This window comes from Zingiber officinale, chromosome 1A (assembly GCF_018446385.1).
Source record: "Zingiber officinale cultivar Zhangliang chromosome 1A, Zo_v1.1, whole genome shotgun sequence".
Taxonomy (NCBI): domain Eukaryota; kingdom Viridiplantae; phylum Streptophyta; class Magnoliopsida; order Zingiberales; family Zingiberaceae; genus Zingiber; species Zingiber officinale.
The window spans coordinates 141,139,609-141,209,214 of record NC_055987.1 but is presented as its reverse complement, the minus strand read 5'-3'; the positions used below and the strand labels follow the sequence as shown (position 1 = coordinate 141,209,214).

The following is a 69,606-nucleotide window of genomic DNA, read 5'->3' as shown; positions in this document are numbered from 1 at the left end:
ATCGTGCGATCTTGTGTACGACCTAATCATCAGACATGCTTTAGCTGATATCCCATATCCCGAGCCGAGCGCATAGGCCGCTCGGCCCCCTTTGTACCCTCGCCCTTATCTTGGCTGAACGGACGACCCGCTCGGCCCTTCGGTTCCAGCCGAGCGGCATCCCGCTCGGCCCTTCGATCCTCCTGCCTTGGCGTCGGAAACCCAAACCCTTGGATGGGTTATGTCTAGCTCCGCTCGGACTTACTCAGCTGCTCGGCGTGGCCATTAACCGCTTAGTCAGCCCTTCATCGGTCCTCAAGCTGAGACCCTTCAGGAAATGGGTCCCCCATTCTTACCGCCGGATCATATACTATGAACTATGGATTACATTATGGAAAATATCCCGCTGTATTGGAAGGATATTGTGATGCTAATTGGATATCAAATACAAAAGACTCCAAATCCACTAGTGGATATGTATTCATGATCGGTGGGGGAGCAGTATCTTGGAAATCCACTAAGCAGACTTGCATTGCTCGGTCAACTATGGAATCCGAGTTTATAGCACTAGACAAAGCAGCTGAGGAAGCTGAATGGCTGCGGAATTTCTTGGAAGATATTCCTAGCTGGGTGAAACCTGTGTCTGCCGTACTAATCCACTGTGATAGTCAATCGGCGATTGGAAGGGCACAGAGTAATATGTATAATGGGAAGTCACGACATATACGTCGTAGACATAATACCATTAGGCAGTTGATCTCGAATGGAGTGATTGCAATCGACTATGTTAAGTCCAAAGATAATTTGGCAGATCCTCTAACGAAGGGGTTGAGTCGAGATCAAGTATACTGCTCATCAAGAGGAATGAGATTAAAAATCTACAACTGAAAACGATTGTAGCGGTAACTCAACCTTGTTGACTGGAGATCCCAAGATCTTGGTTCAATGGGACAACGAAGTTACAGAAGTTGTGGTCCAGCACATTAGATAGTTTATCTCTATCCCAATCCTAGGATGAATTTGTGCTGTCCTACCTCATGTAGTGAGGTTAAGCTTATGCTTTTAGTGACTTCTATACCTGATAAGGTGGAGTATGGTAGGATACTCTTGATAGAAGTGTCACCTATGTGAGTGTGAAGACAGGCCGCTTCAATGAAACACTCATGAATCCAAGATGGTATCCATGGACGAAACGGAACCAACCATGAGAACCTAAAGTAGGTGAGATAGATCTCTGTGTGGGTGCTATTGTCTAAGTATACACCAACAGCTGAGCAGTTCAAGACATCACGTTCACTGCGCAGCCTAGTATACTCGATAGCATTTTACTACGGAAGGTTCAAAGTCACAAGCTACCTCTCCCGATGCAGTGACTTATCGATTGGACTCTTGTAAAATGTCAGCATGCATACACGCATTGCATTAATTTCCATTCATGTGGGGGATTGTTGGATATTGGGGCCTTAAATGGACCAAAACGATTTAGAGGAAGGAAGCCATCAATTGTTGAAAGTCGTAATTGACTTCAAAATTGAAATCTACGATTCGCGTAGATAGATTTAGATTATTAATTTGCTCAAAACCGATTAAGGGTGAATGAGAAATTAATGTTTAAAGTCAACCCAAAATAACATTTGTTATTCATTAATAAAGTGAATAGGAGAATAGTCCCACATCGGAAATTCTCGATGTGTATTCTCTACTTATTAATGAAGATGTGTTAATGGAGTTAACACAAAAAAATAAAAGGACAGGTGACCCCTTAGCCCAGGGCGAGCAGGTGCTCGCACCTGTGAGCCCGCCACCCGCCACGTGCGCACGTGCGCAATGGGCGCTTTGTAGGCGCACTTTGCACTGATCAACGTTGATCAAATAGATATGATGGATCGCTTGTGATGCGATCTAGAGCATTGGATCGCAAAGAGTAACGATCTGACGGTCTGGGATGAGGCTTGATCTGAAGCATCGAATCAATGGATCCAGATCCGATGGCTGATGACAATAGACGGGATCTGAAGGTCGCAACTCCTCAGATCTGATGGATGAGATTGAAGTGGGCTTGGTGAAGGGTTACAACCCTTCAGAATAGATGATCTAGATCGATCCAGCCCAAGGAACACATCCACTCACCCAAAGGACACTCAACCTCTTCGTTCAGTATAAATAGAACCCTCCAGATGATGGAATACTCACTCAATCTTCTCTTCTCTTCCTCAAGCATTCATCTCATCTTGTGCATTCAAGAGTCCAAGAAGTCTACTAAAAGGTTCGCTGGTCTCGGAAGTCGGAGTGCTACGATTCCGAGACGTTCGTCGTCGTTGTATCTTGGGAACGAATTGCAACAATCCGTTAAGCACCGTAGCGGAGCAATATCGTTTACGGAGATAGTGTCGAACACTAGCCTCGACGATCAGTTTGCATACTCCAGAAGCTACCCGGAGACAACATCATTTAGGATCGTAAATGAATCAAGCATTCGTGAATAAGTTTAGTGTTCGACTTGGTAAGAGTTTATTTATATTCGTTCAATATACATAAGATTAATTAAACAAACAAACTTGAACAGCTCGTTAAACTAAACAAATAAGTTTGAACACATATGTGTTTAGCTCGTTAACGTTCGTGAACAACGTTCATGAACAATGTTCACAAGCAATATTCATTAATCAAACTCCTTTCAATATGTTAAATAAATAATAAAATAAATAAATAAATTTAAATTATCAAACTCAATAATCAATCAAACAACTAAAAGTTTTAAATAATCAAACAAGCTTGAATTGAGAGCTTGATAACATCTAAACGAATCAAACTCGAACCAAGCTCAAGCCAAGCTCGAACCAAGCTCAAGCCAAGCTTGAATTAAGAGTTTGATAACATCTAAATGAACCAAATTTAAACCAAGCTTTAAACAAACTTAAGCTCATAAAAAATAAACTCAGTCAAGCTTGAACACTCATTTCAAAAGCTTGATTCATTTTAAACTCGGCTCGACTCGACTTAATTACCTTATCAAACAAACTTGAACACTTTGAAATTTAGCTCAGCTCGACTTGTTTACAGTCCTAGCACCGTCGGAGGCCAAAGTAATCACAGATAGAAAAAGTCCACAATTCGGTGTTAGACAGTCTGATAGGGATAATGAAGAGGCAGAGTTCATTGTTGATAACTTATTATAGTATTTTTATTATCTACCCTTTCTTTAGCACATCAATGGAAAACTTATATATAAGATGAGACTCATTGCCTTCTAATTAATTAGAAGGTAAGAATGGACACCTGCATTATTAAAAAATAAAAATTTAATATTGATCTAAATTACATATTCTTTAAATTAATTAATCTACTATTTACTTCAAAATTTTATTTTTTTAAAATAAATCTATTAAAAAATATATATATTTATATATTAGTTAAATTCTGCAATAACAATCTTTAAATCCATACACTAATTTTATGATAATTTTTAACAATCAAGAGTTGAATCCAGGAGACTAGGAATAAACATATAAAACATAGAAGAAGAATAAAAAGCATTAACCAATCTAATAAAAGTTAATTTAATTAATTTGAATGGTGGGAACTTCGTGGACAGATTATTATTTTTAATTAATTTGAATAATCATTAGAGGAAATAGATAAAAAAAACTATACAATCTATGTAAATGACAATCTGAAGTGCACAAAAAAGATTCATACTAAAACTTAATTTTAAGAAAAATGTTTAATAGAATTAAAAAAAAAAACTTGAAATAGAAAACAATGAACATGCATAACACGTGCTTAAAAAACAGCTGAATTGCATCAATCTAAACAAAAAAAAACTAAAAGATGTTTCTGTGCTTAATTTATTAAAGACTTCAGAATTTTGTAGGTCTAAATATCTGCAAATTAAAAAGGGATATTGATGGAACATGTAGCTCCATCTTGAATTTTGCTGCCTCTACATTTAAAAATTTTCATACAAATTAGCCTTGTATACCAAAGATGAAGCACACACATCCAAAGATTGAACACTTGCAATTTGCTTATCGATGCTTTGGAGGCTGCCAGACATTCTGTTTGAAGGCTTCTAAACACTCTAAAGTGGACTGAATCTTCTTTGATACTACAGTGTTAAGTTTGTTTAACTCAGTTCCCTGTACATGAATATTTGACTTGAGCTTCGAGAGCCTCCAGCTAGTTTCTTTCCTCAAAAAAGATATATGAGGTGCAACAAAGTTCAAACTATCCTCTGCGACGCCCTTCATGATGATAAATGTGGAAGACTTTGCCATGTCGAAAGGAGCAGCCTTTGTTGTAGTAGCTGAAAACATCCGTCATCATACATTTCTAGTCCATATGTCAAGTATCCATTCTTATCTTTCATAACTTATGCCATGAATTAAACAAGTTCCAATTGGATAGAAGATTAGTACTGCAGCAGTTATAAAACATAATGTGGAGTCGACATCTCAGATATTGTTCCTATTCTACACTGATTGTTAAGTTACTAGGGAGGCCTTGAGAACAAATTGCTATTCTATGTTTGGTTAATGTATCAATTCCAAGATCATTTACTAGTAGAGAAAATATTGTTACCAAAGGCTACCATGACCTATCGACTATTACCATTCTTACATATCCAAAGTGATAGATTACAACATTGAACATAATAGCATAAAGAAGATGCACAAAATGGGTATAGGTTAGTTCTGTGGTGGGGGTTATTCGCTTCATAACCAAAAGATTGATGAATGTTTAGTACTGTAAAGATATAAAATGATAAGGGGTAGTCACACTTAGGAAAACAAGACAAGGATAGAGACATACCATTGTATAGGATTTGAAAAAGGTCATTGCGGGGAAGGCCACCACCGATACCAGCCAAAGTAATGCCCACGCTGAATCCTACACCACAGCCTGCCCCGACATATCCAATGACCTCAGGACCAAAACCAGGACCCCATCCCACGCCACATCCCACACCTATGCCCATTCCCCAAAATGTGCCAATAGTGGGGTGTACAGGATTCCATCTCTCATACCTCCTGAAGAGCCCTTTAATTATCATAAGAAGCTGCAGGAAGAGTCAATTATTTGATGCTCGTCTTTCAAATAAAGAACCACAAAGGTGAGAAATGATATTAATGCTTTAGTTAGGAGGAATCAAGTATACATGATAAGTCACTGACATGATCTATCTGAGAAGAATTAGTGCAGACGTATGTGCAGACGTAGAAGAAATTTGCCAGACGCTGAGAAATTACAAGATCAAGCTCAACCGGATCAAGCGTCTGTTCGGTGCTAAAGACGAACGTTTTCTAAGCTACATCGTCACCGAACAGGGGATTGAGGCGAACCCCAGCAAAGTAAAGACGCTCCAAGACATGCCACCGCCCCGCAATCTAAAAGAGGTGCAGAGGCTGACCGGAAGAATCACGGCTTTGTCAAGGTTCATCTCCAAGTCATCCGACCGGAGCCTGCCGTTCTTCAAGATTCTGCGGCGAGCAACCAAGTTCCAATGGGATGACGAGTGTGACCAGGCCTTCGAAGAGCTCAAGCAATATCTCAGCTCTCTGCCCATCTTGGCCAAGCCGATCGTGGGGGAGCTGCTTTAGATTTATAAATCATCTACCGAGTATGCGATCAGATTGACATTAGTCAGGCAAGAGGGGGGAATACAACAACTAGTGTATTTTTTGAGCCACATATTGAAAGATGCCGAGTCTCGCTACACCGGTCTCGAAAAGCTTGCTTATGCATTAGTTCTCACCGCCCGAAGGCTCCGGCCCTATTTCCTGGCCCACTCCATAATCGTGATGATCAACAACGCCTTGGGTCGAGTACTGCTCAACCCCAAGGCATCCGGCCGGCTAATCAAGTGGATCACTGAACTCAGTGAGTTTGACATACAATACCAACCCCGGTCGGCTATAAAAGCACAAGCATTGGCGCACTTTGTCACAGGAGTGCAAAACCCGGAGCCGAAATCCTCATGGAAGGTGTACGTGGATGGGTCGTCCGCTCGTCAGGAAAGCGGAATTGGCATCTTACTCATATCTCCTAGAGAAGACCAGATGCAGTTATACATTCGGTTGGATTACCGAGCCACCAATAACGAAGCTGAATACGAAGTGCTCATAGCCGACCTACAAGTTGCTCGGCATGTCGGTGCCACCAAGGTACTCCTACACTCAGACTCACAGTTGGCAGCCTAGCAGCTGAACGGAACGTTCGAGATCAATAGCGCGCGGCTCAAGCTCTATGTGGAGGCCTTCGAGAAGCTCAAGGAGAACTTCCAAGAGGTTGTCATACACAAGATTCCCCGATCGGAGAACCAAATAGCAAATGAACTGGCAAAGCTGGCCAGTGCAATGACGTCGATCGTCGCCAGTTGCCCAATCGAGCAGGTCTTCCTAGTGGCGCACGTTGACCAATCGGGAGGGATACCATTTCCGGAGGATTAGAGGACACCCATCATTGAGTTCCTCCAAGCGGGGGGTCAACCGGGAAACCATGAAGCCGATCGAACTCTAAGGAAGCGAGCCGCTCGGTTCACATTAATGGGCGAGCAATTATATAAAAAGGCATTTTCACACCCTCTACTCAAGTGTGTGGGTGCTGAGGATGCTGAATACATCCTTCAAGAAGTACATCAAGGTTCCTGCGGGGGACATCCAGGTGGACGGTCGCTGGCAAGGAAAGTTATCCTAGCAGGATACTTCTGGCCAACAATCCAGGAAGATGCGAGCCAAGTGGTGGCCACTTGCTTGTCCTGTCAAAGGTACCACAATTTGGCACATCGACCGGCCGCTGAAATGAAAGCGTCCACTGTCGCATGCTCGTTCGACCAATGGGGAATGGACATAGTCAGCCCTTTTCCTATGGCGACTAGTCAAAGAAAGTTCTTGCTCGTAGCTGTGGATTATTTCTCAAAATGGGTGGAAGCCGAGTCGCTAGCAAGGATAACAGAAAGTATGGTCAAGAAGTTCATATGGCAGAACATCATATGCCGATTCGGCATTCCTTGTCGACTCGTCTCGGACAATGGGAGACAGTTCACCGGCCAAGATATAAAGGAATGGTGTGAGGGTTACGACATACATCAAGCTTTTACCTCCGTGGCCTACCCCCAAAGCAATGGACAGGCTGAGGTCACCAACCGGGAAAATCTCCGAATACTACGTGTCCGGCTCGACCACCTGGGAGGCAGTTGGGTGGACGAACTACCTAGCGTATTATGGGCGTTACGAACGACCCCCAAAGAGGGAACCAACCTCACTCCTTTCCATCTAGTGTATGGAGGGGAAGCTGTCGTCCCTGTGGAGATTGGAGTTAAGTCTGATCGAGTGTTGCACTACGATGAGGGAAATGACGAAAGGAGGCGGATGGAACTCGACATAATCAACGAGGCTCGTGACAAGGCAGCTGCCCGGCTTGCGGCATACCAACAAAGAATGCGGCAAAATTATAATCGGCAGGTAATCCCTAGATCTTTTCAGGTGGACAATCTAGTCTAGAAAAGGGTTAAGCCGATCGGCGACGTCAAAAAGTTGGAAGCTCCATGGGCAGGCCCGTTCAAAGTAGTGGAGAAGTTGCGATCAGGTGCCTGCTATTTGGAAGATATGGAAGGAAGAAGGCTGGATCGACCGTGGTGCGCAAACCACCTCCAACCTTACAGAGTCGGATAAGAGGTGCACGAGTGAATTCATGTACCCTTGCATGTATGTATTCTTGTTGGACGTAGGAAGAAAACAATTGGATTTCTCCAAATCACTTCTTAACGAGCGCTTCATCGACGGTCGAGCAGCGACCTTAAACCCTCGCGTCATCGGCGGTCGAGCGGTGACCTTAAACCCTCGCGTCATCAGCGGTCGAGTGGCGACCTTAAACCCTCGCGTCATCAACGGTCGAGCGGCGACCTTAAACCCTCGCGTCATCGGCAGTCGAGCGGCGACCTTAAACCCTCGCGTCATCGGTGGTCAAGCAGCGACCTTAAACCCTCGTGTCATCGGCGGTCGAGCGGTGACTTAAACCCTCGCGTCATCGGCGGTCGAGCGGCGACCTTAAACCCTCGCGTCATCGGCGGTTGAGCAGCGACCTTAAACCCTCGCGTCATAAAAATTGTACCCAAATCGTCGTTCGATAAGTAGAGGTCAAGACGATCGCCTAGTCATATTCGAAAGCCACTAAAAAAATAGGGAAAAGCGTCGAATATAAAGCAAGACCGAGTTATACCTTAAAGTTTATGTCGGCCGGGTACTCACGGGGGCAGACAAAAGTACAATTCAAAAATTACTTAGCAAGCTGAGCAAAAAGGAAATGTTTTAAAGGTTTCACTCTAAGTAAGCCAGGGCATCATCAGGGATAGAGTCGTTGAGCTGGTCGCGGTCAATTGTAGTGCCAGGTAGATAGGCAGGCAGGTGCCCCTTTTTCTTGAGTTGATCAAAGATGTTGTCCACAGCGCAGCCGAAGAGTCTAAGGACCCGAGCAACGAACTTGTCAACGAAGGTGTCAGACCGGATGTAGGCCACCTTCATTTCCTCGAATAAGCTAGGCTCACTTTCTTTATGTGCCTCCAAGGCCGATCGGGCACTCTCCAAGTCCGCCTTCACCACCGCAAGATCAGTATCCTTGTCAGACAGATGGCTCCTTAAAGAGGCTTCTTCGGATTCGCGGGTTTGCCGCTCGGACGCTAGGAGGTCCTTCGCATTCTTCAGCCTGTCTTATGTCTGCTTCAGCTTCTGCTCGAGAGCCCGAGCCTCCACGTTCTTCTTCTCCAAATCATCAACGGCCCTTTGCTTGCGGGTGGTGGCGAGAGTGATTTTGCCCTCGAAGGTGGTGATCTCTTTTTTGAGTCGGTCGATGTACCCGGCCTGCTCGGCGCTCTTACCCCGTTCGACGGTTAGCAGCTCTTCACTCTTAGCCAAGTCGACCTGCAGTTGGGCTACTTGGGTGTTGTTCAGACCGTGAGTGGTCCCCGATTGGCCAGGAGCTTCCTTCAACCGTCTTAGCTTATCCTCCACAAAAGCGAGCCTCTGACACATCGCCAGGCCGTCCACCCAAAACTGCAGAAACAAGAACCCGGAGTAGATCAGAGATGAGGCCAAACAATTTGGTACAAGAGATGAAAGAAAAACTCACGCCGGTAAGTTGCCTAGTGTGGCTATCCGCCAGCATACCCGGAGACGCGGCCGCCGCCCGGGCTTGTGCATCCTCCCACACCTCGACCAAGTGGCCCCGAATGATGATCCAGTGCTCAGTCTGAGCCGCCAAGCCTCCCGATTCCGAAAGCTCTTCGGTAGGAAGATGGAGGGTTGCAGTGACGCAACTCCGGCCGGCCGGGGCTGAATGAGAGGAAGTCGACCGGCCAGTTCGAGAATAAGAGGGCGCAGGGTTGATGCTTGACCTTAAGATACGACCTTGACCCGATAGTGGCGGCAAACTGGTGATTGGAGGGGCGACAAGAGGGTTGGAGGGTGTCCTATAGGAGAAGGCATTGGCGGCCTCTGGCACTGACGATCCGGAAGCATCAGTCCGATCGGCGATCCTCACCACTGAGGAAGTTGATCGAGCAGCTTTCTCCGATCGGCATCTCTTGCGTGTATTCTCGAGCGGAGTCTCCGATAGCGAGCCTTCTTCGGGAGTTGACTGAGTGGCCAGAAGTTTTACGATCGGCGCACTAATCGCTGCTCCTTCGATCGGCACCTGGCCTGATTCCCCACCGGCCTCTTGAGTGAGCCTGCGCTCGGTGGGTGCTTGCTTTGGAAGATCGTCCGGCTGGAATCCCCGCTCGGCCAAAACCTCGACCACTACTTTGTCAACGTCGACATTAGTAAGTTTCGATCGCCCGATTAAGCATGCCCTCATCATGATGTTGGATGCAAAATAAAGAAAGAAATCAGTTAGACAAAAGGAGAAGAAGCGGGTGAACAGTTTACCTAAGTTGACCGGCTCGGAGGGGCTGATCGGGCTAAGACCGAAGAGTGCCAAGACCCCTTCCTCCAGCAACTTGTGAATGTTGAACTTCTGATCGGCCAGCATGGAGGCAGCATGTAAGTAGGCCGGAGTACTCTTATAACGGGGCAGTGAAGGTTGGGGCCCCAACGAAAGTTGCCAAGTGGTTTGGAAGGATGGCCGATCGGGAAAGTGAACAAAAAAGAAATACTCTCTCCAATGCTTATTATAAGAAGACATCCTGTCAAAAAAGACCAGGCCTGGGCGAGCCTGCAAGAGGAAGATGTTTGGCTGATCGGAAAGCTTTGGGTAATAAAAGTAGTGGAAAACTGAAGGGGTCAAAGGGATGCGATGCAAGTGGAATAAAATAATTACCCCGCACAAAAGGCGAAAAGAATTTGGGAGTAACTGGGAGGGGGATAAGCCAAAATATTTACAAACATCTATAATAAAGGGATGAAGGAGGATTCGCAGACCGGCAGTGAACTGGTCCTGGAAGAAGCAAACACAGCTGCTCGGTGGAGCGGATGGCCGATCGGTGGCCAACGAAACATGGATCTCATAGCCGGGAGGAAGTTCAAAGGTATTCGCCAGAATCCGAGCATCGTCCTCGTCGAACCTGGACTCCATGATGTTATACCAAGGACCTGAGGCAGGGATCGAGAGTTGAGAGGTACTGGCCATAGTCGAAAAAACAACCGAGAAGAGTCGGGGAGAAGCGAAGGAAAAAGGGCAAAGGCTAGGTAGAAGAGCTCGCCGGAGGAGAGTCGGAGATGACAGAATACAAAAGGGCTACAGAAGAAAGTAACGGACTCACCGGGGGCAGGAACAGCGAGAGAAGAAGGATTTGGTGAGGAACGTTGAGGAAATTGTCGGAAACAAGAATGCCGAGGAAAGGTGGGGAGAAGGCGGCGGCCGCGAGCTTATACACATCAAAAGGTCGGGTTAAGCCGTTCGATCGGTAGCACGAATACCTAGAGGCAAATCTGGCCGTCAAATTCAAATCGTCAAGGGTCACGTCCCAGCCTGTCACCTCAAGTGTGCGGTGACAGGCGGTGACACGAGGCGTGGGTTCATAGGGCGATTGTCAGAATAATTAAGGAGGCATGTTCCGCGTTAACGCCTTGAATGAGTGCGGGTTTCGAGAGATTTTGCTGATAGAAAAGGGGAAGTACCAAAGCAACGACTCTACGAGCCGAGCGAACAAGGGCAACAGACTCCTGGTCGGACGCCCCTTCAATCTGACTGATCAGCCCGCTGAAGGCATCACCCCAAGAATAAAGAAGCATAGCCGACCAAAACGTCGATCAGAGAGTAATGTTTTTGCACCATTTTGTCCAGTCAGTTGGACTTGCAACCTCCTTCGACTAGACTTAAAGGGAAGACATGTGATCCGGGGATGATCCAGAAAGGACCCAGGAGGGCCCACCTCTGAGGAAGCTCGGGGCTTCGGTAGGCGTCAAGGTCAAGGGGGTCAACTAATTAACCAGCCGACCGGAAGGTTCTCCATCGCCGATTGACCGATAGAGTTCGGTGAGAGATGGCCGATCTTGCAGCGTGCAAGGCAAATGATACTCTAGCCGATCAGCCTCGATACACCAACTGAACCAATCAAGGAGAGCCTGGTCATACTAGCAAAGAGCCCGGTCAGACTAGCAGCCGACAAACAAGAACAGTAGGGGCGTATGCCTACATCCTTTTGGGAGTTAGTGCCGCCGACGAGCGGCGCAGATGGACAGAAAATCGAATGACAAGACAGAGAATTGTACGGGAGAAGCTTCCACCGCCTATGCAGAGATATGCTCATCCGATATGGTAAGGTGTTAGGGACACCTTCTCGATGCTAGCTTTTGGGGAAAGCTTGGGGAAGTGTGTCCACTCGAGAAGTGTGCAATCCACCCATCGAAGCTCTATATAAGAAGGGAGATCGCCTTTCGCGGGGGTACGTAGGATACGTCTTTTGAAGCCACTATTCATCACTTCCTTTTTGCTCTTATCTTTACTTGCCGGTGTGTGACTTGAGCGTCGGAGGGCCGTCACCGGGAACCCCCTCCCGGCTTGGCACTAACGACTTATGGTTGTAGGAGCATAGGATCATTCGCGAAGACGAAGAGCCATCTCAGCGTTACTTCCCGGCTGTCATCTCCTCAACTTCGGAGCAGGATCAATACAAAAAGCTAGGCTTTTAGTATACACCCTAACAGATGCTCGGTCCAGCCATCTCTTGCACTTCATCAAACGGTTAGTCTCCTGAAGCTGTTGGGCTCTGATACCACTTGTTGGTCCTTTGGTGACCAGCTAGAGGGGGTGAATAGCTTGCACAATAAAATAAACAAAATCCCTTCTCGAACTTTACAACTTTAATTAAACAAACACTTACATAAAAAGAAATTGATTAATTAAAGAAAGAAAAGAGACACAAAAGAAGTTACTTGGTTTGCAATCAAGGGATTGCTAATTCAAAAAAGTTGAAACTCACTAAACAATCTCTTTTAGGCAGAGAAGTCTTTACAGCAGTTGAAGCACTCAATTACAGAACAAAATTAACGAGGAATCAATTACAAGTGTTGTTCTGACTTTCTAGGACCAGGACTTTATTTATAGCCCTGGTCGGGGAGCTTGGAAGTGTTCTAGGCACCTGCAGGGGGATAAACTTTTATCCCCATCATAATGGGGCACGTCACGTCGCGTTTGGATAGTTTTTTTGGTCTGGGTGCCTAAACCAGTTTCGGGCACCAAGACCGTGTTGAACCCGTATACGCGGCGATGCTGAAACATAGCTCCGGGTTGTTCGGGGGGTCCCAGTCTTCTGCTCCGATTCTGCTCACATTGATCTGGGTCTTCCATTCCGGTTCCACTCGCTTGGGTTATTTCGTCCATCCAGAATAGAGCTCACCCGAACTAATTTTTCGATATTCTCGAGCAACCTTCCGCTCCGACTTCTCGTCCCTTGGAAACGTTGTGCGCCTCCTTCTCGTCCGCTCGCGTACTCTTCCATAGCATCTCGTACTTCGGACACATTAAGCCCGTCGGTTCTCTCCCATGTCATCTTTCTCGCTAGTTCAATCTTTCTCTCGATTTCCTATGCTCCTAAGTTTTTGCACATTTAGATATAGAGGTTAAATACTAACAGGACCTAACCAGACTTTGTTAATGACATCAAAATTATCTTGGGGTACTAACAGAGCAGTCTCCACTAGTCTCGGACCAACTTATTAATGCCTCCATCTACCCCATTTGGGGTTGACCAGTCTCCACTAGTCTTGGACTAGCTTATTGATGCCTACATATCCCCCGTTCAGGGTCGAGCACTCTCCACTAGTCTCGGACCAACTTATTGATGCCTTTATCTCCCCTGTTCAAAGTTGAGCAGTCTCCATTAGTCATGGGCCTGCTTATTGAAGACTCCATCTCCCCGGTTCAAGGTCGAGCAATCACCACTGGTTTCGGACTAGCTTATTAAAGCCTCCATCTCCTCTGTTCGGGGTTGAGCTGTCTCCACTGGTCTCGCACCAACTGATTGATGCCTCCATCTCCCTTGTTTGGGGTCAAGCAGTCTCCACTGGTCTTAGACCAGCTTATTGAAGCCTCCATCTCTCATATTCAGGGTCGAGCAGTCTCCATTTGTCTCGGACAAGCTTATTGAAGACTTTATCTCCCCTGTTCGGGGTTGAGCAGTCACCACTGGTCTTGGACCAACTTATTGAAGCCACTATCTCCCCTGTTTGGGGTCCAGCAGTCTCCACTAGTCTCAGACCAGCTTATTGATACCTCTATCTCCTCCGTTCGGGGTTGAGCATTCTCCACTGGTCTCAGACTAACTTATTGAAGACTCCATTTCCCCAGCTCAGGGTCGAGCAGTCACTATTGGTCCCAGACCAGCTTATCGAATCCTCCACCTCCCTTGTTCGGGGTAGAGTTATCTTTACTAGTCTCGGACAAGAGTATCTCTATCAGAATTAGACTAGAGTATCACCATCAGTCTTGGACAGGAGCATCATCACTAGTCTCATATTAGAGTATCCAACAGGCTCGACTCTTGGGTTTCGTTACAGTTCACCTTCGATTTTACGGGTTACACTCCCGCTCGGTTCTCGGGTTCCATGCCTGCTTGGCTCACGGGTTTCATTCCTGTCCGCCTTTGATTTCACGGGCTATGCTCCTACTCAATTCTCGGGTTCCATGCTCGCTCGACTCATAGGTTTCGTTCTCGTTAGCCTTCGATTTCACGTGCTACGCTCCCACTAGTTCTTGGGTTCCATGCTTGCTCGACTCATAGGTTTCATTCCCGCCCGCCTTCGATTTCACGGGCTATGCTCCTGCTCAATTCTCAAGTTCCATGCTTCCTCGGCTCACAAGTTTCATTCCCGTTCGCTATCGATTTCACGGGCTACGCTCCCGCTCAATTCTGGGGTTCCATGCTCGCTCAACCCATGGGTTTTGCTCCCGTTCGCCTTCGATTTCGTAAAGTATGCTCCCACTCATTTCTTGGATCCCACATTCATTCAGTCACCTGCTTGGCATTTGCCCAATTGCCCTCTCAGCATTCGCCCACTCGACATCGCTCGACATTTGCTCAATCGCCTGCTTGGCTTTTGCTCGACACTATTTTTCATCGTCGGTCGACACTTCTTTTTCTTGCCGCTCTGCCATGTGCTCGTTGTTTGGTTAGTACTTGTCTCACTCATTTCTTCGTTGGTACTTGACTACACTCGTTCAGTACCCTTTTTTATCACTCGCTCATCATCATTATCGCTTTTCGATTGGCATCGCTACTATCACTTACTCGACACCGCTTCTGTTGCTTGGTCGGCATCATCATAGATATGGGCTTGACATGACACGATAAACCCAGCGATCTGACTCTGTATTCGAGAGTGATTCAGCATTTGTAATAAACTGTCTAGTCAGTCGGACTCACTCCTCCTTCGAGTAGACTTGAAAGGGAGACTTATGATACAAATGTATTGCGTGGGGTCAGAAAGAATAAAGAGAAGGAGGCAGGGGCATTTTGATCTTTTCACATGTTGAGGGTTTGAGTTTTTAAGGGAGAATTGTTCACCAGCGTAAGAGAGGAAGAGGAAGGGGGTTTGGGCAACGCAAGAGGATCACACCGCCACCTCCCTCGTCGCTCGCCATCCGCTAGTTGCCTGCTACAGTACTGTTCGTCTTCGTGGTTAGCAGCCTTCTCTCTCACAGAGATAGTCTCTTTTCTTCCTCTCGCACATGCTGCCACCATCACTACGCTGCCTCCCCTCTCACAAGCGGCCTCTTAGCTCCACAGCCGTTTGACAGCTGCCCTTCATGGTCATCGCCGGCCACCCTCTACCCACTCTAGTGCTGCGGACGTCGTCGTTCCACTCCGTAACAGTAGCTTTCGTGCCATAGTCGGTTGTTGCCTATGTGCCACAACTAGTCGCCGCCTTAGCTTCGGGCCATAGCCGGCCACTGCGCTCCCCTCCTTTTTGGTGTCCACAATCGCTCATTGGCGACCTCTCCGTCGCAGCGACCAGCCACCATCGCCGGTCATGATGCCCCTGTTGGTTAATCCTAGGAAAACGTACCGGTTCCACTGTATAAAAATTTTTCTACAAGTGTCGAACCTTTCCTTAAATAACCTATTGTGTTCTTTAGAAGTTAAATCAGGAATCGCAGACGGAACTTAACATCATTGATTCCAAATTTAACTTATCTGTTCTTAATGGTTTAGATTTGAATCACAAGCGGAACTTAACACTATTGATTCAAATCTACCTAAATTATTAATTCCATAAATATTAATTTCCAAAATTGTCTTCCAGGACTGCATGGCGAGGCACATGGCCTTCTTGGATATGGGAGCAACCACCACCGCCTAGGCAAAGCCTTTTAAGGAAAGCTAATATTTATTTCTTAAATAACTTTAGGTTAACCATAAAGAACAATCGAATCACAAATTCGAAAAAGAAGAAAACACAAAATTGAAAAATAAATTCGATAAACTAGATCTAATTGCCTCTTGTATTTAGAATTCATACAAAGAAAAATAACTAGTATGATGCGGAAGAAAACTACTAGTTATACATTCTCTTTGTAAGCTAATGACCTCGAGATCTTCTGCCGTATTCCTCGGCTCGCCTTGGACGTCGTGTGGGCGACGATCCTCCAAGATGAACACCACCCAAAAGCTTCCTCCTTCTTCTTCTAAAATCCGGCCACCACTACCACCAAGGAGAAGAGAGCAAAGGGAGAGGAAGAAGGGAGAGGGCCGACCACCAAGAGATCACCCAAGCAAAAGAATAAGAGTTGTGTCTCATGAAGCCCCTCACCCCTTCTTTTATATTACTTGCCCAAGACAAATAAGGAAAAACCTTTTACAAAAAATAAAATCATCCAAGAGTTTTTCCTTTTCCCTTTTTAGTTTTCAGTTTCTTTCCTCTTGATTGAATCAATCACCAATCAATGGTTATGATCAATCCTATTTGGTTTAGGATTGAATTTGGTTTAATCCTATTGGCCGGCCCTTGCTTGGGCACCAAGCAAGGTGGCCGGCCACAATTAAAAAGAAAGGAAAAATAATTTTTAAAAATTTTACAAGAAGAAATTCTCTTATAAAATCTACAAGCTCTCTTTCCTAAAGTATAAGTTAAAAAAGGAAAGTTTCTAAAAATTAAAATCATGTTTTAAAATTAAAAAAAAACTCTTATAAATTTTCCTTTTTTAACATGGTGATAGAAACTTTAAATTTTAAAACTTCTTTTCCTTTTTTTTTCAAACCATAAGGATGGTCAAAAAAAGGAAAATTTTAAAATCTTTTAAACTCTCTATTTAAACATGTGGCCTAATTCAAATAAGGAAAGTTTTAAAAATTAAAATCTCTTTTTTAAAACTTATAGTTTTCTACAAAGAGAATATTTTAAAAATTCAAAATAACCCTCCCTTTTTGAATTATTATGGCCGACCCCTACAAGCTTGGTCACCAAGCTATAGGGCCGACCCCTTCAAGAGGATGTGGCCGGCCATTGCTTGGTCACCAAGCAATGGTCCGGCCTCCTTTTTGGACACCAAGAAGAGCCTTACATTTGGATGAGCTTGAGGCTATAATGAGGCTACGACAGGGACCTTGAAGAAAACTTGGCGGAGGATGCTGGCAGGAGAGTAGCGGCATTTGCCGACGTTATTGGACTGACTATCGGAAATGAAGGAGTCTCCGGCGATCTGGCAGAAGCTGCCACACCGGAGGAGGTGATCGCGGAGGGTTTCGTTGAGCGGGGACAGGAGGTCGGACCAATTGTTGGATCCGAGGAGCTCCTCCCATGAGGGCGTGGCCGTTGCAGCAGCACCACCATTTCTCTCCATGCTCAACTGATTACTAGCTAGCTAGAGAACTGACTTTGATTACTCAATTGGAAACTGCTGGTGCTGTGAATTGAGCGAAGAGGCCTGGCCACCTATTTAAAATCAGTGAACGACGATCCTTCCTGCATGTGGAACATTACGATAATTAACAGGGGACGGCGTCGTTTAATTTCTGCATGTGGAACATTAAGATAATGCACAAGAGACGTGTTGCCTTGCGTTCATGGTTTTATATGTATATAATCCAGATGTTTAGATATTTAATTTACACACTCGATTAGTCTGATTAGTCTTAAGTTAAAGTTGGACGTACGGCCTTCACAAATCATTCATCACGATAAAATTGCAATTAATTTTTTCCTCCAAATAAAATGCTCACATATCATCGCAACTGAGGATACACAGTTGATGATAATTTGGTCTCTTTGATCGAAAATCTATGTGTAAATATGAGGAGGATACACAGTAGGCCTTTGTCAGGTAGCTAATTAATTAATGAAGAAGAGGGTATTTTATATCCGTTGATGATAATTTCAAAATCTATTTGAACAAATACTTTTATATATATATATATATATATACTAACTGGACCAACCTATAGGGACACATCTAGCTGTAAATGAGTGAAGACGATGTCATTGTATTCTTTCTTACATATGAACATAGCAGATGTAAGTCTAAAATTCTTATCCTCGCTCTTAATTAAACCTACTACACCAATTGAAAATTAATTGGAGAGAAAAAAAAAATCCAACCGCCTATAATTTTCACGTGAAAATCAACCATGATGGCGTTTCATGTCTAGCTTCAAGGCAAAACTATATCAATAAAAACATGTATTATACTTGTGTTTTTTATTGAAGAAATTAAATAGACGCATCTGCAAGTACAGTGGATTTGAGCAGGCTCTATACTAAAATCAATATAAAAGATTATAAGGTATAATCAAACACTCTTTTAATTCTATATATGACAATTTATATTTATATATATTTTGTATCAATTTGTTCCCAATATATGTCTAGCTAGGTGATATGGTGCATAATGGTAGGGTCTGGTCAAGGAGACGTGACAGTCAGAAGTCAGGGAGACGCGACAGTCAGAAGTCAGGGAGACGCGACAGTCAGAAGTCAATGATACGTGACAGTCAAAAGTTAAGAAGACGTGACTGTCAGAAGTGAAGGGTACGTGACAGTTAGAATTCAAGAAAACGTGATAGTCAGAACTCAAGGGTATGTGATAGTCAGAAGTTAAGGGGGCAGGACGGTTAGAAGGCCAAGAGATATAAGGATAGAGCCCACACTGGGGCCATCCGATGTATATAGCCAGGGCAAGATCTTCCGATCAGAAAATAGAACTGAGGCAGGGGGCGTGGTCAGGACCAAACCTGACCAGGATTTACCGAGCAGGAGTTGTCGGGCTGACATACATGGCAGAAGATGCGGTCAGGACCAAACCCGACCGGGATTTACCAAGTAGGAGTTGTCGGGCTGACATACATGGCAGAAGACGCGGTTAGGACTATACCTGACCGGGATATACCAAGCAGGAGTTGTCGGGCTGACATACATGGCAGAAGATGTGGTCAGGACCATTTCACATGTAGGCGACAGAGCAAGGAGGCAGCGATGACGGTTCATCCCATTTCACAGCATCTTCATTTTTGGTCAACTTTCATCTGAGGGGGTTCATCGATGGAAGATTCGTATCATCCTCGTCATTGTCGAACTGTGCAGCAGTCCTGCATAGTGCTACTGTTCATTGGAGTTCAGGGTTCGATCGCCGGGCCCTTGCGTGACGGCTAGGGTAGTCCTTGGTATCGAAGTGGATGAATGGATTGGGGTTTAGATTTCTTAGTTTAATTCTGTTAATTGTGTCAATTTACTTGTGTTGATGTTTTTGATTGATTTCTTGTATCAAACTTGATTCCTCATGTTTAAATTGCACATATTATGCTTAATTAGTTTCATGCACGCAACGTGTTTGATTAATTACTTCAACCATTAGTTAGGTTTAATTTGATGTATTTTAGTTTATTTAATTCTTACTTTGTCTTGTTCTTTTAATTTCATTAAGTTATAGTTTTGATTGAATGCAATTAGGTTAGGTTAGATTATATTTCTATCTATTTCCTGTGTCTTTTGATTGTATTTGTATGAGTGTTTCAAGTAAGACCAGGAAATCTGTGTGTTATCAGCAGTCACTACAACAAAAACTGCAAACGACAACGGATATTATCCGTTGTCGTAGGGTCAAAAAACCGTTGTAACTGAGGGTGTTATAGAATGTATTGCCCTACGACAACGGTTTTGAATCCGTTGTCTTTGTAGACATTTGACAACGATTTTTATCCGTTGTTGTATATATGCTCAAAATTTAGCTACAAAGGATACGACAACGGTTTAAAACCGTTGTGGTAGCTAATTTCAACAACAGAAATAAACCGTTATAGTAGACTCTTTTTACAACAGATATAAACTGTTGTGGTAGATAATATTTACTCGTTTTGCTTTTTTTTACAACAGTTTTAATATATTTTACAACGGATAAAACCGTTGTCTTTTATCACTTTTTTAAAAAAAAATCATTGTGGTTTACAAGTTTTTACAACATTTTTAACTGTTGTCTTTAATGTTCATTAATCCCAAACAACCAATCTTATTTTACTATAAGCAAACCACCAATACAAAACTAAATATTTACTACATTAAATCCAAAATAAACATCCATATATAATTCATCTTGTAGCCACACATATACAAAAATATACAAAATGAGTTGTTACTCAGCAAAATACACATGTTTTCCATTACTGTTCTCCATATACATTAAATCACATGTTTTCCATTTGTTGTTCTCCATATGGCACGCTTTTAATTTACAAATTAGCAAGGCAAGCTACATGCTAACAAAACTCACTTCTTGTATCAAAAAAACTCAAGCCTCATGAATTGCCTGACCTGCAAAAGAAAAATTCAACAAAACTTATAAAATTCCATAATTCCAGATTATAGTCTACACGACAACATGAATTCTTGGAAAATAAGCAATACAAGGAAACAGGCCATTTTATACTCGAAGTTTCATGTTTGAGGTGGTTATAGTCACAATTACTATAAATATGACTACCAAAGAATAAGAGCAACTAAAAAACTACTTTTATCCAGTTAGGGAAAAAAATAGACAATTGCAAATTTTCCTCCTCTTACGTTTTCAACTAATGACTGGTTTAAAGAGGATTTTTTGCAACTTCATCAAGTTTTACATTGACTCAAACTTATGACTACCCTTGAACATAATCTTTGAGTATCTATTTGTACATGTTGCAGAACTGTTAGCCACTGCTAGAAGAAATGGAGAAACTCTTCCAACTAATGTACTCCATGTGACTCAAGGAGCCTTATCAAAATATGGTTCTAATAATAATAATAATAATAAATCCTCTCTCAATCAGTTGCATTCATGAGTAACACAGTGGAAGAGGAATATCAAGGCTGTGTCTGAAAGGAAAAGAACTCTGGTATTCACAAAATATAATTTAACCGTCAGTCCTTGCATAATGCTGAAACAACTAAATAAGCGTCATGTAACATCAAATGTTAGAATGAGGTATTGGGCAAAGGTATGTGTATAATTTATTTCATGGAACATCAAATGTAGAAACAAAGTTTTTTTTCCTTCAACCAAACATTTAAAAAAAAATGGAAATTTCCAAAGCATGACATAACTGCCCAAATCTGCGTTGGATATAGATACTTGGATAATGACACTCAAACAGTGACACTAAGAGTGAACAATCACTAATCCTATTGAACACATGTACAATTTGTAAAAATAGCCATGTCAGAGATTGCGATCATACTCATGTTGAACTATATCAAGTCCAAGTAACATAGACATGGAACAGTTGTAGCACTGACACCATATTCAACCACACAAGCATTATCATATATACTAGAGATTTGAATGAACATTAGTTTTCAAATTTCGTAAACAGTAAGCAGTAGAGTACCTTGTATGTTAAACTTGTTGAATGTACAATATCTCATAAGAAAGTTTACCTTTAATGTTATCACAATAATCACATCCAGAGAGAATACACAAATCAATGAACTGATCCATAGTGAGTCTTAGCTCTTCAAGAACCTGAAAAATAAGGATGAGAATAAATACAGTAATTCAATTAACAATAAGCAGAATAAATATACCTTTGAAATGTCAAATTCCATCACAGAGATTTTTTTTGGAACTAGGATCCATTAAATGATGGAGAAACCTTGGTACCCCAAAAGTTAAAGTATCCATGTTTTCTGAGGCAACCGCAAACACCTAGAGATTGATAACAAACAAATACGTTTAGGATATTAAAGTTAAAAAAAATAAAATAGAATGGGTTACATTGCATCATTTTACCTTGTCACTTTTGCAAAGAGCTGCGGATTGAGCTTCTGCTTCACAGGGTGCCTTTAGATCAGAAAGATGAGTTTAGCTTCTAAAACTAGAGATACAATACTTGTATATTAAGCAATTGCATGCAACTTTAGGAAATATTTGCAAGAGAAAGTAAAATTGTGTCATTGTTAGTTCAAATTCTTATAGCAAGGATAAAGAATTCAATAAGTGAAAGTGGACTAGTTTACCTCAATAGTAGGCACACCCATTAGTCTTAAGAGACGTTTACAATCTTCATTATGTTGCTTGGTTACCTGTGAAAAAACTCTACGGTCATCTACTGGAATCAAATTCTTCAAGAAAGTAATTTGAAAGTTCAAAATATATTTAAAGAAACTCTATATTACATATGAAGAAAATAGATAATCAGCATGCTAACTTTATGTTGATTGCATCATAATCAATAAGATCCTCATGGTAATTTCCAATAAAATAGCAATATCAAAGATTACCTTGACAGTCCTTTTGCTGTACTTTTCAATTCCCTCCAAATCACCAGTCTGCAAACAACAAATGTAACCAAGACAGCAAAAGAAATTCTAGCACACTAAAGAGTCCCAATAAAGGTACTTGTTATGCACAAGCAATGACCTCAATTGTTGTGTTTGGATCGTTAGTTGCATCTTTCCTCTTTAAATATCTAAAGAATAAAATAAGCTTAAAGATTATCATTATCTTGCAACAAAAAAAAGGAGGGGGACAATGACAAAACTATAAAGATTAGCCTTTTGGCAAGTTCTTGTTTCTTCAGCTCTGGAGGTTGACCGTCAAATACATATCTGGCATAAAAAAGATGATAATAAAATATGGTGGCTGAATGATGAACAAAATGATATTTAGACATGTAAATGGACTTACACTGGCTCAATACCTGCTTCTAATAATCTGATAGTTCGATTGAACATCCCTTGCAAATGACTTATCGGCCATATAAAATGTCAAGAGTTAGAAGAAGAAATAAAAAAGTCCAACTCATGCATAGATTTTTCAATGAACTCTGCAAATTCTTTCCTAATTCCAGGAAGTCCTCGAGAATCACTATGTGCACCTAATTGCTCGAAAGAAAGTTGAGATTCTTATCAGAATGACTAAAACAATATTTACTCATCAACATGAAAAAAATAACAAGGCCTACAGATGATGTTTTGGGTTTGTTACATATAAAGATACAACTAAAAACTGGAATATGACACAAATGTTATATAAAGGCCAACATAAAAATTGCTTGGGTTACAAATGCACAAACAAGTACAAAATACATTTCTTTTCCAGATCACCGTTAACAAGAGGAAACAAGTTGCAAAGCAGTTTAGCTTGAGAAACAGACTGCATCAAAAAGGAAAAGGTTTAAGCAGACTGCGAGTTGAAAATTGTAGGAATATGTGAATACCTAAACCACCCGAATTCAATGAAAGATAATGTTTAGCTCTTGCAATGACATCTGCTGGGAATAAAAGCCCGACATTAGGGTCATCCAATAGAAATGGAGATTGGCACAATGCTACCACCTGGAGAATAGTATAAGTAAAAAATTACACCATTAAAAAGAGAAATCTAATGGAAAATGTCTCTTTATCTCAGGGAGTACAGAGAAGGAGAAATTTCTCCATGTACAAGGAATTTTTGACTTGTGAAGATGATTTTTTCTCACTGAGTTCCTTAAGTCAAGCAATAGAGAAGAATGATCAACACTTTGATACAAGTAGTTTTTAAGAAAGAATAAAGAGAAAATGGAAACCTGACGGGGAAATGTTAATGGCTTCTATCCGAGAGCATGAGGGTTCCCGGCATTTGTGAAAATAATATGCAAACAACAAAAAAAAAAACCAATCTCATGGAAAGTAAGTCCAACTTGTATCTTGTTTCTTAAGAATAAATTGCAAGGGGAGTGCAGTATTATAACCTCAAATTTTAATCTCACAAGTGGCATCCCAACAAGCTAACAATAAAAAGAATCAAAGGCATATGTGCACTTCATATCTTGATACAAGCAATAAAGCAAACATATACAGTGCTAAATAACCCAGGAAGATATCTTCAACCAGATAACAAGAATGGAAAAAAAACAATCAAAGTCAGATCTTTCAGGAATCGAAATAAGAGTCTCTTTCAATAAAATTTATTCTATTTAACTCAAATCATGTTGTGGCACAATCAACGAAAATTGTGTATGAGAAAGCATCATAACCTTCTTCCCCTCCTTCTGCAACTCCGAAGCCCGCAGGTAAAGCTCCCCTTTGATAGCATATGCAACTTTCTTCACATTCTCATTCAGCAACTTGTAGTCCAGCGACTTCGGCGCCATCCTAATACTAATTAATGATTTAAAATCAGAACTTCTTATCTTAATACTAACTAAACAACAAAAGGAGTATAGAAGAGGTCACATGCTAATTTTATGATGGAAAGCAGATCAAACTTACTTGGACATCAAAGATTCTGCTGCCTTCTCCAGGCATGTAAAAATTAGCCTATTCTAACTGAAACTTGTTGACTCTCTTTGTTAGAAAATGGGCAGTCTTCTTGGAGCATATAATGTAGAAATATGCATCTCCGACTCTGCTGTAGTTCTATAGACATGAACAGAAACAACAATAAACAAGGATGCCATGGCTAAAATCCTAATGCCTTTGCAGTCTGCTATAGACCCTGCAGAAGAAGCTTGCTTACATGCGAAACAGACGTATGTTTTCATGTTCTTCTCTGATCTAAGAAGTCATTAAGAAAAACTAGAGGAACAAATCTCGTGGAAAATGATCGCCATATTCAATTAATGATACGATTAAGACGATTTGGTGAATTATTTTTTAAAAAAATGACCCTAATTCGATTGAATCTGAAGTAGAGGAAACCCTAATCGAAGGAAAAAAAGATCGAGCGCAGACCTGGAACTCGGAGGTGTGGTACAAGCTCATAAACAAGTGGAGGGCACTGGCCTGGAGGAGCATGGGCTGCGGCTTCCCGTCGTCATCCTCCTCGCCTCTTCCCAGCGGTACGAAGATCTCGTGTGTGTTGCTATATAGGGAAACAGGTTCGAAGAACCCTCTGCCAAGGCCAGATGACGAAGCGACGGCTTGTGTCTCGGAGAAGGTGATGAAGACCGCATCGTCGCTCCTATCAATGATGAAGTTGGCGCAACTTGCATTGGCACGCAGGCAGCGGGTCCAGGCTTGTGCCAGAAGAGGGGAAGATGCAAGGAGCGCACCAAGGACATGGCTCATCTCAAACCTTTAGGAGGCAAAGGTAGATAAATCAAGAGTGAGGGTGAGAATGAGAGAGAGAGGAGAGCACACCGTTGTGGAGGAAGATCCAGTGGTCGACGGGATGGCGTGAAGAGATTGCATGAGGAGAGGGAAAGAAAATTGCCTTAGGTTCGGGAGCGCAAAGGAAAAACACGGCGCCGAAATAGAAAACAGCGAGGGAAAGGAAAACAGCGAGGGGGGAAAATGACCAAATTCAATTACAACGGTTTTTTCAAAACTGTTGTCGTAGATGCTAAAAGGGTGGATAAAGACAACAGTTTATAAAACCGTTGTAAAAAGTGTTGTCGTTTTAAAAAAATATTACTCAATGACAACAGTTTTGCCAAAACCGTTGTCTTTTATATTTAATGGGGAGTTCAAAGACAACAGTTTTGGCAAAAACCGTTGTCTTTGAGCAAATATGCAACGCTTTATCTTAAAACCGTTGTCGTAGGGGTGTTGTCGTTTGCAGTTTTTGTTATAGTGAGTTTCAGAGTTTTAGTGTGTTCAAGATCTCAGACTTGATGAGCAACATGGAGAAGAACACTGAAAAGATTCTTAGAGAGCTTTGGACACCAGACTTGTTAGATGATTCCTTTTGCATCAGATATTCTGATTTGGAAGTAGACTTTGAGTTATGACATATTGTACATTTATTATTGAAGTTTTATGGACTATCTGGTGAGGATCCCAATAGACATCTACAAGACTTGGAGATGGTTTGTTCTTCATGGAACTCACTTGGCATATCAGGAGTTGATGTTAGGCTTAGAGCATTTCTATTTTCAGTAGCAGATTTAGCAAAAGATTGGTTGTATTATCTCCCACCCAACTCTATCACCAGCTGGATCGAGATGAAGAAATTATTTCTGACGAGGTTCTTTCCTGCTTCTAGAATTGCAGTTATTCAGAAGAGTATTTGTGGAATCCAACAATTTATAGGAGAACCGTTTTAACAATATTGGGATAAATTTAAAGGACTTGTTGCTAGTTGCCCTCAACACCAAATAAGCGATCAACCATTGATTATGTACTTCTATGAGGGATTGTATTCCCACTACAAGAAAAACGTCATTCAACAACACTCAAACGACAACGATTTTATACCAAACCGTTGTCTTTTTGCCTTTTAACAACGATTTTAACAAAAACTATTGTCTTTTAGTAATTTTTTTGGCCTATGACAACGGTTTTTAAAAACCGTTGTCAATTTATGTTTTTTTTAGATACGACAATGGTTTTTAAAGGGAACGACAACAGTTTTTTAAAACTGTTGTCTATGTGCGCTTTTTTGGGATTATGACAACAGTTTTTAAAAACCGTTGTCTATTAAGTGTTGTTGAATGCGATTGTTTTTTCTTTCGCCACTTTTTCTCCTTCATCATTTGTCTGTTTTACGCTTTGTTTTTTTCTGTCTCTTTCCCAAAACCCTACTCTTCGCCGCCTCCTCCTCACCACCCTCTTCGCCGCCTCCCTCCTCACCACCCTCTTCACCACCTTCTTCGTCGCCTCCCTCCTCACCGCCCTCTTCGCCGCCTCCCTCCTCGCCGCCCTCTTCGTCGCCTCCTTCCTCGCCGCCCTCTTCGTCGCCTCAACTTTCGGCCTCGCCACCTCCTCCTCGCGGCCTCTACTTTCAGCCATCTTCACCGCCTCCTCCTCGTCGCCTCGACTTTCAACCAGTTCCAACACAAGAAGGAAGAAGAAGGAAGGAGGAGGAGGAAGATGGAAATCCCTCTCCTGATTGTCTCACTGATCTTTCTCTGCTTCTTTTCCTCTGCTCTCTCATCTTCTGTGGTCACCTATTTACCTGGATTCCAAGGCCCCCTTCCCTTCTACTTAGAGACAGGGTCCGGATGTTGTTTCCCCCAACCTTAACTTTGCTCTGACCCCCATGAACCTCTGCTCTCGTTGGTGCAGGTACGTGGAGGTGGACCAGGACCACGGCGGTGAGTTTTTCTACTACTTCATCAAGTCGGAGAACAATCCGGCAGAGGACCCCCTGCTCCTCTGGCTGACCAGCGGGCCCAGGTGCTCTGCCTTCAGCGGATTAGTCTTCGAAATCGGTGGGTGAAATTTCCATGTTTGCTATGATTAGCTACTCTCGTTTCATAGTAGAAATCCATTCGCAGGCCCCTGAAATTTGTGACAGCCGAGTACAACGGGAGCTTGCCAAGCTTGGTCTACCATCCTTATTCCTGGACCAAGGTAACTTCTTCTTCTTGATCAGTAATTGAGGAAGCAATATGATACATGCTTTTGTCCTGTCTGCGTGAAAACATTCGTGCAGGTAGCCAACATTATCTTTGTAGATTCCCCGTTGGGTCCTGGATTCTCATACTCAAGAAAATATGAAGGGTATGATGCCAATGATACTATTTGGTCTGAACAGGCTTCTAAGTTTCTTTTACAGGTGGGAAAGATCATATATATTCCTGATGTAATTACTGTAAGTGCCTTAAAGATGTAATCTTTCACTTTTGCAGTGGCTTGTTGAGCACCCACAGTTCATCTCCAATCCCCTCTACATTGCTGGGGATTCATATGCTGGAAAACTTGTACCTATGGTGGCCAAAAGAATATTGGATGGTAACTCTACTTTTAATGTAAACTATTGATGAGGGTGTTAATTTACATGCCATTTTCATTTACTGTAATTCAGGTATTGATGAAGGGAAAGAACCATTACTTAACCTCCAGGTAAATTGCTTGAATTGATGGGCCACTGGCAATAACGGGAAAGAATCTAATTTTGATCTTTAAATTATGTCATAGTTTATATGAAAGAAAAAGCCTTGGCTTTCAGGGTTACTTGATTGGCAATCCATCCACGGGTGGAAAAGTCGATACCAATTCTAAAATACCTTATGCTCACAGCATGGGAATCATATCAGATGACTTCTTTGGGGTAATCTTAGTAGATCAACTAGGACGAATTTCTCAAAATGATCTTTGGTATCACTTCACGAATTGTTATTTAGTTATTATTTTTTTTCAATTAATTATATTTTGTTCTTTAAGATCATATAATTTATGTGTGTTCGCAGTTCACAAAAGCGGAGTACTCTCAAGAAGAAATTGATGAAGTGCGCTCTGAGATAGCCGAATGCATACAAGATCATATCTATGAATAGGTATATACATGAGTTCATCTTATTGCATTTGACAATAATAATATTCAATTAAATTGAATACATGCTGCTTATACTTGATTGCACTTGATTTGGAGATATCTGTCTCTGAGTCCATTTACCAAATCCAATCGGCATTACTAAACTGCATACTTGATGCACCAACATCAAATACAAACCAATAACTTAATCCTTTGTCAAATATAAAAAATGATTAACCTTAATCCTTTGTCAAATATTTATACTGTATTTTGGTTTACATAACAAACTTTCTGGGGTTCTCAATTTTATAATGTAGATGTCTTTGTTTAGAAGGGTAATAATCTTGTTACTGCAGCATCTTTATGCTTTAGTTTTTTTTCGAGATATTGAAATATCATTCAATTGAGCAGGGGCATCTGTTGTTGGTTTAGTCGGTAATGTATTCCAAGCTAATTACAGTCCTGCAAAGGCAGGAGTGATTGGTCTCACGAAGACTGTTGCAAAAGAATACGCAAGCAGAAATATCAACGCAAGTGTGTTTTTTTTTGTTGATTCCCTAACTGTAACTTAATGTATGTCTAACGGGCCTTTTACCATGTATAGTAACTAACAGAGAAATTTAATGTTTGAGGTCCAAACTTTGATTGCATATATCACCCTGTAACATAAGGAATTCAATATTGGTAGGAAGAATCCATTTTTTAGATGCCTCCATTATTAATAGTGACGAAGGGGGTATTTTACATCAAATTGAGATGATTATGGCCAATTTTTTCTGGGGTTCTATCAGTTCCAATAGGAAGATTCACTGGATCTCTTGGAAAGATATTTGTAAACCTAAGCTAGAAGGAGGATTGGGAGTGAGAAGTTTATCTGAGGTGCCTAATGCATTTTCAGGGAAGATGTGGTGCAGATTCCGGGAGCAGAGAACACACTTGTCGAAATTTCTGTCTAGCATGTACTGTGGGTCAGTCTCTCCTGTGGTGGTTTTACTCAAAAACAAAGCTTCACATTGTTGGAAAAGGATGTTACAGATGAGAAACGTAGCAGAAGAGCATATTAGATGGCGTTTAGGTGAAGATCATATTAATTTCTGGTTTGATACATTGTTAGATGCAGGTCCTTTGTTTAAGCTTTGTAATATTGTTGGAGATCCTGGTAGGTCTGTGTCTTCTATGTGGGATGAGCAGGGATGGGTTCTTCTCAAATTAAGAGAGGTGCTTACGCCTGATTTGGTTATAAAAGCTCTTGATGTTTATATTCTGAGGGGAGAGCCTGACTTGCAGATCTGGAAATTATCTTTGGATGGAGCTTTCTTATCCAAGTCTGCATGGAGGTTAATTAGACATACTCATCAAGTTGACGGGATTTGGTTAGTTGTGTGGAGCAAGTTACTGTCTCCAAAAATTTCAATTTTTGCTTGAGGGTTTTTGAACACTAAGTTGCTGAAGGATTATCTCGCTAACAAAGCAGTTGAACCCATAGTAGATGGAGTTTCACTAGACTTCAAATTGGATAGAATTTTTTTTGGTATATGTAAAGTTGATAGGTTTGGTTTACCATACTTAAGAGTTACTTGTAAAGCCATATAGCTGGTCTTTTAAGACATACTACTCTTTGAGTTTTTGTAAAACTGAAATTTCCAAGAGATCCATTTTTATGCCATTTACTCCTGGGAAATGACTTAACTTGCAATCATATGCTATTTACCTCAGGGAAAAGATAATGACCCCGTTTCTGTGAAAGGAGAAGAAAAGAGAAGCTAGGAGGGAGGAGAAACCAGAAAAGGCTGCAGTTTAGAAGATGCACAGGCTGTTTAGAAGATGCACATGTAGAGAAGACGTGCTCCAACAAAACATGATATTTTGGACTTTATATATATGTGTGATATATATAAACTTTTGGCTGTGTAAACTTTTGTGATGTTTGAATGTTGATGTTTGGTACTTTAATGATGTTAGGATGATGATGTTTGGTACTTTAATGAAATTTGCATTGTAAATATTGATTATGTAGGTTTTTTATCAATGAAATTTGCACTGGATGAAATTTGCACTAGATGATGATGTTTTTTATTGTCAAAATATTGTATATTGTACCCAAAGACATCAGTTTAAATATGTCAAACTGTTGTCAATGGAGTTAAAAGACAACAGTGACAAACTGATGTTAATTAACATTGCTCGCTAACAGACAACGATTTTTAACCATTGTCAAACCGATGTCATTTGCAAAAAAGACAACGGTTTTTTGAACTGTTGTTGAAGAGCCTAAGCATACACTCAAAGACAACGGTGAAAAACTGTTGTCTTTGAAAGAAAAGACAACAGTTTTTCACCGTTGCAAAAATGTTGTCTTTGCCTACAAAGACAACGGTTAAAAACCGTTGTCTTTGGGCACCCCTTTTAACAACACGACCTTTAACAACAGTTCAAAATGGGCTACGACAACGGTGAAAAACCATTGTTGTTAGGCTTTTTTTCTTGTACTGTCCATGGACAAAAGTATGGTTGGTGCTGCTAGTGGAGGGGCTCTAGTTAACAAGATACCTGCTCAGGCCAGAGAACTTACTAATATTATGGCTACAAATTATCAGCTGTATGGGACTAGATCCATGATTGCTAAAGATGTTCATTCCTTTGCCAGTGTATTCCCAACCAGGATCTAGTATTATCAGCCTGATCCTCAGTCTTATTAGACTCATCAACAGGGCAGGTATAATTTGTTGGTGCGGGAAGCATCCGACGATTGAATCTCAGTTTTGATAATGGCAAAGGGATTCAAAGTTAAGATTTCTTGTTATCTAACGTGGTTAAATAAGGTTTCAGGAAAGTCCTAACTGCGATTAGGCAGGTGAAAATCCTAAGGGGTGATAACCTTAGGTCCTAGGGGGTGGTAACCCTAGGTGAAGGAAAATCCTAAAGGGGGGGGGGGGGGGGGAAACCTTAGGCCCTAGGGGGCGGTAACCCTAGGTGGAGGAAAATCCTAAGGGGCGGCAACCTTAGGTCCTAGGGGGCGGTAATCCTAGGTGGAGGAAAACCTAAGGGGCGGCAACCTTAGGTCCTAGGGGGTGGTAACCCTAGGTGGAGGAAAACCCTAAGAAGGGGTAACCTTAGGTCCTAGGGGGCGGTAACCCTAGGTGGAGAAAAATCCTAGGGGGCGGTAACCCTAGGTCCTAGGGGGTGGTAACCCTAGGCAGAAAGTAAAGTCGGTCTGGAGGATCGGACTGGCATCATGTAATCTCTACTAAGGGGAGTAGGTGAGGACGCGTTGCCCGCAAAGGGAATAGTAGGCGTCGGGTCGACCTAGGGTTTCCGGTCGGAAATCCGAAGTCAGACCCGGACAGTCCAATGACTGTCAAACTTCTTATTTATGATATTATATGTGCTAACTTTTGTGTTGCAGGATATGTTTGTGTTTTGGATCTAACATGTCTTGCAGGTACAAAAGAACAAGGTTAAGCCTCGGATAAACAGTGTCTAAGGCGCCTCCATGGAGCTTGGAGGCGCCTCGGGTGCAAAAGATGAGTTGGTTGCGACGCAGGCTTGGAGGCGCCTTGAAGGAAGCTCAAGGCACCTTGGACTGGTGGATCAAGGTGCCTTGAGGAAGCATAAAGGCGCCTTGAACCTGATAAGGTTCGACCAGTTCAGCCCTTATCTCAGCGTCTGACTCGGCCAGCATGGAGGCGTCTTGGATGACTTTCAAGGCGCCTTGAACACCCTTTATAAGAGGGTTTCGACCAGCAGCTCAAAACAACTTATTCCAAGTGATCCTCTTGCTGCGTGCTGCTAAATCGACGACCCGGACGTGCTGCAACTTGGCACCGACGACCCGGAGCTTCACTTTTTCATCCATTGTTGTCGGTATAAGATTTCTGGTTTAAATTAAGCTGTAAATTGTTATACTTGTAAACCTTATCGAACTTATAGTTGTTGCCCACGGAAAGCGATCAAGGATCGCGGGCCTTCGAGTAGGAGTCGATCTAGGGTCCGAACGAAGTAAATCCTCGTGTTCTTTCTGTTTGTTTTTTTTATTTCGCTGCATGTTTTAACTCCAATAGTTTTACGAATCGAACGAAATAGACGTGAGCGCTATTCACCCCCCCTCTAGCGCTTCTCGATCCAACAATTGGTATCAGAGTGGGGTCGCTTCGAATAGGTGAAACCACCATTCGAGCATTTCTTTTATGGCTTTTTCGTCTATTTAGGCTAAAAATAAAACCTTACACCTTTCGTTTTTTCCCTCCAAAACTGTTTTAAAAAAATTCATTCTCATCTTTTCACAATTGATTGGGATTAACGAAATATCGCATTTAGCAAATTTTGAAATAATATTTTTTTTATTTTAATAATATTTTTTATTATTTTATTATTTTTTTCTCAAAATTTGTAAATTGCTATTTCTATCTTTATTTTGCACTACTAATCCAAGACCAAGTCTTGGAACAAGTTTTTGTTTATATTGTGTGCTAGGTTTTTAAATGGTCTATGAAGATGGATACAACACCGCAAGCCTACCACTCTTGTCCAGCGAAAATTTTGGTTACTGGAAAGACCAGATGGAGCACCAACTGAAAACCCAAGTGGAGACATGGACCATAGTCCAGATCGGACTCTTTCTCTCAACTGAAGAAGGTGTATCCATCACCTATGACAAGTGGGATGCACAAACAATAAGAAACTTCGAGACAAATGCAAAGGCAACATGTATTCTCCTAGGCGGACTATCAAATTCAGAGCTTGATCGAGTCGGAAGGTTCGACACTGCTAAAGAGCTTTGGGAGAAACTACTCAAACTTCATGAGATTCCTTCAGAATCAGAAATTGAACAAGACTGCGAACCCAAATACGAATCTCCAGAGTCAACCTCCGAACCAGACTCGGAAGAATCAGATCAGACCAATTTCATAGCACTAATGGCCAGAGAGGAAATTGCTGAATCTGAGTCTGAACTCGAGGTGGCAACAGTCAAGGGGGAGCATCCTGTCATAAATTTGAGAGGTGAGATTGTAAATTCAAAATGCAAATGTCACATAACTTGTTTTAAGTGTAGGGAGAGAGGGCACTATAAAAACGAGTGTCATACTCATAAGACTCGGTCGGTACAATCGAAGGACAAGGAGAAAATGATCAAAAGAGGGAAGGAACAAATTAAATGCTCCAAATGCAAACAAATGGGTCACTGCAAAAGACAATGCCCAGAAAGAAGACCCAATAATCCAGAGGGAGAAATCAAGGTAAATAAATTTACATTATATGAAAATCCAATTTTTACAACACATGATTGCAGTAGTTCAACTAATCTTGCTTGCTCAAGTATAGATATTTCTTAAAAATTAGATACGCATGCTAATAATACCATGATTAAATTTGATTCATATCTAAACAAGAATAACTCAAAATTATTAAGTAAAAATAAGAAATTAACTTTAAGAAAATTAGGAATACAAAATAATATTTTAAAAGATAAAATTGATAAATTAGAGAAGATTGTTATTAATTTAGTCAAATCACAAAATCTAGACTTAGATTACAAGTCTAAAGTAAAACTTAAACACTACGAAACAAGCTAAAAAGGAAATCAAATTAAATAAACTTTAAATTCAAATTAAATTAAAATCAAGTTAAATTCTAATTAAATTAAATCAAAATCAAATTAAAATCAAATTAAATCAAATTAAAATCCAAAGGAATGCTCCAGAATAGCTGACACCTCCGAACTTAATCCACCCGCTAAGGGTAACCAAGATTAGACTACCCAGCAGGGTAATTAAGGATAGATTAAAATGTGCTAGGTTTAACTTGACCCACGGTACTGGTGAAGTATTGGATGATAGTACATTGGGGAAACATAGTCATCGCATGTCTAGGAAGATATGGCTTCGACCTGGTGCATTTGGCTAAGTGGAACTGACCGAAGCTACCCTTTATGGATCCAAACCAGTTAGACCAAGGTTTTGTACTAAGTTCAATGGGTAGGATTATTTGGAAAACCTCGAAGGCATGGTTACTTTAATGATGTCCTTGTGACTCACCATAGCCCAGAAGTTTATCCAAAGAACGCTTACTTGTTGAACCCAAAGCTAAACCTGAATGTAACACAAAGTTAAACTAAAACCCTAAAATTAAACCTCAATTCATCTCACAACAATTATAGGATTACCTGATTGAAAATTTAGATCGGGTGAGATGACTAAGTATAATTAAAGTTAATTCAAAATTAAATTCGTAATTAAAATTAATTAAAGACTTAATTAACTTAAATTATTTTTTAAAAACTTAATTAACTTAAATTATTTTTTCAAACTTAATTAACTTAAATTATTTTTCAAAATTATTTGAAAAATCTTTTAAAAATTATATTAAAAATCTTTTAAAACTTAATTTCAAAATATTTGAAAAATCTTTTAAAATTATTTGAAAAATCATTTCAAAATTATTTAAAAATTCTTTTAAAAATCTTTTAAAACTTAATTTTAAAATTATTTGAAAAATCATTTCAAAATTATTTGAAAAATCTTTAAAAAATTATTTTAAAAATCTTTTAAAACTTAATTTCAAAATATTTGAAAAATCTTTTAAAATTATTTGAAAAATCATTTCAAAATTATTTGAAAAATCTTTTAAACTTAATTTCAAAATTATTTGAAAAATCTTTTAAAAATCTTTTAAAAATATTTTAAAACTTAATTTCAAAATTAATTGAAAAATCTTTTAAAAATCTTTTAAACTTAATTTCAAAATTATTTGAAAAATCTTTTAAAAATCTTTTAAACTTAATTTCAAAATTATTTGAAAATTCTTTTAAAAATCATTTTAAAAATTATTTGAAAAATTCATTTAAAAATCATTTTAAAAATTATTTAAAAAATTCTTTTAAAAATCATTTCAAAAATTATTTAAAAAATTCTTTTAAAAATCATTTCTAAAATTATTTGAAAAATTCTTTTAAAAATCATTTCAAAAATTATTTGAAAAATTCTTTTAAAAATCATTTTAAAAATTATTTAAAAAATTCTTTTAAAAATCATTTCAAAAATTATTTGAAAAATTCTTTTAAAAATAATTTTAAAAATCATTTTAAAAAATCATTTTAAAAAATCATTTTAAAAAATCATTTAAAAATTCTTTAAAAATTAATATTTGAAATATCATTCTAAAAATATTTGAAAAATCTTTTAAAATTATTTGAAAAACCATTTTAAAATTATTTGATAAATCATTTTAAAATTATTTGAAAAATTATTTTAAAATTATTTGAAAAATCATTTTAAAAATTATTTGAAACTCAAAACTTATGTTTTATATCAACTGGAAAGACAACTCCATCTCACGTTCCCTCATATGCTAAACATGCTTGTTAATCTAGAATGAGTGAGATGGAAAATTATGAAAATAAATTTTTTTAACCTCTCATACTTAAACTCCTGAACTCAAAGAATTTATTAAGGCATTAATTAAGGGGGAGTGATTTTGAGTTGGTTTTAAAATTAGTTTTTCTTTAAAATAAAATTTTGACTTGACATCAAAATTAAAAACTATTTTTGGCATGTCTTCGAAAATTCAAGTTAGTTTTAACTTAGCTTTAAAATTTAAATTATTTATGACCTGACTTTTAAATTACAACTCTTCTAGAATGGTTTCAAAACTAAGCCTTTATGTAAAACCTCTTTAAGCTAAGTACATAATCAAGTCTTCTTTAACTAAACTTAGTTATATTATACTCTAAACTTAGCTATTTGGCAAGATGTTTTCTCAAAGCAATCATTTTTAAGCTGAATATATAGCTATGTAACGACCCAATTTTCCCTATTTCGAGTTTTAAATGTCTTCAAAAATATTTAGAAATACTTTTAAAATATTCTAGAGATTTTTAGAAATTTTTAGAGTATTTTTACGTAATTTTTGGAGGTCGTTTAGTATGTTTACAAAAAGAAAGAAGTTTTAACCAAAAATGTTGAAGGTGAGACTTGAACCCAAGACCTCCGACTGAACCTGACCCAACCGAACATAGCCAACTAACTGGGCTACGCGTGATTTGTTAATAAGTATGAAGCGAGATATATATGAAGTATAGTTATAATGGAAACCCTAGATTTAAAAGAAAGCTTAAGTGTTTTCCCAAACCCGAAAACCTTTCTCCTCTTCTTCTCTGCTTCTCGTGTGGGACGGCGCCGTTTTTGTCGAGCGAAGAAATACGAAGCCCTAGCTTCATCTCCGGCGGCCGGCGAAGGTCTTCTTTCGGTGAACCTTGTAGATTCGAGCTCCTCTCGCCAAGGAGAACAAGAAGATAGGAAGAGATCACTGGGATGTTCATCTCACCCGAAACCCTAGAAGCAGTAGAAGCCGATTTCGGTTGTAAGTTCAAGCAAACTACAGTAAGTACTACTCACCTGTGGTAGGAGTTGTTTTCGGTTTTGTTTCTCCTTGTTTTTGAATCTGCCGTGATCTTCAAAGAAAGAATAGGGATGAGTTCTAGTTTTATGCCGTGCCATCCATTTTGGGAAGAATTGCTTCATTTGGGTTTTTCGGAACTTTATTGGTAGAGAATTATGATGTTTAGGGATCTTAGAATAGATTCAAGGTTTTGATTTCTTTCTTGCCAATCTGATAAAGCATAATTGGAGATTTTGAGTTGCTTTACAATTAGGGTTAAACTGTGAAGGTGTTATTTGAGTTTGTTTTAATTTTACAGCAAGATGAAGTTGATGCTTCATCTTTGGTTGCCAATGCTTTTCAAATTGTGCTAGTATAAATTAGATAGTTGTGGCATAATCAACAGCCTATATGTAGCATTCCAGTTTTGGATTTTCCTGTGCTTTGGATCCGGCCCTTGAATCATTTCAGAGTTACCTAGTTTGCTCATGACTTTAATAAAGTCATGCTTTTTGCCAAATTATTCTAGCATACTTAGCTCCAGGAGTTTAAGTATTAGACACCATGTTGTTTAGTTTTCATTTGTTGTTAGTAAAGCATGAGCAATTTTCCATTTGCTAATAATTAAGCATGATCAGTTTACCATTTTGCTAATATTCGAGCATGAGCAGTTTTTCAATTGTTATTAGTTGAGAATGAGCAGTTTTCCTTTTCTAGCTTTACCTTAGCTATTTGTAAGCATGAGCAGATTTCTTTTCCATTGCTAATAGAAGTTCAGTTTTCTTTTTCTAGCTTTTCCTTAGCTATTTGTAAGCATGAGCAGATTTCTTTTCCATTGCTAATAGAAGTGCAGTTTTCTTTTTCTAGCTTTTCCTTAGCTATTAGTAAGCATGAGCATACTTCTTTTCTATTGCTATTAGACGTGCAGTTTTTCTTTGATATCAGTTTAACATGAACAGTATTGATTCCTATTTTTAGTCCTTTACTACTAGATACACATGAGCAATTTTCTCTAGTTTTCATTTGCTATTTTAACAAGCATGAACAATCATGTATTCTAGTGGAAAAATAAGAGTTCTATTAAATCCTTTAGAAGATATGAGTATCTATAAGTAAGAAAAGACCAAGGTCTAGAGAAGAAAAGATAACAAGTAAATTATTAAAGTAAGAGGCTAGTACCCGACTTCCAAGGTTGTCGTTAAACAAATCCAGGTGACCAATTCAAAGGTCTTGGCCTTGGTAAGACCAAGGTATTTCCTCATAGGACTAGAGGCTCGCTACCTCAGTCTCTATTAGAGAGCGCGCATAAAATGGTACTAAGCCTGGGCCCAAAGAAAGAAAAAGAAAAAGAAGAAGAAAGAAAAAGAAGAAGAAAAAGAAAAAGAAGAAGAAAGAAAAAGAAGAAGAAAGAAAAGTAAAAGTAAAAGAAATTAAAAGATTAATTTCAAGTATAAAGCTATAAGTAAATGAAACAAGTATTATTTATGTTTAGAATTAATAGAAGTTTAGTTCCTTTAATTCTAAGCATACAACATGAGTTTCATTACTTTTCTTATCAGTTTAGTGAGCATGTTTAGCTTTATTTCGAGTATTCAGCTTTATTCTGGTATATCGTGAGTATGCAGTTTATTTGAGTACTTTGCTATTAGATATGTACACGTAACTTTTCTTTTAGCATTTCAGTTTTAGTATCATTTGCATTTTTATGCACTTCGAGTTTTTGTGAGATAAATTAGTACTTACTAAGCGTTTCGCTTATAGATTTATTTTTCCTCCTACTGCAGATAAAGGAAAAGCTAAAGTATGAAAGGAAGGCGACATGGTGGTGGTGATGAAGGTGTATGATGATTGGACTATGGAGAGATCCAGAGTTTGCTAGCAAATGTTCAGGACTTACCTGTTTAGAGTTTCAGATTATGTTCTAGTTTTCTTTAAATGTTATTATGAGTTGAGATTGTAATTAAGTTTATTCCGCACTTGTAGTTGGGTCATATTGTTGGAGTGATATAGTTGTTTGCTATTGCTAGAGTAATTTCCTTCTTCTTATTGTGTTATTATACTGCGTGGTTATGAAAAAGTATGTTCCAGCCGCCTGTGGCTGTGTATATAGTGTCTGTATGGTTGATTTGGTCACCGGTACAGGGGAGATTCTGTCGAAATTTTTCGATAGGACTTCCTCTGGGGCCGTGATAAATCTAAGTGTTGCTAATATTAGCATAAGTGACACTAGTAAGTAGAGCAGTAGTTAGGTAACGGTCGCCCTTAGAGAGTAGTAGTAAGAAGGGTGGTCATTACAGTTGGTATCAGAGCAGTTCCCATTCTCTAGCATCACACACACATCAGCATCAGCCTTGCCGTCTTTTAGTAAAAAAGTATTTAAGTTCTTTCTTTATTACTTTCCTTTATTATTATTTGCAGTATAGAGTAATTGTTTATAAGTGCTTAAGTCAGATAAGAGTTTCTGCTGTTTTCTTTATTCCTATACAAATTTGTATGTTTAGAAAGGATAGAGAAGATATCAAGCTTTTCCTTGCATAATTAGATGGCAAAAAGAGGACACCCCCGTACTGAGGAACCAGCTCAGGAGAACGAAGTGCCCAAAGCAACCGAGCCCAATCTTTCTGAAGTTGTTGCCCAACTCTAGAAACAAGTAGCAGAGTAGCAACAAGTGATTGCCAATCTGATGGCTAATCAGAAGCCAGCTCCTCCCACTCCCCCAACCATTAATGTGGAGACTCTAGTGGTGACTGAAGTCCCATCAGTTGCCCTGGAAGTCGCCACAACACCTAGAAGACAAGAAGCATACCTCATCCAGTGGCTGAAGCTGAAACTAGAAAGCTTCTCAGGCATGATTGAGCCCTGGGATGCCCAGGCTTGGTTCAAAACATTGGAGAGCACAATGGAGCTTCTTGACTGGCCAGAAGTCGAGAAGGTTAAGTGTGCCTCTTTCTGCCTATCGAGAGATGCTCGTATGTAGTGGGAGCGAATTAAGAGTAGGAGAGTAGTCAACCAGATGAGCTGGGCTGACTTTGAGACAGAGTTTTATGAAGAGTTCTTCCGCCAACGGATCACCAATAAACATTATGAGGAGTTTATAGAATTTAGACCAGGTGACCTACCAGTGGAAGAAGCGGTCAAAAGATTCAACATGCTAGCTTGACTTTGCCTAGAGTTAGTAAGTACAGAGAAAGAACGAGTCAGACTGATGCTCCGAAAGCTGAGATCAGAAATAACACTTAATGTGAGTAATGAAACTCACCGACCACAGATTGATGAAGAGCTGGTCAGCAGGGTATTAGTGAGCACCATCTGAACAGCATCAAGGCACAACAAACGCAACACAAGTTAGTCAAGATCGAAGAACAAGAAAGACCCAAGCAGGAGAAAGTTCGGATAGTCTGCGAGTATCCAGAGGTATGTCCAGAAGAGCTACCTGGCCTACCTCCCAATAGAGAAGTGGAGTCAATTTCAAAAGCTCTATACCGCATGTCTCTAGCGGAGCTGAAAGAGTTGCAAGAGCAACTTCAGGAGCTACTTGACAAAGGCTTCATCCGCCCTAGTCACTCACCTTGGGGAGCTCCTGTGTTGTTCGTTAAGAAGAAAGACGGATCTGTGCTAATGTGCATAGATTTTAGAGCGCTGAGCGAAGTAACAGTTAAGGACAAGTGCCCTTTTCCCAGAATAGATGATCTATTTGATCAGCTAAAAGGGGGCAATAGTGTTCTCTAAAATAGACCTGCGCTCTGGGTACCATCAGTTGAAAGTGAAAGAAAGTGATACACCCAGAACAGCTTACAGGACCAGATATGGACACTATGAGTTCGTAGTCATGTCTTTTGGTGTGACTAATGCACCAGCGATTTTCATGGACTTAATGAACAGAGTGTCTAGAGAATACCTTGACAAATTTGTCATTGTGTTCATCGACGACATTCTGATCTATTCAAGAACCCCAGAGGAGCATGACACGCACTTGAGGATAGTATTGCAGACCCTTCAGCAAAAGCAGCTTTATGCTGAATTCTCAAAGTGCGAGTTCTGGTTAGATCAAGTGGCATTTCTAGGTCACATCATTTCTAAAGAAGGCATTCAGGTGGATCCAGCCAAAATAGAAGCGGTCAACAACTGGAGTAGACCCAAGAATGCCAGGGAGATCAGAAGCTTCCTTGGTTTAGCTGGGTACTACAGGAAATTCGTGGAGGACTTTTCCAGGATAGCCTCTCCACTAACAGCTCTCACCAGAAAGAACAAGAGGTTTGAATGGTCAGATAAATGTGAGCAGAGTTTCCAAGAGTTGAAGAAGAGACTGACCAGTGCTCCTATTCTGACTATTCCAGAGAGTGACAAGAGTTTTGACATCTACAGTGATGCTTCCAAGATGGGCTTAGGAGTTGTACTCATGCAAGAAGGAAAAGTTATAGCTTATGCTTCCAGACAACTCAAAGACTACGAGAAGAACTACCTCACTCACGATCTTGAGCTGGCAGCTGTGGTCTTTGCACTGAAACTCTGGCGACATCATTTGTATGGAGTTCAGTGTAGAATCTTCACTGACCATCAGAGTCTTAAGTACTTTTTCACTCAGAAAGACTTAAACATGAGACAACGCATGTGGCTGGAGTTAGTCAAAGACTATGATTGCGAAATACTCTACCACCCAGGCAAAGCTAACAAAGTGACAGATGCACTAAGCAGAAAATCCAGTGCGCCCCTGATGTCTTTGTTATCATTAGCACTGCCACTGCAAAAGGAGTTGTCAGATTTCGGACTTGAAGTTATTGAAGGGCAATTCTCTGCATTGACTTTAGAGTCAACCCTGCTTGAGGATATACAAAGAAAGTAAAGTGAAGATCCAGATATCCAGAAGATCAAGCAAGGGATACAAAAAGAAGAAGATACAGAGTTTCGAGTATCAGACAGTGGAATTCTTTATCAGGGGATTCAGTCTTTCTCAAGGTTGCTCCTATGAAGGGAGTGATGAGATTTGGCAAGAAGGGCAAATTAAGTCCTTGCTACGTAGGACCTTACTTGATCATAGAGAGGATTGGGAAAGTAGCTTACAAGCTGGACTTACCACAAGACATGTCAGCAATACATAATGTATTTCATGTCTCCATGCTAAAGAAGTGTCTCCATGACCCTAGCCAAGTGATTCAACCTCAGTCAGTGCAGATCCAAGAGGATCTTAGTTATGAGAGCAGACCTACACAGATAGTGGACAGAGCAGTCAAGAGACTAAGAAATAAAGAAGTACCACTAGTGAAGGTCATCTAGCAGAACCAGAAGTACGAGGAAGTCACATGGTAGCGGGAGGACAGTATGAGACAGAAATATCCAGATCTATTCTAAGTTCGAGAACGAACTTTTTATAAGGTATGGGGGATTGTAACGACCCAATTTTCCCTATTTTGAGTTCTAAATGTCTTCAAAAACATTTAGAAATACTTTTAAAATATTCTAGAGATTTTTAGAAATTTTTAGAGTATTTTTACGTAATTTTTGGAGGTCGTTTAGTATGTTTACAAAAAGAAAGAAGTTTTGACCAAAAATGTTGAAGGTGAGACTAGAACCCAAGACCTCCGGCCGAACCTGACCCAACCAGACACAGCCAACCAACTGGGCTACGCGTGGTTTGTTAATAAGTATGAAGCGAGATATAGATAAAGTATAGTTATAATGGAAACCCTAGATTTAAAAGAAAGCTTAAGTGTTTTCCCAAACCTGAAAACCTTTCTCCTCTTCTTCTCTGCTTCTCGCGTGCGACGGCACCGTTTTTGTCGAGCGAAGAAATACGAAGCCCTAGCTTCGTCTCCGGCGGCTAGCGAAGGTCTTCTTTCGGTGAACCTTGTGGATTCGAGCTCCTTTCGCCAAGGAGAACAAGAAGATAGGAAGAGATCACTGGGATCTTCATCTCACCCGAAACCCTAGAAGCAGTAGAAGCCGATTTCGGTTGTAAGTTCAAGCAAACCGCAGTAAGTACTACTCACCTGTGGTAGGAGTTGTTTTCGTTTTTGTTTCTCCTTGTTTTTGAATCTGTCGTGATCTTCAAAGAAAGAATAGGGATGAGTTCTAGTTTTCTGCCGTGCCATCCATTTTGGGAAGAATGGCTTCATTTGGGTTTTTCGGAACTTTATTGGTACAGAATTATGATGTTTAGGGATCTTAGAATAGATTTAAGGTTTTGATTTCTTTCTTGCCAATCTGATAAAGCATAATTAGAGATTTTGAGTTGCTTTACAATTAGGGTTAAACTGTGAAGGTGTTATTTGAGTTTGTTTTAATTTTACAGCAAGATGAAGTTGATGCTTCATCTTTGGTTGCCAATGCTTTTCAAATTGTGCTAGTATAAATTAGATAGTTGTGGCATAATCAACAGCCTATATGTAGCATTCCAGTTTTGGATTTTCCTGTGCTTTGGATCCGGCCCTTGAATCATTTCAGAGTTACCTAGTTTGTTCCTGACTTTAATAAAGTCATGCTTTTTGCCAAATTGTTCTAGCATACTTAGCTCCAGGAGTTTAAGTATTAGACACCATGCTGTTTAGTTTTCATTTGCTGTTACTAAAGCATGAGCAATTTTCCATTTGCTAATAATTAAGCATGATCAGTTTACCATTTTGCTAATATTTGAGCATGAGCAGTTTTTCAATTGTTATTAGTTGAGAACGAGCAGTTTTCCTTTTCTAGCTTTACCTTAGATATTTGTAAGCATGAGCAGATTTCTTTTCCATTGCTAATAGAAGTTCAGTTTTCTTTTTCTAGCTTTTCCTTAGCTATTTGTAAGCATGAGCAGATTTCTTTTCCATTGTTAATAGAAGTGCAGTTTTCTTTTTCTAGCTTTTCCTTAGCTATTAGTAAGCATGAGCAGACTTCTTTTCTATTGCTATTAGACGTGCAGTTTTTCTTTGATATCAGTTTAACATGAGCAGTATTGATTCCTATTTTTAGTCCTTTACTACTAGATACACATGAGCAGTTTTCTCTAGTTTTCATTTTCTATTTTAACAAGCATGAACAACCATGTATTCTAGTGGAAAAATAAGAGTTCTATTAAATCCTTTAGAAGATATGAGTATCTATAAGTAAGAAAAGACCAAGGTCTAGAGAAGAAAAGATAACAAGTAAATCATTAAAGTAAGAGGCTAGTACCCGACTTTCAAGGTTGTCGTTAAACAAATCCAGGTGACCAATTCAAAGGTCTTGGCCTTGGTAAGACCAAGGTATTTACCTCATAGGACTAGAGGCTCGCTACCTCAGTCTCTATTAGAGAGCGCGCATAAAATGGTACTAAGCCTGGGCCCAAAGAAAGAAAAAGAAAAAGAAGAAGAAAGAAAAAGAAGAAGAAAAAGAAAAAGAAGAAGAAAGAAAAAGAAGAAGAAAGAAAAGTAAAAGTAAAAGAAATTAAAAGATTAATTTCAAGTATAAAGCTATAAGTAAATGAAACAAGTATTATTTATGTTTAGAATTAATAGAAGTTTAGTTCCTTTAATTCTAAGCATACAGCATGAGTTTCATTACTTTTCTTATCAGTTTAGTGAGCATGTTTAGCTTTATTTCCAGTATTCAGCTTTATTCTGGTATATCGTGAGTATGCAGTTTATTTGAGTACTTTGCTATTAGATGAGTACATGTAACTTTTCTTTTAGCATTTCAGTTTCAGTATCGTTTGCATTTTTATGCACTTCGAGTTTTTGTGAGATAGATTAGTACTTACTAAGCGTTTCGCTTATAGATTTATTTTTCCTCCTATTGCAGATAAAGGAAAAACTAAAGTATGAAAGGAAGGTGACAAGGTGGTGGTGATGAAGGTGTGTGATGACTGGACTATGGAGAGATCCAGAGTTTGCTAGCAAATGTTCAGGACTTACCTATTTAGAGTTTCAGTTTATGTTCTAGTTTTCTTTAAATGTTATTATGAGTTGAGATTGTAATTAAGTTTATTCCGCACTTGTAGTTGGGTCCTATTGTTGGAGTGATATAGTTGTTTTCTATTGCTATAGTAGTTTCCTTCTTCTTATTGTGTTATTATACTGCGTGGTTATGAAAAAGTATGTTCCAGCCGCCTGTGGCTGTGTATATAGTGTTTGTATGGTTGATTTGGTCACCGGTACAGGGGAGATTCTGCCGAAATTTTTCGGTAGGACTTCCTCTGGGGCCGTGATAAATCTAAGTGTTGCTAATATTAGCATAAGTGACACTAGTAAGTAGAGTAGTAGTTAGGTAACGGTCACCCTTAGAGAGTAGTAGTAAGAAGGGTGGTCGTTACAAGCTAAGTATTTTCAAATTTAGCTAAATATTTTTTTCTTTTCTTTTTTTAAAAGCATTTAGCTAAGTATTTTTTAAAGTTTGTTTTTTAAAAAAAGGAATTTAGCTAAGTGTCTCTCAAAGTAATTGTTTTCAAATGCTAAGTTTTGCTGAAAATACTAAGTATTTTCCAAAGCATTCTCAAAATTTCATCAAAATAATTTTTTTAACAACTAAGTCTTTTTAAGGTTAAATACTTAACAAAACTATTATCTTCATAAGTTTAGTTAAGTCTTTGATAAGAGTATTTTAAAAGTAAAAATCTTAGCTAAACTAAGTCTTGATCAATTTTTTTTTAAGCTAAACTTCCTCTTTAAAAACTAAGAATTTAAAGTGTTTTGATATCACAAAAATTTGCTAAGTTACTTTTTAAAGATAAAATAACTTTATCTCAGCTAAAAGTATCTCTCAAACTAAAGGAAGAATTTTGCTTTCAAAATTATGATAACATTTTTGATTTTACCTAGCTAAAAGTCTTACAAGAAAAACCAAGTGTTTATCAAAAGTATGCTTAACCCTCTATTTTTCTCTTTGAAAGATAAGATAAAAATTATCTTTGAAAGTTAAGCTAAGGCCTAGATTTTCTTCACTCTCTTGGGTATTTTGATATATGGCAAAGGGGGAGAGTAGGAAGAAATTCTAAGAAAATTAAAAAGAAATTTTTGTTTTGAATGTGCCTATGGTTTATTTATGCATGTTCGTATTTATGCTTATCTTTATTGCATTTTTTACTTAACTTTGAATTTTGGTTGTCATAATAAAAAAGGGGGGGGGGGGGAGTGTTGGTGCGGGAAGCATCCGACGATCGAACCTCAGTTTTGATAATGGCAAAGGGATTCAAAGTTAAGATTCCTTGTTATCTGACGTGGTTAAATAAGGTTTCAGGAAAGTCCTAACTGCGGTTAGGCAGGTGAAAATCCTAAGGGGTGGTAACCTTAGGTCCTAGGGAGTGGTAACCCTAGGTGAAGGAAAATCCTAGGGGGAGAGGGGGTAACCTTAGGTCCTAGGGGGCGGTAACCCTAGGTGGAGGAAAACCCAAAGGGGTGGAAACCTTAGGTCCTAGGGGGCGGTAACCCTAGGTGGAGGAAAACCCTAAGGGGCGGCAACCTTAGGTCCTAGAGGGTGGTAACCCTAGGTGGAGGAAAACCCTAAGAAGGGGTAACCTTAGGTCCTAGGGGGTGGTAACCCTAGGTGGAGAAAAACCCTAGGGGGCGGTAACCCTAGGTCCTAGGGTGTGGTAACCCTAGGCGGAAAGTCCAGTCGGTCTGGAGGACCGGACTGGCATCAGGTAATCTCTCATGAGGGAAATAGGTGAGGACGCGTTCCCCGTAGAACTAGGGAACAGTAGGCGTCGGGTCAACCTAGGGTTTCCGGTCGGATATTCGAAGTCAGACCCGGACAGTCCAATGACTGTCAAACTTCTTATTTATGATATTATATGTGCTAACTTTTGTGTTGCAGGATATGTTTATGTTTTGGATCTAACATGTCTTGCAGGTACAAAAGAACAATGTTAAGCCTCAGATAAACAGTGTCCGAGGCGCCTCCATGGAGCTTGGAGGCGCCTCGGGTGCAAAAGATGAGCTGGCTGCGAAGCAGGCTTAGAGGCACCTTGAAGGAATCTCAAGGCGCCTTGGACTGGTGGATGATAAGGTTCGACCAGTTCAGCCCTTATCTCAGCATGTGACTCGTCCAGCATGGAGGCGCCTTGGATGGCTTTCAAGGCGCCTTGAACACCCTTTATAAGAGGGTTTCGACCAGCAGCTCAGAACAACTTATTCCAAGTGATCCTCTTGCTGCGTGCTGCTAAATCGACGACCCGGAAGTGCTGCAACTTGACACCGACGACCTGGAGCTTCGCTTTTTCATCCATTGTTGTCGGTATAAGATTTCTGGTTTAAATTAAGCTATAAATTGTTATACTTGTAAACCTTATCGAACTTATAGTTGTTGTCCACGGAAAGTAATCAAGGATCGCGGGCCTTCGAGTAGGAGTCGATCTAGGCTCCGAACGAAGTAAATCCTCGTGTTCTTTCTATTTGTTTTTCTTTATTCCGCTACGTGTTTTAACTCCGATAGTTTTACGAATCGAACGAAATAGCCGCGAGCGCTATTCAACCCCCCCCCCCCTCTAGCGCTTCTCGATCCAACATAATTTATTTGCAGGATTAGGGTATGGGAACACACAACAAGGGATTTCTGAGTGGCCCCAGTATTACCAACCTTACTTTCAACACCATCAACTTAAGAAGCATTTTAGGGAGCAGTCACAACAATTTTTGCAACAACAAGAAACATAATTCAAGCCAAGAACACGTTCATTGATACAGTTACAATTGCATTCAGATCAACCTACTGCATTAATTCTCGAGGAGATGAATTATAGAGTTTTTGACATTTCTGACTTTTATTCTGCTACTTTACATGACTCTTCTATTTTTTTCATTGTGATATTGTAGTTGATCCTAATAATATTTTTATTGATGATGTTATTGTTCCAGATATTCTTAATGTTGCAGGTGTTTTTGATGATGAAAGTGTAGGGGAGACCCAAGAATCATTTCCTTTGACTATTCCACCACCAGTTGAGCCAGTTGAGCCTTTTATTGTGCATATTGATGATGGAAGTGTAGGGGAGACTCAATAATCACTTCCGTTGATTGTACTTGATCTAAAGCCAGATCTATCACCTGACCAAGATAATGTTGCATTCACTATTTTAGAAACTCCAGATACCTTTCAGGATGATAAGGTTGATATTTCTTCTGAATCTTTAGGAAATTCCATGGAGGTAATTCATTTTGATTGTATTGAATGTGACACATCTTTTGATTCGTGCTCTGTTGATTTTGTTATTATTTCTAATCTATCTTACATAGTATGCGTGCAAGAATTGCATCCTCTTTTTAGTATACAGAATTTCTTCAGACATTTCATTTGTAGTAATTCACACAAGGATGCATTCTGTCACTTGATGAAAGCCCTAACACTATGCAATAATCAACCTTCTGGAGTGGATATTTCAAATGAGCCATCTCTTACCACTTCGAGATTGACTGATGAAACTGAATCGAATCCAACCACCAGAAATTTAGGGGAGTTGGTTCCATCTCACTTCTCTTTTCTGTTTGCTTGTATATATTTCTTTGCTTTGTCTACTTTATTTGTTTTTGCATGGTATTTGTTTCTTATCTTACCTATTTGGGTTTTCACAATAAATCCCCAATGCGTTCTTTTTATCATCTTAGAAATTATGAAAGCTAGTTAAATTTGATTGTCAGATTTGATGATTTGTTATCATAATTGGATTCTTGGATTGTATATGATTACAACTTGGTGATAGATTCTATGTTGATAGATTGAGATGATAATTTTTGATATACCTAACGAGGATATTTTTTAGCCTATTATTCCTATTGATGTGTGATGCACTTGTGGTTAATGCTACTCTAGAACTTGTTTAATTCTTTCAAGACCACATTATCATAAGTTTACATGTTTTTTATGAAGGCTATCTCACTTTCTTTTATTCATTCCTTTTGTTATTACACTTTTCTTGAATAATCCCCCTATTTATAGACATTTCATTCTTTTTTCTCTTCTATTCATTTCCACTTTACCTTTACTCTTCTTATGGATGTGGATATTTTTGAATGTTTATGATGAGTATTTTGCCCGAGATAGACAAAAATTTAAGTGGGAGGGGAGAAATAGCTTACTAAAATTTAGGGGAAGCATAGGTGAACCATGCTTGATTACCATAGGTAAATCATGCTATTTATCTTTTTTTAAGCTATTGATGATGTTGTATAGTGATGCACAACATGTTGAAAAAAAGTGAAAAAATGGGAAAAAGAAAAAAAAAATCAGAAACGTAAGAAACAAAAGAAGGAAAAAAAAAGAAAAAAAAGAAATACTTTGACATGTGCCATTTTGTATTTCTTTGTGATAGAATTTTTGGGAGAGACAATCTTTATTGTAGAAATATATAGATTTTATTATATATCATGAGTGAATTTTTATTGAAAGCTATAGTAGAGGTTGTCTACATATTTATTGGATTTATGGAAAAACTTTAACATGTGTTATTTTGAATTTGTTTTTGGCAAAATTTTTGTGAGTGACAATCTTTATTGTAACAACATTTGGATTCTATTACATATCATGAGTCAATTTTTATGGTAAAAACTATAGTAGAGATTGTTCACATTTTTATTGAGTTTTTAGAGCTATCTTGGAAGTTTGGATGAGAAATATTTTTGGACATTGTTTACTTGTATTCATCTATGTAACATTCCAATATATCCATGTCTTCCACCATTACCTTATTTAATCTTTCTTATTATTTTTCTTAACTATCATTTGCTTTGATTCATGTTTCCTTTACATTTCAAATAATACCTTCATTATTTTATTGTGCACTCTTATGTATATAGTGGTGGAGATTAGAAGCAAAGCAATCATATGGTAGTGCACGAATCCATGAGTAGCTTAGTGAGCTCCACTATTGCATTTATAAAAGAGGAGAGCCACAATTACTTACCTTGTGAGGTTATTTTGTTATCATTTTTAGTTTATCTAGTATGGATTGAAATTATCATGTTTGTCAATTAGTGTATGAATTGAATCCATGAATGCTTGAATTTTTAAAATTTGACAATCGTAGGTAACTTTCTTTTCACTATGTTCTAAAGCATGATTGAGAATTGCTAGGGGAATGTATTTTAGTTGTTTCTTCTTTTGCTGATTTTCTTGAGCCGAGCAAGAATAAGTGTAGGGGCGTTGTTAACTAACATTTTTATGTAATATTTTGGCTCTTATACTTAGCATTTTTACCCTCTCATATGCTTAATTCTGCATTTATATCATGTTTTGTGAGTTGATATCTATTTAGAGTTTTGATATAATTTTTTCTATATTTTCTAAGATTTTATCTAAAAGGTGCATCTTGTTTTGTAGGGAAGAATTTAGGCCAAATAATCCAAGGGTTTATCAAGAAGTGGAGTTCCAATTCAATGTAATTTCAAGTCCAATTTCAAAAACCCAATCCCATCCTCAAGCCCACTCTTAAAGCTCAATTCCAAAAGCCCAATTTCATCCTCTTAATGGTCTAGATCCCATCAACCAAAACTAAAATCCAATAACCCATTAACCTTACCCTTTTTCCCCCGAGCCCGAACAGGGACTTGAGGAATCTCTACTCGCGATTTTTGGGGATAGGGCACGCGACAAGCTTCACCGACGCCGCCTTCCTCCTTCTTCCTTCTTCACCACTGGTCGACGTCTTTCCCTCTTCTTCTCTTCATTGCCGTCGGCCGACCCTTCCGCAGTTCTTCTTCTTCTTGATTCCAACGGCAAGCGACAGCAGACTCTTCTAGGCGACGGTAGGCTTCGGCAATGACTCCGTTCATCCACCTTGCCGGAGGGGTTCTCCGGTGTGATCTCCATCATCTGATTCCTTTTGGTAGCTCCACCATTTGGGGTTCAGGTGGCAGAGCAGGGAGGCAGCGGCGGCAGTTCATCCCATTTCACAGCATCTCCATTTCCGATCAACTTTCATCCGAGGGGGTTCATCGGTGGAAGATTTGTATCATCCTCATCATTGTCGAAGTGTGCAGCAGTCCTGCATAGTGCTACTATTTATTGGAGTTCGGGGTTCGATCGCCGGGCCCTTGCGTGACAGCTAGGGTAGTCCTTGGTATCGAAGTGGATGAATGGATTGTGGTTTAGATTTCTTAGTTTAATTATGTTAATTGTGTTAATTTACTTGTGTTGATGCTTTTAATTGAATGCTTGTATCAAACTTGATTCTCCATGTTTAAATTTCACACATTATGCTTAATTAGTTTCATGCACGCAACGTGTTCGATCAATTGCTTCAACCATTAGTTAGGTTTAATTTGATGCAAGTTTGTTTAATTCTTACTTTGTCTTGTTCTTTCAATTTCATTAAGTTCTAGTTTTAATTGAATGCAATTAGGTTAGGTTAGATTAGATTTCTTTAATGCCTTAGGGTTTGTTAAATGCTTACTTTATTTCATGTTGTTTTTTATTTTCTGCAATTATAGTTAGGTTAGACTTAGCTTTTATTACTTGCATTGTCTTTCATTTACTAGATTATATTTCATTTAATGCTTTGTCATTTCATTCTTTAGTTTAATTGTGTTGATAGTTAATCCATAGCGTAGTGTGACAATGTATTGTGGATTAATTATTCATACTCAGTTAGATTTCATTACAGCACTAGATTAGTTTCCTACTTGCTTTGCTTTTCATTCGTTAGATTTAGAATCAAAATCCAAAACCCCCATTTCCATATTAAAAATCTCAAAAATAAGAATAACATACAATCCTAGATTACCATTCTATCGTTGCTTTTGTTGGGAGACGACCTGAGTCATTTTTATACTACATTAGTGTAGTTAGAGGAGATTTAGTTTTTAAATTCTTTTGATATCATTTTTGCGACGAAATAAGTCACCCGTCGGCCGCTAGTTACTTTCGACGATGTTCGTCTTCGTGGTTAGCCGTCTTCTCCCTCACAAAGATAGTCTCTTTTCTTCCTCTCGAGCACGTTGCCACTGACACCGCGCCGCCTCCCCTCTCACGAGTGGCCTCTTTGCTCCACAGTCGTTCAACAGCTGCCCTTTATGGTCGTCGCCGGCCACCCTCGACCCACTCCAGTGCTGCGGGCGTCGTCGTTCCACTCTGCGATAGTTGCTTTCGTGCCATAGCCTGCTGTTGTCTTTGTGCCACAACTGGCCACCGCCTTCGAGTTATAGTTGGCCACTGTGTTCCCCTCCTTTCTGGTGTCCACAGTCACTCATTAGCGGCCTCTCCGTTGCAGTGACCAGCCACCTTCGCCGGTCATGATTGTTGGTGCAAGCTGCACCAGAATCAAACCTAAGTTTTGATGTTGTCAAAGGTTCAAGTTAAGTCTTGTTGTGATCTGACAAGTTTACTGAGTGTGCAGAATGTTTACTCAACCGGGAAAGACCTAGTTGGAGGCTAGGCAGGAGAAATCTTAGCAGATCGTGGAACCCAGGTGAAAGTCCAAGAAGGTTGAGGGGAGACGAAGCTTGGCAGTGTGATCGAGAGGTCTGAAGGACCGAAGATCAAAGGAAAAGTCCTGGGGAGCCGATCAAGGCTGAGTGAGAAGTCCAAACTAGATCTGGAGGATCAAAGTTTGGCAGGTAGGTTGAGGTAAGCAAACTGGAGGAGCGACAGTGAGGTCGGGTTCCCGGAGGGAACAACCTTAGGTCGCTGATCCAACTGAAGAAACCGGGAAGGTTTCCAAGTTGAGATCAAGAACAGTTCTACTGTTCTTTTATTACTCATGCATTATTATATTGTTATGCTAACATCTGTGTTGCAGGGTGTTTTTTGTTCTAACACTGTTTTGCAGGTCTAGGCGGATCGGTCGACCGAACCAGAGGACCGGTCGACCGAACCAAGTAAGATCAACACAGAAGTAAGTCAGTCCAGATGAGAACTGAGCCAGAGTCCGGTCAAAGCTTGATAGGCCGACCGAAAAGTAATATCGGTCGACCGAACCTGTTGACTCAGCAAGCCAGTTTATCAGCACCGAATCAACAAGCAAAGGAAAGAAGGGCTGATCGGTCGACCGGACAAGAGGATCGGTCGACCGATCCAATCAACATTTAATCAGCATTAAAGGGTGATCTCGACAGATTTCAACGAACAAGGAAAACCCTTGTTCGGTCGACCGATAAAAGGATTCGGTCGACCGAACCATTGAAGACAAATTAAAGCACAATTACGAGCCAGCATTAGATTGCCAGATGGAGGTGATCGAAGCTGGTTCGGTCGACCGAACAGGGGATCGGTCGACTGAACCCTCGGTACTCCTATAAAACCATGCTCGAAGACAGAGGCAAAAACAACTTTTCTGATCAACTCTTGTGCTCGTTTGCAATCTGTCCACGCTACAATTCTTCATCAAATTTGCAAGCGACTTCATCCGATTGCCGACCGAGCTACGACTTAAATTCTGCAATTGTCAGTATAGCTTTATTTTTGTACTACACTTTAATTCTGTAAGATAGTAGAAGTGTTACTATCTTACATATCTGTACTTGTACGATTCACTTCTTTCCGAGGAGTTCGGAAAGAAGGATTATAGTGTTTTGCCCATCGGTGCGGTCAAGGACCGCGGGCCTTCGAGTAGGAGTCGAGCTAGGCTCCGAACGAAGTAAACGATTGTGTCTCCTATCTTATTTTTCGCTGCACGATTCTGACTTAAAAAGAAAAGAATAGTTTTAAAAAGAAGCGATATTCACCCCCCCCTCTATCGCGCTACTCAATCCTATCAATGATGCCCCCCGCTTCCTCAGTCTACTGACTGTTGGTGCGGGAAGCATCCGACGATCGAACTCAAGTTTTGATAATGGCAAAGAGATTTAAAGTTAAGTTTAATTGTTATCTAATGTGTATGATTGAGTGTTTCAGGAAAGTCCTAGCTGCGGTTAGGCAAGGGGAAAACCCTAGGGGGCGGTAACCCTAGGTCATAGGAGGTTGTAACCCTATGCGGAAAGTCTTGGCGGGTCGGAGTTTCGGGCAAAAATCCTAGGGGGCGGTAACCCTAGGTTGAAATCCTGGTGTCGCGAACCAGGTAGAAGTCTGGACAGGTCGTGGACCGGACGTCCAGCATAAAGACCGGAAGCATCGGACCGGACACTGAGCAAAGGTAAACTCTCCTGAACGGAGTAGGTGAGAACGCGTTCCCCGGAAGAGGGAACAGTAGGCGTCGATTTGACCTAGGGTTTTCGGACAGAAATCTGAAGTCAGAACCGGACAGTCCGGTGACTGTCGATTACTTACTTTATCATATTATGTGCTAACTTTGTATTGCAGGGTATTTTTGGGACTAACGTATCTTGCAGGTACAAAAGAGCAACCTTAAGCCTCGGATGAACAGTGTCCGAGGCGCCTCCATGGAGCTTGGAGGCGCCTCGGGTGTAAAGAGCAAACTTCGCGCACTGCAGAGCTTGTGGCGCCTCAAAGGGAGTCTGAGGTGCATCAGACTGCTGCTTTGAGGCGCCTCAGATCGTTGTTTGAGGCGCCTCAAGGATGGATAAGCTACACAGAGGAGTTTATCGCAGCGCACGTTCCGGGATAACTTTTTTCACATTTGAGGCGCCTCAATGGGGCATTTGAGGTGCCTCAAACAGTGTTTATAGGGAGGCTTCGAGCAGCTTTGAAGAATATTAAGTCTAAAGCTATATTCCTTCGTGTGCTGCTCAAGAAATGACTCGGCGAAACTACGACAAGTCCCTGACGACCCGAAGCTATGAAGATTTCTACTTTAGTGTTGTCGATATAATTCTTCTAAGTACTTTTTATTGTAATTTCATATTGTACTGAATATTCGAGATTATAGTTGTTGCCCATCGAAAGCGATCAAAGATCGCGGGCCTTGGAGTAGGAGTTATCATAGGCTCCGAACCAAGTAACCACTTGTATTCGCGTTTGTCTTTATTATTTCCGTTGCTTTACTCATTGAATTTTACGAATCCGAAACGTGTGAAAGCCACGAGCGCATTTAACCCCCCCCTCTAGCACTTCTCGATCCAACACTGACTTCGTCGGCTATGCTGTGTTCTCACTCTACCATGGCCTTCGTACCTTCCGGATTGCTGACGACATCATTGTTGTCAGATTTGACCATTCGACACCTTGCCTTCAAATGTAACACAGATTTGATCTCCGACTGGCACTACAGTCCTCTCTCGGGGCCTATCCAACCCTCGATCCGCGGTGTCATACACTTTTGACGGGAACCGGCCTTCCCCGAGTCATCGCTGCCATGCACCTCGCTATTGTGTTCCGGTCTTCGTACCACTGCATCTTCACGCCACTGCACGATCTTTCAAATATTCTACTTCTATTTTTAATTTTTAATTTTTAATTTTTAATTTTAAAATTTTATTTTGTCGAGATCTTCTAATCGACAATATATATCTAAAGTTGATTTTAACTCTTTATTTTCTTTTTCTAACTTATAGTAATTTTTTTTCTAATATTTTTACGAACTGAAATAACAGAGACTGTACCTGATTTACCTTGTCGATCCCGTAATCTGAAGCTCCCACTGAAGTGCTGCTTTCTTTCGATGTCGTTCCCCCTTCAGCGATGCTCATTTTGGATGAGCTTGCTTTGTCTTTGTCTTCTTGGTGACTTGCCACTAGCGCAAGTCCGGCGAGGGCTTCTATCTCTGATTCAGACGACATTTCATCCCACACCGCCTTTAGATTTCTATACTTGTCGGTTTGAGCTGGCTTCTTGTTCTTTTCCTTGTCCTTCTTCTTCAATTTTGGAAAGTTATCTTTCATGTGTCTTTCTTTATTGTAGTGGTAGCATCTTACTTTTCTTTTTCTTCTTATACCCTGCCCTGATTAAATTTTTTAGTTTTAAATAACTTTTTAAATTTTCTTATCGTGAGTGTCATTTTGTAATCATCGAGAGAAGATTCAGAATCTCTTTTCTCCATTTTTTACTTTTAAGACAATGTTGTGCTTTAGCTCCTTCTTCAGATCTGCACATTTTGTTTGATGAACTTCAAATATTGAAAATAATTCTTCTAAAGTACTTAATTCTAGATCCTTAGATATATAATAAGCATCTACTAATGATGCCCATTCAGTAGTCCTAGGAAATGCGTTAAGCGTGTACCTTAGCGAATCTCAGTTGCTTACCTTTTCTCCGAGATTCGTGAGTTCCGTGATGACTTCCTTGATTCTTGAGTGACGGTGTGCAACGGTTTCTCCTTCTTCTAATTTGATGTCGCTGATCTGGTTCCTGAGCAGATCTCGTCTCATGAGTTTTGCCTCAAAGGTTCCTTCGTGTAGTTCCAGGAATTTCTCCCAGAGCTCCTTGGTAGACTTGTAAGCTCCAATCTGGTTGACTTCTTGTGGCGGTAAGACGCGTAGCAAATGGAATTCTGCTTTGCCATTTGCCACGAAGTCGGGTTGCTCCTTCTTCGTCCATTGGTATTCTTCTTTACCCTCAGGTACTACAAAACTAAATTTCATTATTAAAAGTAAATCGAAGTACGCCTTAAAAAATACCTCCATCTTTTTCTTTCATCTCACGAATTCCCCCTCGAACTTCAGTGGGTTGATGCTCGGTCCAACCATCTCTTGTGCTTCGTTCGACGGTTAGTCCTCCTGAAACTATTGGGCTCTGATACCACTTGTTGGTCCTTTGGTGACCAGCCAGAGGGGGTGAATAGATTGCACAATAAAAATAAACAAAATCCCTTCTCGAACTTTACAACATTAATCAAGCAAACACTTGCATAAAAAGAAATTGATTAATTAAAAAAAGAAAAGAGGCACAAAAGAAGTTACTTGGTTTGCAATCAGGGGATTCTAATTCAAAAAAGTTGAAACTCACTAAACAATCTCTTTCAGGCAGAGAAGTCTCTTACAGTAGTTGAAGCACTCAATTACAGAACAAAACTAATGAGCAATCAATTACAAGTGTTGTTCTGACCTTCTGGGACCAGGGCTTTATTTATAGCCCTGGTCGGGGAGCTTGGAAGTGTTCTAGGCACCTGCAGAGGGATAAACTTTTATCCCCGTCATAATGGGACACGTCACGTCACGTTTTGATAGTTTTTTTTGTCTGGGCGCCTAGACCAGTTGCGGACGCCAAAATCGTGCTGAACCCGCATACGCGACGATGCTGAAACACGGCTCCGGGCTGTCCCGGGGGTCCCAGTCTTCCGCTCTGGTTCTGCTCACATTTGTCCGGGTCTTCCATTCCGGTTCCACTAGCTTGGGTTATTTCGTCCATCCGAAATAGGGCTCACCCGAACCCATTTTTTGATATTCTCGAGCAACCTTCCGCTCTGGTTTCTCGTCCCTCGGAAACGCCATGCACCTCCTTCTCATCTGCTCGCGTACTCTTCCATAGCATCTCGTACCTCGGACACACTAAGCCCGTCGACTCTCTCCCATGTCATCCTTCTCTCTAGTTGCATCTTTCTCTCGACTTCCTGTACTCCTAAGTTTTTGCACACTTAGATACAGGGGTTAAATACTAAAAGGACCTAACCTGACTTTGTTGATGACATCAAAACTATCTTGGGGTACTAACAGAGCAGTCTCCACTGGTCTCGGACCAGCTTATTGATGCCACCATCTACCCCATTTGGGGCTAAGCAGTCTCCATTGGTCTCGGACCAGTTTATTGATGCCTACATATCCTCCGTTCAGGGTCGAGCAGTCTCCACTAGTCTCAGACCAGCTTATTGATGCCTTTATCTCCCCTGTTCAAAGTCGAGCAGTCTCCACTAGTCTTGGGCCAGATTATTGAAGACTCCATCCCCCCGTTCGAGGTCGAGCAATCACCACTGGTTTCGGACCAACTTATTGAAGCCTCCATCTCCTCCGTTCGGGGTTGAGCTGTCTCCACTGGTCTCGCACCAACTGATTGATGCCTCCATCTCCCATGTTTGGGGTCAAGCAATCTCCACTGGTTTTAAACCAGCTTATTGAAGCCTCCATCTCTCTTATTCAGGGTTAAGCAGTTTCCATTTGTCTCGGACCAGCTTATTGAAGACTTTATCTCCCCTGTTCGGGGTCGATCAGTCACCACTGGTCTTGGACCAACTTATTGAAGTCTCTATCTCCCCTGTTCGGGGTCCAGCAGTTTCCACTAGTCTCAGACCAGCTTATTGATGCCTCTATCTCCTCCATTTGGGGTCGATCATTCTCCACTGGTCTCAGACTAACTTATTGAAGACTCCATCTCCCCCGTTCGGGGTCGACCAGTCACTACTGATCCCGAACCAGCTTATTGAATCCTCCACCTCCCTTGTTCAGGGTAGAGTTATCTTTACTAGTCTCGGACAAGAGTATCTCTATCAGTATCAGACCAGAGTATCACCATCAGTCTTGGACCGGAGCATCATCACTAGTCTCATATTAGAGTATCCAATAAACTCGACTCTTGGGTTTCGTTCCAGTTCGCCTTCGATTTTACGGGTTACACTCCCACTCGGTTCTCGGGTTCCACGCCCGCTTGGCTCATGGGTTTCGTTCCTGTCCGCCTTTGATTTCACGGGCTATGCTCCTGCTCAATTCTTGGGTTCCATGCTCGCTCGACTCATAGGTTTCGTTCTCGTTAGCCTTCGATTTCACGTGCTACACTCCCACTAGTTCTTGGGTTCCATGCTTGCTCAACTCATAGGTTTCATTCTCGTCCACCTTCGATTTCATGGGTTATGTTCCTGCTCAATTCTCAGGTTCCATGCTCCCTCGACTCACAGGTTTCATTCCCGTTCGCTTTCGATTTCACGGGCTACGCTCCCGCTCAATTCTGGGGTTCCATGCTCGCTCAACCCATGGGTTTTGTTCCCGTTCGCCTTCGATTTCGTGAACTACGCTCCCACTCATTTCTTGGGTCCCGCATCCATTCAGTCACCTGCTTGGCATTTGCCCAATTGCCCTCTCAGCATTCGTCCACTCGACATCGCTCGGCATTTGCTCAATCGCCTGCTTGGCTTTTGCTCGACACTGTTTTTCACCATCGGTCGACACTTCTTTTTCTTGCCGCTCTGCCATGTGCTCGTTGTTCGGTTAGTACTTGTCTCACTCATTTCTTCGTTGGTACTTGACTACACTCGTTCAGTGCCCTTTTTTATCACTCACTCATCATCACTATCGGCTTTCGATTGCCATCGCTACTGTCACTTGCTCAACACCGCTTCTGTTGCTTGGTCGGCATCATCATAGATATGGTCTTGACATGACAAGATGAACCCAGCGATCTGACTCTGTATTCGGGAGTGATTCAGCATTTGCAATAGACTGTTTAGTCAGTCGGACTCACTCCTCCTTTGATTAGACTTGAAAGGGAGGCTTGTGATACAGATGCATTGCGTGGGGTCAGAAAGAGTAAAGAGAAGGAGGCAGGGGCATTTTGTGTTGATGCAGCGGGGGCTGGCAAGAGGGGAGTGAATTGCCTGCAATAAAAAGTAAACCCTCCTCAAGGCTTTCAACTCAAAAATAAAAGCAACAAGAATAATAAAAATAAATAGTAGAAACAAACAGAAAGAATAGACTCTGCTATTTGACTTGGTTACAATCGAGACGGTTGTTAATCCAAGGCGGTTGGAAAGGTGCGCTTAAAGAGTCTCCTTCTTTGAAGACGAAGAAGTCTTTTATACTTTGAGAGCACAGAGGTTGCTTAGAAACAAATTACAGAGTTCAGAGTCGAGTTGCTTGATTAAATTCATTAGATCTGGACCAAGGCTATATTTATAGCCTTGGTCGGGGCGCCCGGAAGAGTTCCAGGCGTCCTAAGGGGATAAAATTTTATCCCCCAACGAATAGATCGTAGTTTGACCGTGATCAAGATAAGAAGGCATCCCGGGCGCCCGGAATGGTTTCGAGCGCCCGGAGGTCCGGGCGCTCGGAGGTTTGGGCACCCGGAATGGATCCGAGAGCCCTAACTGTGAAGTCAACCAAGTTGACTTTTCGTCCGGGTCTTCTGCTCCATTTCAGCACGGCTTGGTCCGGGTCTCTTCTGTTCCGGCTCCGTTTGCTTGGGTGATCTCCGCTATCCGGAATAGGGCTCACCCGATCCCAACTTCCGTTCTTCTCCTCGAGCAGTCTTCTGTCCCGGCTTTACGTCCCTCGAACGCCGCACACGTTCTTCACGCCCACCGGTGTACTCTTCCGTAGCTTTCTCGTCCTTCGGACACACCGAGCCCGTCAGCTCCCTTCCCGTGCCGTCCTTCTCTCTAGCTGCGTCTTCCGCTCGACTTCCTGCACTCCTAAGCTCCTGTACACTTAGACACAGGGACGAGACAAACAGGACCTAACCTAAACTTGGTTGATCACATCAAAACAACCACGGGGTCCAACATTTTGATCTTTTCACATGTTGAGGGTTTGAGTTTTTAAGGGAGCATTGTTCACCAGCGTAAGAGAGGAAGAGGACGGGGGTTTTGGGCAACGCAAGAGGATAACACCGCCACCTCCCTCGTCGCCCGCCATCCGCTAGTTGCCTGCGACACTGTTCATCTTCGTTGTTAGCTGCCTTCTCTCTCACATAGATAGTCTCTTTTCTTCCTCTCGCACATGCTGCCACCATTACTACACCGCCTCCCCTTTCACGAGCGGCCTCTTAGCTCCACAGTCGTTTGACAGCTGCCCTTCATGGTCATCGCTGGCCACCCTCTACCCACTCCAGTGTTGCGGGTGCCGTCGTTCCACTCCGTGACAGTAGCTTTCGTGCCATAGCCGGCTGTTGCCTTCGTGCCACAACTGGTCGCCGCCTTTGGGCCATAGCCGGCCACCGCGCTCCCCTCCTTTCTGGTGTCCACAATCGCTCATTGGCGGCCTCTCCGTCGCAGCGACCAGCCACCATCGCCGGTCATGATGCCCCCGGTCTCTCAGTCTATTGACTTCGTCGGCTACGTTATTTCTCACTCTACTACGACATTCGTACCTTCCACATCGTAGACGACACCACTATTATTGGATCTGACCATTTGACACCTTGCCTTCAGATGTAACACAAATTATTTGATCCCCGACTGCCACTGCAGTCCACTCTTTGGGTCGAACCGACCCTCGATTCGCACTATATATCATACGCTTTTGACGCAAACCAACCTTATCCGTGTCACCGCTGCCATGCACCTCGCTATAAAATTTATTCAAATCCAACTAGTATAAAAATATTTTTTATATAAAACACACTGTAAAATATCCTCTTTATATATACTAGTTGAACTCACCGATTTATCAAAATTACGTACGACACTGAATTACCATTGAGATATATATGTGTTGATGTATTTACTGTCATGCACTAAAGACGATAGATGGATAAATACAATACAATACACATATGCAGATATACGTACGTATAAGGATGCATCCGCGCAGATGCTTTATTCCAGATCACCATAACCATGCCAGATAGCTAGATAGATAGCACAAGAGAACATAAACACTTAATTATGAACTAGCCGCCGATCAACCACCGATCGGCCGGGCGGCCGGCCACCAGTTATTGGCTCGACTATTCGTTCCACGGCACCGGTCTCTCGTACCATATGTCCTTTTCCTTATCGTACGCCATCCCTTTGTTTTTCTCTACCCAGCCCCGGTCCTTCGACTGAAGAGGCCCTGGGCGAAATAATAAAATGAGATCCCAAATAAAGTTCTAATAATACATAATTTATCTACAATAATTTCTTCTAGCATTTCTATTTGCAAAATCTTCTATAATATTATCAGTTTCAAGAATTTCCAAGATATCTTTCTCAATACATAAAATTGCCAATCCATTTAATCTTTCTTGAGACATTGATGATCTCATATATGTTTTTAATAATTTTAATTTTGAAAAACTCCTTTCAGCCGATGCTACTGTAACAGGCATAGTCAATAAAATTCTATAAGCAATTGCAACATTTGGATAACAATCTACACTTTGAACAAATTCAAGAATATCAATTGCAGACATTATCATATTTGGTAAAGTCGTTTGTAATATTTTTAATTCAGTAAATAAATCATCTAACTCAACATCTGATGAGTTGTCATGAGTTAAAGTAGATTTTAAATTGACACAATATTTTCTTAATTCATCATCATTCAAAGTTCTTAATGTTTTTGAATCAAATAAAAAGCCAAATATATTTTCAAAAGTTTTCATTTGCTCGAATCTACATTTTAAAGAAGCAATTGCCATGTCCACAATAACAATAAAATAATCAATTCTAAAAGACTCTTCTAATGATAGTGAAACTTCATCATCTTCTCTTTCATTAAATTGTTTTTTCCTAAAAATGCGATGCTTTGTTGTAAATATTGGCTCTATATTCATATCTAATGCAAGACTCTTAGCAATAGTCAAACTTGTAGCATAACCATCATTCCTATACTTTTCAAAAAATGAGATTACACCTTCTAATTGTTTCATGGCAGAGTCCATGCACATAGATTTTGATTGTAATTTCTTACTCACCATGTTTATAGCAAATAAGATATCATACCAAATGACCATACCAAGTAAAAATTCAAATTTTTTGATTGAATTAGCTAAACTTTCAGCTTCACTTATTGACTTTGCATCATCACAAATATTATTTAATTCAAGTAAAGCTGCTCTCACTTCCACGATTTGAAATCTAATAGCTTGAACACTTTTAATACGACTTTCCCAACGAGTATTCGACAAAGATTTGACGGTTAATCCCTTCACGTTATTAAGTAAAATTTTCCATCTCTTAGGAGAACTTGAAAATAATGTATATATGCGTTGCACTACTCCAAAAAAAGAAACAGCTTTAACACAAGAATGTGCCATATCACTAAGAGTTAGATTAAGACTATGACAAGCACATGGCATATACAACGCTCTTGGATTTATTTCAAGTAACCTCTTTTGAACTCCTTGGTGTTTTCCTTTCATATTGGAACCATTATCATAACCTTGACCTCTAATATTTTCAATACTAAGATCAAGTGATTTTAACACATTTTGTAATTCGTTAAAAAGTCCTAAACCAGATGTATCATCTACTTTTAGAAACTCTAAAAAGTACTCTATTTTCACTTTATTGCCTGACATATTAACACATCGTACTATAAAAGTCATTTGTTCTTGATGACTTATATCTGGGGTACAATCAAGAATTATTGAAAAATATTTTGCTTCTTTAATTTTATTAATGATAACACTTTTAACATTATTAGCTAAAATAGAAATCAACTCATTCTGAATTTTATGACCTAGGTAATGATAATGAATTTCATTACTTTGAATACGTCTAATATGATCTTGCATCACATAATCAAATTCAGCAATCATTTCAATCAACCCCAAAAAATTTCCATTATTATCTTGATAAAGTTTTTCATTAGATCCTCGAAAAGCCAAACAACGTTTAGAAAGACATTTTACAGTTGCTATTATTCTTGTTATAACTTGTCTCCAACGCTCTTTTTCTTTGGAAATTTCTCGTTGTAGGTCTTTATCAATTGTTAGATTTTTATCTAATCGCATTTTTAATTCATTCCAAGTGTTCATGTTAGTTATATGTTCAATAGTATTTTCATGTTCTTTAAGTCGTTCACTAAGATGTTTCCAATCTCTAAATCCATCCTTTGCTAGTGAACTTCTATTGTTTTCAGATTTAAACAACTTGCAACAAAAGCAATAAACTTTATCCACATATTTACTGTAAACCAACCACTTTCGGTCTCTTATTTCTCCATTACTTAAATGTCTAGAATAATGAGCACAAGAAAAATGCCTAGAAGTGTCATCCAAAGGATATACAATATTCATTTCTCTTATAGGCCCTTTTTCAACTAAAATATCACGTGCATTGTTATCAAGATTATCCCAATTTCTTGGGTCATATATATCAAGCGAAGAAATAAATTGTTCATCAATGTCAATATTCTCATTATCTACCCTATTTAAAACATTTTCATGCTCACTCAAATTTTCCCTTTCTTCGTTAACATCATGAATCTCATGACACTCATCTACATCATTCACAGTCATAGTTGAATTTTGTGGATTTTCATGAGAACTTTTAATAAAGAATTTATTAATAGCACCTTTTTGTGATTCAGTCAATTGTTCTAATTTTTTTCTTTTTTTCCTTTTCTCACATCCAGAAAGATGTTTTTTAGGCAACATATTATAATGTATAAAACCACAACAATTACAAAAAAAAAATAGATAATTCAAATTATTTTACTAGTGAAGGAATAATAGCACCTGGAATATGATAGTTTTCAATATTAATGGAAATGTCCTAGGTTGTTAAGTTAAGCACCTCATCAGACAACACCTGTTAAAAGAAAATTAAATTATTATCAAATTAAAATTAATTAGTAAAATTATGATACTTAAAGAAACAACAATAATAATTTTTATGGAAGCCAGAAACCTAATAAAAAAAGTCCATTTCATCTTAAATTTCTATCACAAATCAACTCGTAGTTACTTTGTGCTACACTACTACTAAGGTCACAAGTTCTAAGGTCACCATGCGATCAAAATTACAAGGGATACAATAAGGAAATGACACTGGAGAGATTCTTAGAGAGTCATCTTCAACAAATACATCAATTATTGTCAAAAGAGATGGAGCTAATACAAAGGGAATCTCCTTTTAACTGAAGGCAAAACCCTTTTATATCGAAATAGCTAAAGGAGAAGGATAATATAAGATTCTATATACAGGTACACAAAAGCTCAAATCCACTATGATCAAATCTGTCATTGTTTAAAGGTGATGAGTGATCAAGAAGCAATTGAAACTACTTGAGATGCAAAGAAGAAAGAATATGATCATGAAATGAAGGTATATATAAATAACTTTGATATTAGACTAATTTATTTATATTCACTCTGTAGTGAAAGATATAAAAAGAATAAATAAGTTCAAACACTAATAAATATAGCTTATCAACAATTTTAAAATAATTTAATTTATATGAGCTTTAATTATTATTTTTTTCAAATGTATAAAATATCTAATCTGTTAAACATGGAAAAAAAATATAAATTTTGTTTATTAAATTATTGTTTTGATGAAATCATAAGAATAATCATATCTCTACTTGTCTCAATAAGAAATTTGAGCTCAACTTCTTCCTGAATAGATTTTTAATGAATATGAACAAACTCAAGCAAAAAACATAAATTTTAACATAATAAACTCACTCAGCTCGATTTCATTTAGTTATCTTTTATATGTGGATACAATACCATATAAGTAGATGTGTGCAAAATGTCCAAGGAAAAAAAACAATATAGAAATGTTAAATTCGTGGAACCTTATCCTCAATCTCCACTAGTAATGGAATTGTGATTTTTTCCTCATGAAAAACATGCTCTGTAAAAATAAAATATTATTGTTTTTTGAAAATTTTTTGGTAAGACATTGTTAAAAAAAAATCTAAGTTATCCTAAAAATTATAACGAGAAATTACCGAATCATGTATTTCAAGTTTCAAATTTAAAAAATCTGCATCATTTAAAGAAAGGTGGCACACTACGAGAGATCTCTTCTACAAACAACAATAATCTTTTTTCATAAAAATAACTACATAAAAAATAGTAAACACATGTTATAACAAACAATTAAATTTTCCATAGATCATAGATGACTATTTAAATTATTATCAAATTGAAACTAATTAGTAAAATTATTAAGAAATAGGAAAATAGCAATTCTTCAAGTGCTGTGACTTTCACAGTTTCACTATCTACAATATGAGAACGAACATTCCAATAAAAACCATTGAAACTAGGGCAAGTTAACATACCTAAACTATGCATTCAAACACCAGATGTTTCAGAAATCAGAGGGAAGCGAGCATTTGAAGAGACGAGGATGCAGAATTGCGGACGAGCGTTTTCCGGCAGCGAGGAAGGGAAGCACAGTGATGGCAGCCTGTGAGTAGAGATTAAAGAAAAACAGAGCTCAAATTCTACCAATGAAAATTCTAATTCCATAGGTGGTATTTATCATCTCTGTGGACTGTGGTTTGTGGATACAAAATAACGGTAAAAAAATCTTGAGAAATGACAGCGATGCGAAAGAAGAAGAAGAAATGCGAATAACCGTTGAAGAGCTGTGAGCGAAAGAAGAAGAGATGCGACAGCCGACGGGGATGAGGGACCTCTAATATTTTCAAATAGAAAGCAAGGAGAAGACATATCTTGAGTCCTCTTTCTCGTAGGCGGTAGGTCGTAGTCCGTAGGCGCAGTTGCAGGCGGCGGGAGACGGCGTCGCGACGAGCGCTGCAGTCCTGCAGATTTTCCATCGCAGAAGCATTTTTTGCCCTAATCTCTTTTGACTTTTCATTCATGTATTAAACATAATATTAAAAAAAAAAATTTTTGGGCCCCCTCACCAAGCCTCGATCACTTTATGCTCAGCCTTCAAATGGCCCGCTGACCTGTTCACCAGCGGCAGTCTCGCCTTCACAAGCTCGGAGTCGTTGTCGAATTCTGTCCTCCATCCGGTCACGGTGTGTAGAATCACTTGCAGCGCGTGCCACTGAGCTATTTTCGCAAGCAGTTGATCTCCTTCGTAGTCTCCCTTACTCTTCAAGAACGTCTATTCCTCAGAATTAATGGGCAAAATTTTACCGGTGTCGACGTAGCCATCACACGGCGGCCAATAGGCGACAATGTCCTTATTATTGTTGATTCTTAAAACTTTTGTCTTCGGTAGTTTCTCCAAGGCGTCATTGAACGCCTGGTTCCCGACTCTGGGGGCATCGAACGCCACAGCGCATACCCGAATATGATCATTGCCGTTGATCTCGGACAGTCCGCTGTTCGCTATATCAAAAGCACTGACTACGGTGAGGGAGCCGCCGAGGCTGTGGCCGACGCAGATGATGGACGGATTCTGATCTTTGTACAAATCCACGTACTCTTTTATCACAGCTTTTAACTTCTCCTGTGCGCTGGGAATCTGTTCGATTATATTTTCCGTGGTGTAGATGTCTCTCCAGCCTTTCATGATCTTGACATCGCCACCGTCGCCGAATGGCACGAGAACAATATCCAAGTCCGCCAACCATTCCAGCGGCCGGGCTCTGTTGGAAACAGAAATTATGGGAGAAGGAAAAAGAATTATAGAAAGAAAAATGTGGAAGAGGAGAAATAACTGTATGTGGAAGAGGAGTAGAAGAAAATAAAAAACTCAACTTGTTTCATTCAGTGAAAAGAAGTACATATTTATAGGCTTATTGGATAAGCACTAATATGAGATAATTATGACATTTTTTATTTTTTTTTTGAATTCTATCTCCACGAACTATTATCAATTCATCAAATTCTATCTCTATCCTATCTTTAGTCAAGACTTGCCACCTCACCATTCTATCTCCATAAAATTTATCAACATCTAAAATCAAGTTTAATTTTCAACACCTCCTCTTAAACTTGATTTTGTAACTCCAAGCAAATATCGCATCTTGATGAAGTCTTCAAATTTGAGTGGCTTGGTAAAAATATCAGCAACTTGATCTTGAGACTTTATGTATTCCACTTGCACCTCTTTTCTTGTAATACATTCTCTGATATAGTGAAAGCGCGTATCGATGTGCTTGCTTCTATCATGGAAGACTGGATTTTTTGCTAGTGCTATTGTAGACTTGTTATCAACTCGTATCTTGGTTGCCTCTTCTTGTGGTAAACTTAACTCATTCAATAAATTTCTGAGCCAAACAGCATGACAAACACATGAAGTCGCAGCCACATACTCTGCTTCACAAGTAGAAAGTGTGACAATAGGCTGTTTTTTCGACATCCAAGTGAAAGCTGTATCTCCCATAAAGAACACAAATCCTGTAGTGCTCTTTCTATCATCTATATCTCCACCCCAATCACTGTCACTATATCCTTCAAGTTTGAAGTGGTTAGATGTTGAATAAAGTAATCCAAAATCTATCGTACCTTTGATATAGCGCGAAATTCTCTTAGCGATCTTAAGGTGGGTAGTAGTTGGATCTTCCATGTAGCGACTAACAAGTCCAACAGCATAAAGAATATCAGGCCTTGTACACGTCAAGTATCGTAAACTTCCAACCAAACTCTTAAAAAATGTTGGATCAACTTTTTCTTCTTCATCATGCTTTGATAGCTTGACTCCACATTCTACTGGGGTATTTATAGACTTACTGTTATCCATCCTGAACTTCTTTAATATCTCTCTTGCATAATCTGCTTGTGAGATGAAGATTCCATCTTCCCTTTGGTTCACTTCAATGCCCAGATAGTATGCCATGAGCCCAATATCAGTCATTTCAAACTCTTTAGTCATCACTTCTTTAAATTCTCCAAACATACTTGGATTGCTTCCTGTGAAGATCAAGTCATCGACATATAAGCATACAATTTAAACATCTTTATCCTTACTCTGAATGTATAATACATGTTCATAAGGACATTTGATGAAGCCTTTCTCTTGCAGGTGCTTGTCTATTTGGCTATTCCATGCCCTTGGTGCTTGCTTTAGCCCGTAGAGAGCCTTCTTCAATTTTAGAACTCTGTCTACTTGTCCTTTAACTTCATAACCTGATGGTTGCTGAATATAGACTTCTTCTTCAAGAACTCCATTTAAAAAAGAAGATTTTACATCCATTTGATGTATTTTCCACTTATTTTGAGCTGCTAAAGCAATGATTAGTTTGATAGTTTCTAATCGAGCAATGGGAGCGAATACCTCATCATAATCAATGCCAGATCTTTGACTGTAGCCTTTTGCCACCAATCTTGCTTTATATCTTTCAACTTCTCCTTTGACATTCTTCTTTATTTTGTACACCCACTTCACACCAATCGCCTTATGTCCTTTAGGAAGTGTCATTAACTCCCATGTGCCATTCTTCTCTATCGCCTTGATTTCTTCATCCATTGCATCTTTCCACCTTTTGCTTTTTATAGCTTCTTGGAAATCTATAGGCTCGCAATCCGCAAAGAGACAAAATAGAGTAAGATTATCTTGATTTTCAGTTACCTCATAAATTTCCCGTAAGCTTCTAAAGCATGGTACTCTTTCACTTGAAGTTGATGCAGATAAATTCTCTTGAGTACTTGATGTTGGTGTTACTAGTGGTGTCACGCCCCAGAGGAGTCCCCGTCCGAAGAAATTTCGGCAGCATCTCCCCTGTACGGCGGACAATCTGAAACTTTCTACATATCTCCATACCTCAACCACATGCGGCTGGAATAATAACAATAAATATAAAACATCACCACGCAGTTATATAATAGTAAACAAAACATCAATACTCTGACTCGAAATCCACCCTACTCCACTACACACGTAAAACTCAAAACCGACGAACTCACCTCTTCTGCCGTCCAGGCAGGCATGTAGTAGAATAAAAAAAACCATCATCATTACAAAAATCCATACAATAACCAAGTATCCAAACAAACCAGGTCCACACATAATCAATAAATGCAAAACAAAACTAAACGATATATAAACCATCGAGGTCTGCAGAGATCTAGCACTACGTGCTGTGGGGACTAGCGACTGGAACTCCCTCCTGACAGCATCAACCTGAAAATAACGACAATGGAGGCGGGGTGAGTCCAACACTCAGCAGGTACAATTGATATGCAAAGTAAAGAAATAACACCTAGCACTAATCATGCGTACAGTCTCCTGATAAAAGAAAGATAAAAATATGCATCTGTAGTAAACAGGAGAGAAACTGTACTAACCAGGACCTGAGTATAAGGACAAACAGTCCGAAAGGTATAGAAGACCTGTATGCATGTCAAACATAGGTATCCAAACAATATGCAGCATATAAATGCAACAATCACAATCACAAACAATAAATGCATCATGCATATGATGTCAATGTCATGGTCACCCCTGACGCCAGTCAGCCAACTCACCACATAAGTGGGACCAAGTGGGTAGGGCTGTGACGACCGTGCACTCAGCAACACTACTCCTGATGAGTGATCGAGTGGACGGGATGCTGTCGGAGTACATACGTACTCCTACCCCAAATCATAAATGGGGGAGCGCAATGCTCTCATCTCCCGGTACACTATGACGGGGAGGAATCTCTAACGTGCTACACGCTGCGTCACACTACCCATGAGCGGATCAACGGAGCACCGGAAGAGTCAAACTGACGTGCTACCACGCTGTGTCACGCTACCCATGAGCGTCACAAAAACTGGCAAAGTGCTCGACAATAATGGAGCAATCTATCGCACAGCATGCGATCATGCAAATGGTGCATGTCACTAAGCATGGTAATATACTAAACCAACCTCTGGGCATATAACAATGGGCACCATAGTGAATAGATCAAA

At 40.0% G+C, this 69,606-nt stretch overlaps 2 protein-coding genes and 2 long non-coding RNA genes across 4 annotated transcripts in view; 1 reads left to right on the top strand and 3 right to left on the bottom strand.

Annotated features, from left to right (window-relative positions):
* Positions 1-21,684: 21,684 nt before the first annotated feature.
* On the bottom strand, positions 21,685-22,210 carry LOC122010430. Its single transcript, XR_006119892.1, has 3 exons — positions 22,161-22,210; positions 21,897-21,962; positions 21,685-21,720 (listed from the first exon to the last, which is right to left on the bottom strand). It is a non-coding gene; the product is annotated as an uncharacterized LOC122010430 (long non-coding RNA).
* A 507-nt stretch (positions 22,211-22,717) lies between these two features.
* LOC122010424 lies at positions 22,718-23,477 on the bottom strand. The gene is made up of 3 exons (XR_006119891.1): positions 23,447-23,477; positions 23,099-23,216; positions 22,718-22,756 (listed from the first exon to the last, which is right to left on the bottom strand). It is a non-coding gene; the product is annotated as an uncharacterized LOC122010424 (long non-coding RNA).
* A 3,190-nt stretch (positions 23,478-26,667) lies between these two features.
* LOC122004211 (serine carboxypeptidase-like 18) lies at positions 26,668-47,386 on the top strand. The gene is made up of 10 exons (XM_042559136.1): positions 26,668-26,797; positions 26,868-27,017; positions 27,080-27,155; positions 27,238-27,360; positions 27,434-27,536; positions 27,610-27,647; positions 27,754-27,919; positions 28,471-28,593; positions 32,875-33,060; positions 47,199-47,386. Exons 1-10 carry the CDS (start codon positions 26,673-26,675, stop codon positions 47,384-47,386), a joined length of 1,278 nt encoding a protein of 425 aa, XP_042415070.1. The 5' UTR covers positions 26,668-26,672.
* A 17,715-nt stretch (positions 47,387-65,101) lies between these two features.
* Positions 65,102-69,606, bottom strand: part of LOC122004202 (phospholipase A1-II 5-like) — a 17,482-nt gene continuing 12,977 nt past the window's right edge. The window contains exons 2-5 of the mRNA XM_042559127.1: positions 65,902-66,356; positions 65,664-65,814; positions 65,465-65,558; positions 65,102-65,200 (exon numbers count right to left, since the gene is read on the bottom strand). Of these exons, the coding sequence (XP_042415061.1) occupies positions 65,102-65,200; positions 65,465-65,558; positions 65,664-65,814; positions 65,902-66,356 (799 nt within the window). The remainder of the gene's footprint in view (positions 65,201-65,464; positions 65,559-65,663; positions 65,815-65,901; positions 66,357-69,606) is intronic.

Excerpts from the sequence above, each read along its gene's own strand:
- LOC122004211 (XM_042559136.1), top strand. The coding sequence starts at position 26,673 with ATGGAAATCCCTCTCCTGATTGTCTCACTGATCTTTCTCTGCTTCTTT. Across the intron at positions 27,018-27,079 it reads TTAGTCTTCGAAATCGGTGG|GCCCCTGAAATTTGTGACAG; the intron begins GTGAAATTTCCA and ends ATCCATTCGCAG. Across the intron at positions 27,648-27,753 it reads AACCATTACTTAACCTCCAG|GGTTACTTGATTGGCAATCC; the intron begins GTAAATTGCTTG and ends CTTGGCTTTCAG.